This window comes from Sceloporus occidentalis, unplaced genomic scaffold (assembly GCF_023333645.1).
Source record: "Sceloporus occidentalis isolate IW3139 unplaced genomic scaffold, rSceOcc1.0.p SCAF_310, whole genome shotgun sequence".
Lineage (NCBI taxonomy): Eukaryota > Metazoa > Chordata > Lepidosauria > Squamata > Phrynosomatidae > Sceloporus > Sceloporus occidentalis.
The window spans coordinates 191,119-262,213 of NW_028317290.1; the positions used below are offsets into that span (position 1 = coordinate 191,119).

At 44.3% G+C, this 71,095-nt stretch overlaps 1 protein-coding gene across 1 annotated transcript; it reads right to left on the bottom strand.

The window, feature by feature from the left end:
• Positions 1 to 7,663: 7,663 nt before the first annotated feature.
• LOC149274924 (prostaglandin reductase 1-like) lies at positions 7,664 to 22,157 on the bottom strand. Its single transcript, XM_089505096.1, has 6 exons — positions 22,147 to 22,157; positions 20,537 to 20,596; positions 19,582 to 19,749; positions 18,684 to 18,801; positions 9,465 to 9,620; positions 7,664 to 7,732 (listed from the first exon to the last, which is right to left on the bottom strand). The coding sequence occupies exons 1-6, from the start codon at positions 22,155 to 22,157 to the stop codon at positions 7,664 to 7,666; spliced, it is 582 nt and encodes a 193-aa protein (XP_089361222.1).
• Positions 22,158 to 71,095: the final 48,938 nt, after the last annotated feature.

The following is a 71,095-nucleotide window of genomic DNA, read 5'->3' on the forward strand; positions in this document are numbered from 1 at the left end:
ATGATATGTCCATGTTTAATGTTATCTCTATGTCTAATAATATGTCTATGTTTAATGCTATATTTATGTTTAATGCTATGTCTATGTTTAATGTTATCTCTATGTGTAATGCTATATCCGTGTTTAATGCTATGTCCCTGTTTAATGTTATCTCTATGTCTAATGATATGTCCATGTTTAATGCTATATCTATGTTTAATGTTATCTCTATGTTTAATGCTATGTCCATGTTTAATGCTATAGCCAGGTTTAATGCTATAGCCAGGTTTAATGCTATCTCTATGTTTAATGCTATGTCCGTGTTTAATGTTATATCTATGTTTAATGCTATATCTATGTTTAATGCTATGCTCATGTTTAATGTTATCTCTATGTGTAATGATATGTCCATGTTTAATGCTATATCCATGTGTAAGGCTGTATGTATGTTTAATGTTTAATGCTATGTCTATGTTCACTGTTATCTCTATGTATAATGATATGTTCATGTTTAATTCTATATCCATGTTTAATGCTATGCCCAGGTTTAATGTTATATCTATGTTTAATGCTATATCCATGTTTAATGCTGTGCCCATATTTAATGTTATCTCTATGTGTAATGCTATATCCACGTTTAATGCTATATCCGTGTTTAATGCTATGTACCTGTTTAATGTTATCTCTATGTCTAATGATATGTCTATGTTTAATGCTATATTTATGTTTAATGTTATCTCTATGTTGAATGCTATGTCCATGTTTAATGCTATAGCCATGTTTAATGTTATGCCCATGTTTAATGCTATATCCATGTGTAGTGCTATGTCCATGTTTAATGCTATGTCCATGTTTAATGTTATCTCTATGTTTAATGCTATGTCCTTGTTTAAAGCTATATCCATGTTTAATCTTATCTATATATGTAATGCTATTTCCATGTTTAATATTATCTCTATGTTTAATGCTATATCCATGTGGATGCTATGTCATGTTTAATGCTATGTCCATATTTATTGCTATGTCCATGTTTAATGCTATCTCCATGTGTAATGCTATATCCATATTTATTGCTATGTCCATGTTTATTGCTATGTTCATGTTTAATGCTATGTCCATGTGGAAGGCTGTGTCAATGTTTAATGCTATGTCCTTTTTTAATATTATCCCTATGTGTAATGCTATATCTGTGTTTAATGCTATGTCCCTGTTTAATGTTATCTCTATGTCTAATGATATGTCTATGTTTAATGCTATATCTAAGTTTAATGTTATCTCTATGTTTAATGCTATGTCCATGTTTAATGCTATAGCCAGGTTTAATGCTATTCCCATGTTTAATGTTATCTCTATGTCTAATGATATATCCGTGTTTAATGCTATATCTAAATTTAATGTTATCTCTATGTTTAATGCTATGTCCATGTTTAATGCTATAGTCAGGTTTAATGCTATTCCCATGTTTAATGTTATCTCTATGTTTAATGCTATGTCTGTGTTTAGTGTTATATCTATCTTTAATGCTATATCCATGTTTAATGTTATCTCTATGTGTAATGCTATGTCCATGTTCAATGTTATCTGTATGTTAAATGCTATGTCCATGTTCAGTGTTATCTCTGTGTTTAATGCTATGTCCATGTTTAATTCTATATCCATGTTTGATGCTATGCCCATGTTTAATGTTATCTCTATGTGTAATGATGTGTCCATGTTTAATGCTATATCCATGTGTAGTGCTATATACATGTTTCTTGTTATCTGCATGTTTAATGGTATCTCTATGTTTAATGCTATGTCCATGTTTAATGCTATATCCATGTTTAATGTTATCTATATATGTAATGCTATGTCCATGTTTAATGCTATCTCCATGTTTAATGTTATCTCCATGTTTAATGTTAAGTCCATGTTTAATGTTATCTCTATGTTTAATGATATATCCATGTTTAATGTTATCTCTATGTGTAATGATATGTCCAGGTTTAATGCTATGTCCATGTTTAATGCAATCTCCATGGTTAATGCTATCTACCTATGTAATGCTATGTCATGTTTAATGCTATGTTCATGTTCAATGCTATATCCATATGTAATGCTATGACCTTGTTTAATGCTATCTAAATGTGTAATGATATATACATGTTTAATGCTATATCCATGAGTAATGCTATGAAAATGTTAAATGCCATGTCCTTGTTTAATGCCATGTCCAAGCTATGTTCTTGTTTAATGCTATGTCCATGTGTAATGCCATCTCCATGTTTAATGCTATGTCCATTCATATTGAACTGATGATGTTAAGCCTATTCAAGGGAATGAGCTTGCGATGGAGGTATAATCATCCACAGAAGCTTTGTGCTCCCGTGTTGTCAATTATGTTTTGCCTTTTCTTCTCTACAGGTATAAATACACAGTTAACCTCTTAGTGTCCAGAGGGAAGGACAACCTTTCAAGCCATGGTTCCCCAGAGGTTTCCCCCCCTTAGGGTGGTTTTTCCTCTCCTGTGTGCTGAAAGGTGACTCTTCGTGAGTCTCGAGGTAGCTGTCACCATGATCAGCTCTTTCAGGCCTAATTAATTGGACTATTAATTAATTAATGTTGTAATTAATAATAAATAAATTAAATGACCATTAGTTTCTGTTGTGGTTTTTTTTTATACTATTGACTAATAGTAGCTGTAACCATATGTAATAACAAAAATGAATGGAGTTTATCCAGACCAATGGATCGGGCCCAACCAGTGTGTACACTCAAGAGCTGCATGGCTGGCTTCCTCAGGGCCCTTTGCCAATGCACAGGTGTACAAAAAAAAAGACAATGTATGAATTTAAAAGGTTACAAAGTTGCATCAGTGCGTCTTTTTTCATATGTATAGACGTCACTTACATCTTCACACACATCATAGTTAAACATTTAGCGTGAGTAATGTTATAAAAAATACTAAAACCCCATATTTTTCAGATATATTTAATCCCTCATTAAATCAGTTAAATTGACAGAACATACCCCCAACAACAATTCAGGTGTCCAGATTGTATATGCATTTTGAGCATTTTAATTGGGCTTATAAGGTGTATATTGCTATTTTGGAACAGTTTTTTTACATTTAGTATGTTGAGTTTGTAACTGGAAATTTTAAACAAAGAAGCCGTAATCACCACCCAATCTAGGATATGTCACTAATGGCTTCAGGATACATTCCAGGACTTTCCTGAACCTTTCACCAATGCTTCTGTGTCGTTTAGAATTTTTTGGCACAGGTTATGTGTTATGGCAGAGAAATCGAGTATATGTTTTTTTTAGATTATGGAAATACCCTACATGCATAGGTTTCTTTACATTTTGTTTTGGAATTTGCCTGGAACGCTGCTTAGAGTTTTTATGTAGGTTATGTGCCATCAAAATACCCCACATTTTCATCTTGTTTTAATAAGTTGCAGCAATCCTACTGTTTTTTGTTATCTCAATTTAAATCTCCGTTTATTCAATGTATGCGTAAAGACAAGTTACAGTGTGTACATTAGAGGAATGGGAGACACCCCCCGCGTTTGCACAGTAAAACAACGGTCCGCTAAAATAAAATGATATTGGTAAGAATACCAGGGTCCGAAAGACTCTAGAATGAACAGTGGACAGTGAATAACACCAGATACGGAGAGGAGATCAACATAGTGTGATCGTGTCAGAAAATACAGTATTACAAAAATACAGCAGTATTAATAAAAAATAAACATAACTAAAACAGAATCCAAACACACCAGGATGTCATTGCTATCCTACTGTTAAAGCAAAAGCAGAACAATATATATTATTGAAAACATTTCCAATTCCCTAGTTTTGTATGATACAGAGTCCTATTAGAGAGGGGCAGGAAGGGCAGTGGTACCTAAGGAGTCTGTCCTAATACCTTTTTTATAGCAGACTTTTTGTGCGTTTGGTGGGGGGATCGTACAAGGAAAATGCCATTTTTGTCTTTGGATTAGGATGTTTCTCAAAATCTTAAAATGGAACTGTAGAAAAGTGTAGCTTTTTCCGGTTCCAAAATTATCTTAAAGCCCCTATGTATTAAACACGGCAACTTGGGTCAGGTTGATCACAACTTTTGTATACCATGTTGTGGTCTTGCGTAACACTAGGTAAGGCTGTTTGACTTTGATTGGAAAGGTATACCCCACCATGTTTTATTGTTATTGATAATGCAATTTGGTTTTGGGAACTGTGCATCACCCTTACCTCTGACATGTACCAGCACCAAAGTTTCACTGTGTATGGAGGAAAGAGCATACTCTACATGTCTGGCTGGGTACCTAACAGCCAGAATGTCTTCACAAAGCACTTTGGTTTGGGTACACCAATTGGTGGATGGAAGCTTTTTAGGCTGGGGTGTCATATATATATAAAAAAGTTAAACAACTCCAGGCTGGTATCAGAATTATCTACCTGGATACTAACGGTACGTACATTTCTAGTTTCCTATTTTTCCTTCTTGCTACATAACCCTGCACCCACTGATACTTTTTTAACCTGTTCCATGCCATAAGCACATAAGCTTTCTGGACCTCAGAGGTCTTTTCGTCAACATTTCTTCTGTAGGAGAGACCTCTAATGTCCAAACATACACCTATCAATATAAATCATACAACTTATGCAGTTAAGTGTCCATTTTGCTTGTGGAGCTCTGTAAGAACAATACCAAGACTTTGCTACACCTTTAATTTTATTTCAAATATTTTAAATACACAATAGATACTTAACATAGACACAACTGTACCATGGAACTGACAAAATGTTGATATTGTTATAAAGATACAACGCCTGGCTTCTTCAAAATATACATAAATAAAAATCAATTAATTCAATCTGAATCCCATTATGAGAAATGTATTCTTTGTTTTCATCACATTGGTTACAGATACAAAGGCCTGACAAATGGAGATATTATTTTATTGTGGGGCCTTGAACGGGTTTTCAGGTCTCCCAGGAACAATATGGGAGATAAAGGGATTAGCCTCAAACAGACCCCCACCTCTGATATTTTCCACCGACAGTCAGGCTGGAGCCCTGGCTGGACACCCTGTGGAGATAATCCTGTCTGGTATACATTGTGGGGCAGGAGGCTATTCTAGCCGCCCAGCAGCTCCAAAAGTAAAACCTGTATGTCCTGGTACTGGGCCTGGCGGTGTGGGTGGCAGAGGGCAGCTTCTGGGTCGGGGCACCAGGAAAAAGGGGTATAAAATAGAAACTGGGTTCCAGGGGAATATAAATATCCACAGCGGTGTGACTGAAGGGACGAGTCCGTCACACAGGTTATCAGAGAAATATAGAAAAGAGCATCTCTAGATAGCTTCACCCCACTGATGGGACTCTCCGGGCGTGGTTTATCCTTCTCTGTAACAAATATGTAACGGGCCTTTGAAGTCAGTTGTGGAGATGTTGTCATGTGTGTTCCGATTCACGTTGACACTTGAGACTCCTGTTTCTTCTGCGTACTGTTTGTAAGAGGAGTCACAGCCACCCCAACGCCTGTGCGAAGGACAAAGAACCACTTAAACAAGTGATATTCACAGAAAATATTCCATCTGAAGAAGAGACCCATGACTTTCTGAAAACCTTTGTAACTTTACATTGTTTTGTATGTTGGCCCAATAAAGTATCAACTTTGACATAATACCCTACTATCACCCTTTCAACTGCTGGGCTGTGTTAAAACACATTAAGAACAATCTCAATGCTCGCTTGACAGCCTTATCACACTAACATCAGCACTCACTAAATAAGACTGCAAAGTAAAATCTAGATCTAGGCTTTCCTGTGTGTTGGACATCACAGCAGGCACAGACCTCCCTAATACCCCTTTGGCCAACCTGTGTGACCTCTGGAGGTGTTATTATGTGAAGTCATGTCCTGGTACTCCAAGATTACACTCAGTACAAGGATGAGGAGGTAGGTTATGTGTCCCTCCCAAATATGTATAAGATCAGGGCAAAACTAAAGACATAGCTACATTTAAGTACAAATACCCCTTGAGGGCATACATATAATTACAAGTGAAAAAAAACAGAAGGTGCCAGTGCCTGACCTCATATCATGAGAAATAAGAGAATTATGGGGATCAGCTGGTCCCCCATCCTTAAAATCACCCTTATCTGTCTGGGTCTTCTGCAGAATCTTTATCAATGCCACATGACATACCTTTTTTATGATTGCCAGCAATAAGATAACAACAGATACCAGCATAATACTTCCTGCAATAGACACCATGATGATCTCATAGGTCCTGTTTGTATAATCTGCTATAACAAGGGCATAAAAAAGTAGTCATTTTCCTCTTCCCGTACTGCCACTCAAGAGTAATACGCAAACATGACCTTTTACAAAGAAAGAGAATATCGAAGTCCCTGCATGCCTGAGTTAAAAATCACACAGCAAGCCAAGCATAGTCAGAAAGACAATTATTTTACACTTTTATAGAAAGTGTTATTGTATGTGAATTAGCACTCCTTTTAACTTTTCTCAGAACAGCTGAGCTCACGAACATTAATGAAACATACCCCTGCTTGAGTATGGGTGACTTAATTCAGAAGTGTTGTATTTGAGTGCCAAGCTAGTTCCCAAGTGTATGTATAACTTAATATTAAAATTAATCAATCCTTGGTTAAGCCTCAACTACTTCATCTGGAAGGCTGTGCCATGCATCAACCACCCTCTCGGTAAAACTTTTGTTGTGTCATGTTTTGTAACAGCTTTCTAGAATGTTACCTAAATTGTGGTTCTCTCTCTCTCTCTCGCATTTAATATTTCAGCCCACAAAGAAAAAAACTCCTTTTTCGGAGTTTGTGTCTGCAACCATTTCGCTTCCAGAGTTTTCCAGAGCCATTCTGTAAAACAGCAACCAAAACATAATATAAAACATAGTAGAAAACACACATATATATATATATATATATATATATATATATATATATCCTATAGTACATTACTGTGGAATATGATGGTGCCACATAAGATAATTATAATAATAAATATTATTAAAAATGAAATTCAATAATTGTGTATTATCAATATATTGTTAAGATATTTATAAGACAAAATATTGCGCTATAATAGCATCAAAAAGCGTAGTGTAAGGATAGTTTAGTCACCTTAACACTTTATTTAGCAATACTTTAGCCTTCATATACTAAAGATTGTGTTAAGTATTTTTTCCACCCTTGTGTTTTACACTATTTTTTTGCCGTAACCAAACAAAATTATATTTAATTAAAATATATAAAAAATAGCATTGAGCGTTCTAGAATATCAACCTCAAAGCAAAACTCATACCATGGGAATGGGTGGTGGATAAGAGAACATCCTAAAATAAACACGTTAGTCTAATAAGAAAGCTATGACCCCTATACAATTTTTTTTCCATTTATATGACTAACATGGCTGGTCCTGAACAACATACGTGATCAGTAAATCTTGTATGTAATGAACGTAAATTACAGAGTGTATTTACCTGAAAAAGAGATGCTTCTGCCTCTATAGCCCACGGGACTCTCTGGCTCTCCTCTTTGATCTTGGGTGGTTTATGATATATTTTATGGCATAAGGTTAGCACCTTGAATCATTCCTTTACGCTCCTCCCCCCCCCTTACATTTTTTTCCAGTATAAATTCCATTGTAAAAATGCCAGCGGCTAATTATCAGAGATTAGATCTCCACCTAGAGGGGACTGAAGCTGGATTGGAGTCAACGTTCTGCTACCCTGGACCAGAAGGTTTATGTTGGCAGAGAGCTAAGAAAACAATATACCGTATATTATATATATATATATATATATATATATATATATATATATATATATATATATATATATATTGTGACAAACCCTGTTGCATGATGGCCATACATGTCACATTTAGGGGTCCTAAGCACAGTCCTCTAGGACAATCAGAGTCGGGAACACCAGCTTTGAACAAAACAGCACTTTATTTTAATCACTTAAACCCCCAAAAACCAAATCATAAAAAGAAAACCTCCCAATTGGAGCCCTCTCTAACTGAACTATGCTGGTCCAGACTGCCCAGCCTAATCACCCACTACCTCAACCTTCCAGCCGGACCCAGCTACGCCAGGCTCTGGAAAACCTCCCCCAGACAACACACAAAATGTCTAGGCAGGTATTGCCTCACTTGGCTCAGGGATGGTCTTCTTGTTCAAGGCCTCTCCTTGCCCTGGGAGCGCAGGGAACTTCCTCTTCCCCCAACAGTCTCTCTGATTATCAGGCTCCAGGGGTTTTTAATGTCCAGCACCTGTGCCTGATGCCGGCTCCATAGGAATCCCGGACCGGATCCTGCAGACTTCTAACCTCCTGGAAAAGCCGGCATGGATTTTCCACAGAATGGGGACGGAGCATTGGCCCACCCTGCTCTCCAATTGCTCCACCCCAGGGACCCATATTTATGATCTGGATAGCACCTGTACCGAAATGCCACACTAAGCATCTCCCTGGAATTTACACTGTCACAATATATATATATATATATATATATATATATATATATATATATATATATATATATATATATATATATATATATATATATATATACACACAGTATATATACTATACTGTTCAAAAGTTTGGGGTTGCTTAGAAATGTTCTTGTTTTTGAAAGAAAAGTATATATATATCTATATATATATATATATATATATATATTAAATGGATCAGAAATCCAGTGCAGAAGGGGTTAATGTTGTAAATAACGATTAACTGGAAACGATGTAACTGGAAACGGCTGATTTTCTAATGGAACAAAGAAAACACATAATTTGGGGGCACAAATACAAGATCCATTCTATTTAGAAGCTCAAAGTTTTGTAGTATTTAAACAGAACTCATTCAACCGTAGTGTTAACCCATCACAGATAAGTGATGGCAATGCTTTTGTCAATTCACCTTAACACTTTTACAATAGTTCATATAAAAATGAAGGACATATGAATGTGTATGAATGTTAATGCATATGAATAAAGGATATATTGAAAATAAAGTTTTCTAAAACCAAATATTTTTGTATAGAAATGTCAATTGGCAGTAATTACACAAAAGCATATGAAGTGCAGTATCTCTACTGACATGCCCCATGTTCTTTAAAAAGGGATTTTATGTTAAACCTCCTTTTATATTAAGAATATTTTTGAATGGTCATTACGACATAATAGTAGAAGCTAGGACATCCCCAATAAGGATGGTGCAGGAAAATGTCCCGCAGGAGTCAATGGGAGCCCACACAGTGCGAATGCATTCACCCAGTGCGTGTAAACTTATTACATGGTAGCATTTGTAACTGTACCAGTCCCTTCCAGAGGCCTCCAGTACTTTTCCCAATAACAGGGTTTTTTTGTCACTGACCCCTGCCCTTCCTGATTTGCAAACCTATAATGTTGGAGATTAAGGCACTGTTTAAAATGTTTCAAAAATATAAACTTACATTCTCAAAATAACAATCAAATCCCTCTGGAGATGCTTGTTTCAGAGCTTCCTCCAAAGAGCTCACTGTCTTGTAGTTAAAGGCTTCATCAAAACCAATTTCCTTTAGATAGGCAATTTTGTCATCTGAGCCAGCAGATCCAACTGCCTTACAGCCCTGAGCAGGAATACAAGTAGTTCAAATTAGCACAAGCAAAAATGGCTTTATTCAACATTGGAAATTTAATTTAAAGGTTGTTCACCGCAACATAGTTTTAAGACTTCATGTAATACTTTTCTACCTAATAAAAGTTAGTTGTCCTGGTTATCAAACCACAAATCACAGGGCACGATTGCAGCTGACTCAATGCTATCAGAGGTATGCGAGTTCTCTTATCAACAATACGTTCTTGACCATTATGATTTACTTTGCCGTTTTGTGCATCAGCCAGAAAATCATGTAAGATTGGGATGATTATTGTCATATTAACAACAAAACCAACAAAGTGTTCATTGTATATAACACATTGGATTACAATCAAGCATTTGCTAAGCAAAGTTAACAAAAATGTGGAATTCCATAGAAAATGTCCGCTATAAAAATATTTTATAATAACATGCTATTACCAAATTATATGATAGATATGAGTTTATATTCCCTTAGTGAAGCATAGTGCCCACAGACAAAAAGAGAGTGAATTCACTAAGGACTTGGTCATCTCACAGTAGTGATGTATCCTGGCTTAGGGCGACTAGGTCTAGGGCAGCAAGTTCAGGGAGACAACAGTACCTCTGGTACAAAACTAGGGAGCAGACCATCCTCTCAGATGATCTAGCTCCTCAGTGAAAGTAGATCTTGCTAACCAACATTATGGATGTTGTGTCAGCTCAGCCCAGCCCCCATAGACTTCATTAAAAGACGATGCTCGCCTTTACGATGTGGTGCACAGCGTTATGACATCATATGCCTACGCACAGGCCCTTTTATTGTATTTGGGATGCCTTCTGCAGGGGTAGAGATTGAAGAAGTGGCCCTAGGCCAACTCCAAAGGAAAACACATCTCATAGTATTTACTAGACTTGCGCATTCGTCTTCGGGCGAACATGAAAACGAGCACGAAGAGGCCGTTTTTTTTTTCGTTCCGAAGACACGCCGAAGAGAATACAGTGCCGGCAAAACGTAGGAGTAGACGAAGACTCACAACCACGAAGAATCGAAGATTCTTCGTGATCGTCTTCGTTTTTGCCGCGCAGCCGCCAAAATTTCAAACAGGAGTGAGCTGATCTCGTCTGTCCAATCAGCTCACTCTTGTGACGTCACGCTAAGGGTCTCGTCCAATGCCTGTGCTGCTGTTTTTTGAATTCTGAAGGCGCCTTTATAAGACCAGAGCTTGCCTGAGAGATCCATTCATTTTTCGCTGTGACTGCTTTGGCAACACTGCTGTGCTGCATCCGAGCGTTACAGAGAGATTGTTCTGTTCTGTGTGAGACTGGTAAGCCTTAACCTGCCATTTCTCACAGTGTACTTCATCCTCACTTCAGTGCTACTTAATATAATTAATAATAATTTGATTAATTTAATTTTTTTTTATTTAATTTGTCATCAACTGTAGTGTAAGTGCTGTTGAGTTGACAGTGCACCCAGTGTCTCAGTGGCACTGGGGTGCCCTTGCCCTGGGCTGGCACTAGTGCCTACTGCCTGTCCTGCTTAAATAAATTAAATAGAATTTATAAATAATAATTTAATAGAGTCTATAATTTAATAGTTCATTATAATATTATATATATATTTGTCAGTCATATATATATATACTATAGTATACTAGTGTAGAGTGTACTGTAGACATTCATCTACTAGTGTCTAATTTAAAATCAGTAATATTAATTAATATAATTAATAATTGAATTCATTATAAAATTATATATATATTTGTCAGTTATAGTTAGTAATAGTATACTAGTGTAGAGTGTACTGTAGACATTCAAGACATCTACTAGTGTCTAATCTAAAATCAGTAATATCAATAATTCTATAATTCTTTCTTATCTTAATAGTTAATTAAATTAGCTATAAATAAAAGTAATAATATTAATTAATTACTACTAGCGTATAGTTCAGCTAATCTTATTAGTACTGGTGCTGCAGCTCTATACTTTGTGCTTTGTTTTAGCAACAGCAAGAGACCAAGTCAATTTTTCTTAATTAATAATCTTTCATTTTATTTCATTTGTTTTGCTCACCTCAGTCCATCAGTGAAGTGAACTTGTTGGGCTAGTGAGTGCAGCCGCATAAGTGCTGTGTGTTTTTGTTCAGCAAGCAGTGAAGCTAACTGTTTTGCTGTGACATTTTATTTTATTTCTAATTCTTCTCAAGAAAAATTGACTGTGACGAGCTGTACTAAGCAAAGCTTCAAGCTACTAGCTGTAGTACTAAAATAATTCTAATCTTCTTTAATCTTAATCTATAATATATTATAAATAATATATAACAATATAAATTCTAATTCATAATCTATAATATAAGTAATTCTAATTTCTAATTCATAATCTATATTCTTCTATCTATAATACATAATATATAAGTAAATTATTTCTAATCTATTAATATTATATAACTTAATATTAATTAATAAATCATACTGAATCTGATTTAACCTCACTTTAGCTTAGTGGGTTTGAGAGCGTCTGCCTAGAGGTAGACTTATAGTAAGGAAATATAGCTTTAGGCTAGCATAGTAGTAGGCTAAGCTCTTAGGCCTGTGTAAATTCAAATTAAAAATAAAATACTGCTAGTTATTAAATAGTTAATAATTTAAATAACTTTAGCACTTTGCCAGATTGCACACAACAGCACAGTGCAGTAGTGCATAGTTTTACTTTTTAAGCAGTAGCACTGAAGAGAACTTCCTCTAATTTTTTTGTCTTTAATTCATTTTTCCTTTCTTTTATTTCTTTTTTTTTTATTTTTTTATAGTTTTTTAAACACTACACTACACTACACACACAACACAAAATTTGAAATGGATCCTCCTTTTGGGACTAAGGAGGGACAAGCTCCATCTACCACCACCACCACCACCACCACCACCAGTTCTAAGATGCAGTCTTTGCGTCAGTCTAGTCGGCCAAGTAGGCCAAGCTCTCGCTTATCATTTGGGGAAGCATTGCTTGAAGGATCATCAAGTAAAGGAAAGGCACCAAAAGCAGGCAGTAGTAGTGCGGCTAGGCCCACAAGCTCTATGGTTTTTTACGGAAAGCCTAAAGCACCAGAAGCACGTTCAAAGTTAAAGGGTAGCACAAGTAGTACCAGCCCAGTGACTAAAAATAAGTGCCTTTTGCCCCAAGCAGCATCTTCCCCATCCACAAGCAGCATGCAAGGTACCAAGCAGAGCCAAATTAGCAGCAAGACTCAGAGGGGTCCCAAACAAAAGCGATCTCATTCCTTTGTAGGGAAAACCACCCCCACCGCCTCTACCACCACTAGTGCTGCGCCTACTGTTCCCACTGGTACCGCCACGCCATGTCCTCCTAGTACCTCTAGCAAGCCACCAAGTCCTTACAAAATTTTTGTAAAGACAGTTAGAGAGAGGGCTACACATAGTGGGACTTCACCTAGCGAGGTAGCAGAGGAGCCTGAGACTGAGAGGCCAAGTGCAGAGTCTATTCTTCCTGCTCGCACTACTACTAGTCACGAGTCTCACGACGATATCAGTCTTAGCTCCAGCCTAGCAGGAATTCCATTTGATCTGGCTAATGAAGAGCTAGACTATGAGCCAGAGGAAGTAGAGGAGATGAGTGGTCAGGAATCAGATTCCTCAGGGAGCAGTGTCCAAATGACTAGTGCACAATTTTCCCCTGAGCCTCCACCTTCTCTGCTACGATCATCACCATCACCACCACCACCACCAGCAGCAGCAGCAGCAGCAAAACCTAGCAAAACCTAGCATTTAGCAGTCCCACTATGGCCAGTACTGTTACCACCAGTCCCACCACCACTAGTTCTGCCTCTGTTCATCCACCCCGAGCAGTAGGAGCAGCACCCAAGGTACACTCCAAGGCTATGCGCGCCCCAATTTGGGAGCACTTTGAAAATGTTGAAGAAGGGCGCTATGGAAAGTGCAAACATTGTGGGAAGCTAATAAGCAAAGGGAAAGTGTCTGGCCATTTAACCAGTGCTAGCATGAAGCATCACCTCAGCACTCAACACAACGCTGTGCTATTGGGGAAAGATGCAGAAGTAAAACTTAGTGCAGGCAGCATAGCTGGTGGCCGTGGAAAAACCCCAACAGCTTCTTCTTCTGAGCCAATAGCAGCAGCAGCAACAGCAGCAGCAGCTAGTGCTGGCAGCCAGAGACCAAGGCAGGTTGGAGCACTGCATGTCCAGCCCACCCTGGAACAATTTGTGGCATTCCAATCCAAAAGGTCAATGCCCAAACAGCAGGCCAATAAAGTAACACGACTGATTGGTCAGTTCATTGCTGTTGGAGGGGCATCCTTCTCTATGATCGAAGGGGAGCCTTTCAAACAATTGATGGCGGCTGTGGCTCCACAATATACAGTTCCGTCACGTTCCACTTTCAGCAGGAACATTGTCCCCTCATTGTATCGGTCCTGTGTTGCAGCAGTGAAAGAGGAGCTTTCCAAGGCTGCTGGTCAGTGTGCTCATTTCACTACAGATTTGTGGAGTGCACCTAGCGGCCAGCATGCCTTTCTTTCTTTGACAGCACACTGGTGGCAGCCCGGTGTGTCTAAGGAAGCTGCTGCAGCAGGCTACCGATCTTTCCTTCTCCATGCAGAAGTGATGGATGAAAAGCACACTTCCCAAAATATTCTGCATGCAATGAGGAAAATGTTTAGCCTTTGGGTGGGAGCAGAGGCGGGCACCAATGTTGAAGTTGGTTTTGTGGTAACTGACGGAGGTGCCAATATGGTGAAAGCGCTGCGAGATGGTCATATTGTTGGTGTGCGCTGTGCAGCCCACATCATCCATCTTGTAGTGAAGGCAGCAATGTCAGAAGGAACTAATGTGGCAGCAGTAGTTCTGTCCCGCTGCAGAAAGATCGCTGGGCACTTTCACCATAGTGTTAAGGCTAGCCAACTTTTGAGGGAAGAGCAAGAGAGGTCAGGTCTTCCCGTACACTGCCTATGCCAGGATGTCAGTACACGGTGGAACTCCACGTTAGACATGCTGGAGAGGATTTTGGAGCAGCAGAGGGCAATCCATAATCTTGCCTCAGAGCACAATATTGGGATTACCTCTCCATTGAATAGGGAGGATTCGACAGTGATCGCCCAGCTAGTGGCAGTCCTTAAACCATTCAGGGATGCCACAGAAAATTTAAGATCAAACACTGCCAGTCTGGCCCAGGTAATCCCAGTGTTCTCCCATCTAGGCAGCAAGATGGATGTGTTCCTTGGAAACCGTGAGGCTGTTCAAGGTGGCACTCTACATCCTGACGTAGCAGCCATAGCCAGGAAGCTGAAGGATCTGCTAAAAGTACACCTTCGCAAACGAATGGAAGAGAGTCCCGAAATAATGCTAGCGTGCCTTTGCGATCCAAGAATTAAGGGAAAGCTAGCTTTGAAATTTAATGTTCTCAGTAGCTACCGGGAGCAATTGGTCAACAAGGTGCGTGACTGGCAGCGTAAAATGGGAATGCTGTCCGAGGAGGGAGAGGTGCAGGAGGAGGAAGAGATGATGTGGTCTGCTACTCCTAGCAGCAGCATCAGCAGCAGTGCCACAAGCAGCACAACACAGCTGAGTGGAGCAGCTGCGTTTTGGGAAGAGGCACTTGGGAGTATAGTTGGACCATCTGACAGAGCTAGCAGCAGAAAGGAGAGTAGTGCTGCTGAAATGGTCAAACTTTACCTCTGTGAAGTTCCTTCTGCGCCTAATGTTGATCCTCTTAGCTACTGGGATGAAAAGAAGAGTGTGTGGCCTGCACTCTCATGGGTTGCGCAGCAGCTACTATCATGTCCGCCAACCACTGTTCAAAGTGAGCGCGTGTTTTCTATGACTGGAAACATACTGAGTCCACAGCGCTCACGCATGGCACCTCATCTGATGGAGCAGATTGCCTTTCTTAAATTCAATCTGCCCAAGTTGGGTTACCCAGCTCTTAGCTTGGAAAGTTAATTTTTTTTCTCTGTAATGTTTAAGGTAGTTTCTCCCCCTGGTTGCACGTGTTTGTGGTGTGGCAACGTCTGCTACCTCCGCCGGTGTAGCCAATTTACGCTAGGGCCTAGTGTCTGAGTTCTGGAAGTCCGCTCCCAAACGCCATGGACTGACAGACTTTCATGCTTTGCCCTGGGGTGAAACAGGTGAGCGGGTCGTCAATTGCCCACTCATTCACCTTTTTCCGTTTCCAACGCTGCTGCTGGTGGTGGTGCCACTATCTTTTGCCAGTTCGCTTCCTGGCTGAAATCATGCCTCAAATGTCCCTAATGGAGAGGGTAGTTTCCCCCCCTGGTTGCACTTGCTGCGGTGTGGCAATGCCTGCTACCTCCGCCGGTGTAGCCAATTTACGCTAGGGCCTAGTGTCTGAGTTCTGGAAGTCCGCTCCCAAACGTCAAGGACTGACAGTCTTCGGATGCTTTGCCCTGGGGTGAAACAGGTGAGCGGGTCGTCAATTGCCCACTCATTCGCCTTTTCCAATGCTGCTGCTGGTGGTGGTGGTGGTGCCAGCGTCTCTTCTCTGCCAGTTCGCTTCCTGGCTAGTGTCATGCCTTAAATGTCCCTAATGGAGAGGGTAGTTTCTCCCCCCTGGCTGCGTCTGTTTGCGGTGTGGCAACGCCTGCTACCTCTGCCGGTGTAGCCAGCTTACGCTAGGGCCTTGTGTCTGAGTTCTGGAAGTCCGCTCCCAAACGCCAAGGACTGACAGTGTTTGGATGCTTTGCCCTGGGGTGAAACAGGTGAGTGGGTCGCCAATTGCCCACTCATTCGCCTTTCCCAATTCTGCTGCTGCTGCTGGTGGTGCCAGCGTCTCTTCAATGCCAGTTCGCTTCCTGGCTAGTGTCATGCCTCAAATGTCCCTAATGGTAAGGGCAGTTTCTCCCCCCTGGTTGCACTTGCTGCGGAGTGGCAACGCCTGCTACCTCCGCCAGTGTAGCCAGCTTACGCTAGGGCCTTGTGTCTGAGTTCTGGAAGTCCGCTCCCAAACGCCAAGGACTGACAGTGTTTGGATGCTTTGCCCTGGGGTGAAACAGGTGAGTGGGTTGCCAATTGCCCACTCATTCGCCTTTCCCAATTCTGCTGCTGCTGCTGGTGGTGCCAGCATCTCTTCAATGCCAGTTCGCTTCCTGGCTAGAGTCATGCCCAAAATGTCCCTAATGGTGAGGGCAGTTTCTCCCCCCTGGCTGCATCTGTTTGCGGTGTGGCAACGCCTGCTACCTCCGCCGGAGTGGCCAGCTTACGCTAGGGCCTAGTGTCTGAGCTCTGGAAGTCTGCTGCCAAACGTCTAAGACTAACAGTGTTTGGGTGCTTTGCCCTGGGGTGAAACAGGTGAGTGGGTCGCCAATTGCCCACTCATTCGCCTTTCCCATTTTTCACTGCTGCTGCTGGTGGTGGTGGTGCCAGCATCTCTTCCGTGCCAGTTTGCTTCCTGGCTAGAGTCATGCCCAAAATGTCCCTAATGGTAAGGGCAGTTTCTCCCCCCTGGCTGCGTCTGTTTGCGGTGTGGCAACGCCTGCTACCTCCGCCGGAGTGGCCAGCTTACGCTAGGGCCTAGTGTCTGAGCTCTGGAGGTCTGCTGCCAAACGTCTAAGACTGACAGTGTTTGGGTGCTTTGCCCTGGGGTGAAACAGGTGAGTGGGTCGCCAATTGCCCACTCATTCGCCTTTTCCATTTCCATTTCATTATTTTCCTTCTGATACACAACCAACCAACCAAACATAACACACACAATAACACAAATAACACAGTGACATAATACATAACACATATAACACACAGTGACAACACACATAACACACATAACACATACACGTACAATGCACAAATCACAAGGACCTTTCCTCTTGTTATTTGTCCTGGCCTTCACTTCTACACTCACTAGCATTAACGCTATAACTCACACTTCATACTATAACATTTTTCCATCCACATACCTGCCAACAGACCCAACTTTTTCAGGGACAGTCCTGCTTTTTTCCAGTCCTGTCCCATCTAATTTAGCTATCTAGGTATGCAAAATACACGTTGGTAGTTATAGCTCGGTAGGTAGCACTAGTATAAACATTAAATAAATATAATAAAGTACTAAATAATAAATCTAACTTTAAAATACATTTAAATAAACCCCTTAATTTTTTAAAACCCCTTAAAATTAAAATTAAATTATTATTTAGACATAATACATCTTTAACCAAACCAGTGCACTGCTACTAATCTTAAACATAACCGTACATTAACCCTAAGCTATTTTTTAGTTCTTGTCCAACATTTTTCCATCCGCATACCTGCCAACACACCTAAGATTTTGGTGGACAGTCCTGCTTTTTTCCAGTCCTGTCCAGTAAAAGTTGGGTTGTTGCAAAGTATGCCATTGTGAATAGGTAGCAAATGTTAGGCATGTATTACAAGTGGTCCAAAATCAATTTAAAAATTTAAAATAATCCCTATTCTTTTATTAAACATCTATGGATGTGTGACTGTGTATGATAAACGGAGGCCAAGTTCCTTGGAGCATTTGTCTCTAGGTCATTTTGTGTACAGTACACCTCAGTACGTGTGTGCAACTCTATTGGTCGTTTCGGCAGGGGGCTGGCCTGCCATCAACGAATGAAGTGCGTTCTGCAATTCACTTGTTGATGCCAGACCAGCCCCCTGCCGAAACGACCAATAGAGTTGCACACACGTTCCTTCACGGCAGCTGCTGCTGCTCCGATGTGTTGTTAACCCCGTATTAACCCCTGCTAGGCAACCGGGAAGGAAACGAAGATTAAACGAGCACGAAGAATGTCCGCGAATATACGCCCGAAGAGAAGACAGGAACGGGCGAATATTCGCGGAATACGAAGGTTTTTTTCCCCCCGAAGACGAGCACGAAGACGAACACGAAGAGCCCCCTGGTGCCCAAGTCTAGTATTTACTATTGAGTGTTAGGCGTTATCTCAGAGAAACTTGTCAGGTCTCTGTGCACCCCCACTTTTCCATCCACTGCTCATGATCATGGATATCTAATGGCAAATGCATAGAAATCATAGTGGTCACAACCTAGTCAGTTGCTCTTAGTTTACGTACCTTGATTTTGTCAATCTGTCCAACTACAGAGCCAACAGCTCCAGCTGCACAGTTGACAAGGACAACTTCCCCGTGTTTTGGCTTGCATATTTCTAACAGGCCAATATAAGCTGTCATTCTATGGAGAATATAAGAAAACATAAAAAATGGTAGATTCCTCCATATTGTTATGTGAAAATTATTTAATATATTAGATGGTCTGGATTTAATATTTTAAATTATTTTTAGCCTTTTCCCTGTTTGGGTAACCTAAGCAGATAGACTGCACGCACAGCCCATGCAGGTGATAATGCACATTGTGGCATATCCAAAGTCAGGTATATAGTAAGAAAATACACATTCACACAAATATGCCATTGATTTCCACCCCTAGCCCACACAAAAGTGTTGAGGGTTATAACTCATCATTATAACTCAAGCTGAGGGCCCTGTGCCAATGACTTGTGACTGTTGTCCATAAAAGCATATAAGGTAATTTTTATTTAAACAATATTACTTATATAAATGTAAGTGCCAGAATGTGTTTTTTTATTCATTTATTTTGGGAAGGAAGGAAGTTTTGACATTGGGAATTGGGGCACTGCTGACATCACATTGATAGATGCATGCAGAGATCAGACTTTTCTAATCTTTAATTTACATATAGAGAAGCTGTCAGTCAGCCACTGACATCACAGTATTCTCCCAAACTAAGCCTCATATATAAGTCTAAAAGCCTCACTTAAAAACACAAGCCTTCTGTGTATAGGCAATAGAATGCTGCAGGCCCATTTTTCTGTTATCGCTTTTAGCAGATATGTGGTTGGCACTTTGACCTTGCAGTCAACAGGTTATGATTAATTTATGATTGTAATTTATGCTGGACTATGGACTAATGAGAGTTGCTATTGGAATTTACCCAGGCATGCCTAGTACTCCCAGCGCCAATGACTTGGGAAGATTCTCTGGCCAGTTAGAAGGCAGTGCACGAAGCCCTTTACCATCTGATATGAAACGAGTTGTCCACCCAGCATATGCAACAAAATAGCCACCTACAGGGAAGTCAGGATTTTTACTTTCAATAACCCTGAAAACAAGGAGAAAACATGGTCAGCAAAATCAATTAATGCAGCGAAAGCAATAAAATTCATATGGCCATATTTATAGAAGATCAAGAAACTGGGTAATAGGGACTATCACAGCTTGGCATCAGTGATGTTCCACCTCTACATAGGGATTCTCCATAGCAGAGCCTGGATTATTTTAACATTAACGAATTATACAGTTATTAACAGTTATGTGGATATTAAATACAAACAGCCTTTTGCACCACCCTTTAAGATGGATTTTCAATAATCTATTAATTGCCATAAGATTTGTTTTTAAATGCACCACAAGAGGTTTAATGTTTATAATAACATTGACAATTTTCTGGTAGAACAAAATATACGTGACAGCGTTCTAATCTAATGCAATATTATGACAAGCTATAATGATGTTTGGAGAGTGGGAGAGTCTGGTTATATGCAGTATTTGGTGTGTTGGTGTATAGTGTTAGTAACTGGTCCGAGTAAATGTATGTGTGTTAGAATGTCAGGGATAAGCCTCGACTTATTGGTTCGAGGAAGAGGATGTAGACTTGTGCACGTACTGTGTGCGGAAACGTTAGGGTGAGTGGGTGTTAGAGCAGGTTTGTCCGTTAGTATTAGTGTGTGTTTACGTTACGGGGGATCCAAACAAATGCAGCACCAAGATGTCACTACCCCTAGGCTCGCCTCTGACCTTAGCTATATTACAAATAAGGAATGTACAATTAAGTGAAAGAAATATAATGCAGTTGTTTTATTAAAGACACTAATTCGCTTGAAATTTACCTGGCAACTTGTGATCCCATCATAACATCACCATCCTTCAACTTTAGTTTGCTGTATGGCCTGGTAGAAAAGAAAACTCAGAAAAGTTAAACACACATATTAAAAACAGTATAAATATTAGACTTGGGCACCAGGGGGCTCTTCGTGTTCGTCTTCGGGGAAAAAAAAAATCTTCGTATTCCGCGAATATTCGCCTGTTCCCGTCTTCTCTTCGGGCGAATATTCGTGGACATTCTTCGTGTTCGGTTTTTCTTCGTTTTTTTCGGTTAAGGGGTTAATACGGGGTTAACGCGTACCGCAGCAGCTCTGGCGCCAGGAGTTTAAATGTCCGTATGATCAACTCTATTGGTCGTCAGCAGGGGGCTCGTCTGCAAATGGTTGATGGTAGACAAGCCCCCTCCTGGCGACCAATAGGGTCGCTCGTACAGACTGTTAAACTCCTGTGCCAGAGCTGCTGCGGTACGCGTTAACCCCGTGGTGCCGTAACTTGTCCGGCAGATACCATTGGTCTCCCTGTTCTATCATTTATTAACTGATAGAACAGGGAGACCAGTGGGATCTGCCGGACAAGTTGCTTCATTAACTTTTTAAAGTCTGTACGAGCGACTCTGTTGGTCGCTCGTACAGACTTTTAGGCTCCTGGTGCTGCAACTTACCCGGCAGATCCCACTGGTCTCCCTGTTCTATCAGTTAATAAATGATAGAACAGGGAGACCAGTGGGATCTGCCGGACAAGTTGCTTCATTAGGGGTTAACTTTTTAAAGTCTGTACGAGCGACTCTGTTGGTCTTCGTCTGTTGTGTCTTCGCCTACGTTTTACCGCCGCTGTCTTCTCTTCGGCGTGTCTTCGGAACGAACACGAAAACGCACTCTTTGTGTGCGTTTTCATGTTTGCCCGAAGACGAATGCACAAGTCTAATAAATATATTAAAATGGAAAGTAAGACAAAATGGCAAAGAGGTCTATTCACTAAAAAGCTGAGTGGCCAAATGAGTTATGTATTTACTTGACCGACCAGACCCATCTGAGGTGCGAATGCCCTCATATGCTAACACTAAGAAAGTCCCCATGTAGAATACTTGGAAAAGAAATGTAATGAATTAGTAACTAACAACCAGTTAACCAAAAGGATTGTGTAAACATTCACCATCCCATGTGAAGTGTAGTAAAGAGTAACCAGTGGGGGTTAACAGCCCACCAAGTTCTGCCACCATAGGCCTTGGCTCACTAGAACATGCTACTGCTCACTGAGTGCTCTACCATGCATTCTTCTTTAGTTAGAGGTGTCAGGGAACATGTACTGTCCCTTTAAGAAAAAGCTTGTTGCAAGGTATGAGGAAGATTTTGTGACTCCTAACTTGACAGAACGAGAAACAGCTGGAATGTAAACAGCCTGTTTTTAATGCCTTGATACATTATACGGATTCATGGTCAAAACATGTAGATGACTATGAAGATTTTGCTTTCTTACTTTATGTCAAACTTGTCTGAACGGTCAGAAATTGATAAGTCCGTTGAACTTCTGAAATACCCAAACGCAAGGTGCTTCTTCAAAGGATTAAAAGAGGTTCAGAATGGAATGCGTCACTAGTTGCCATGTCTGTCCCTACATGGAATCCATGTTTCGCACACAAAGAAAACATGGAAAAGCCTAATATTAAACTTCAAAAACCTGCAGAAGTACTACAATGCTTGCCTTTAGAAAAAATCTTTTTTTTGAAAACAATTTATGGACTTCTGAGAAATAAATTATGATTTTCAGCGCAAACATTAAATGGTTGAGTTTAGACTTTTTGAAAAAGTTCTCGAAGCATAAAACTATTTCCCGCGTAGATTAATTCCTCTAACAAATACAATAGTTAATACCTGATCACAGATACATGTACCAATGTGGATGCATAAATAATCAGGACCATTACTAATGATAATGGCAGCCTGGGAACCAGGGGCGTAACACTCATGGTCACAAGGGTAGCAACTTGGACAATTGATGGGAGATTATGCAATCTAGACAGTAGAGAAAAGTCATTTTCTTAATTGGACTATATATAAGGACTGTTGAAGGGGCAGGGTTTAAGCACCTGAGGAAGCCCATTGGGCGAAATGTGTAGTGCACCAGGAAGTAAACATTAACCAGAAGTCTTGTGGGACACTGTACCACACGGCTGGAGGCTGGAAGTACACGGTGCTATCGGCAGCGTAAGGCCAGGTTCTTCCCTCTGGAGCATGTCTTCATTTGTTGTAAATGTAAGATGTGGATTGTTGTTTTGGGAATAAAACTTGTTATACCTTTTTAACCCAGCCACTTTGGTCTGGTTGTCATTTTGAGCCATTGATTTGGCTGATACTGTGCCTGTGGTGATCCTGGTCTCTTGTGGGGTTTCCCTATGGCCAGAAGCTATTTATATGGTCACCTATAAATCCATACTTAAACATTGTTGCACTATATGTATATGGGTTTATATATGTGGGTTTATATATATTAAGACAAACCCTGTAGCAGGAGGGCCATACATGTCACTTTTAGGGGTCCTAAGCACAGTACTCTAGGGCAATCAGTCTCGGGAACACCGGCTTGTAACAAAACAGATTTTTATTTTTAATCGCTGAAACCACAAAAACCAAATCCTAAAAAGAAAACCTAGCTCCCATTTGGAGCCCTCTCTAACTGAACTATGCTGGTCCAGACTGACCAGCCTAATCACCCCCTATCTAAACCTCCCAGCCAGACCCAGCTACGCCAGGCTCTGCAAAACCTCCCACAGACAGCACACAAATGTCCAGGCAGGTATTGCCTCACTTGGCTCAGGGATTGTCTTCTTCAGGGCCTCTCCTTGCCCTGGGAGCACAGGGAACTTCCGCTTCCCCCAACAGTCTCTCTGAGTATCAAGCTCCAGGGGTTTTTAATGTCCAGCACCTGTGCCTGATGCCGGCCCCATAGGAATCCCGGACCGGATCCTGCAGATTTCTTGCCTCCTGGAAAACCCGGCATGGAATTTCCACAGCATGGGGAAACGGAGCATTGGCCCACCCTGCTCTCCAATTGCTCCACCCCAGGGACCCATATTGACGATCTGGATAGCACCTGTACCCAAATGCCACACTAAGCATCTCCCTGGGGTTTACACTGTCACAATATACACACACTACTGGAATCAAGCTGCATATAGAATTTTTTTTTATATAACTTCACCCTTGGTAGACACTAAAATGTACATTTTGTCACATTTGTAATGTCTCTCTAAGGGGCCCGGGTGACCACCCCTTTAAAAGCCGCTAGCTGTAACCGCAATTTGTTTTTACACTGGGGCCCTAGTGTTTCTAGTTACAACCCAGCTGGGAACCCTCCTGTCATGGGTTACACAGCCCAGTTAGTCTGGCATACGGTATTCTTTAACAATCACAGGTAAGCTGTAAAAAAGAAAAAAAAAAGCTGCAGTGCCCATACCCCCCAACCCCCCCCCCCCCTGTAAGTTGACCTTTTTGCCCCTACTTAACCCTATAAAAAAAGTGATGGAACCCTTCTGTCATTTGTGTTTAAAAAATCTAGAGGAAAATCTTAGGCATATGAAGTGTTTCTAAACTCAAGACAATATATATATTCCGTACTTTGAATGAGCTGTGTACAGTTTTTAATGGATAAAACTGTGGAAAATGTCTAATTTTCCCCATTCTCTCTTTTAAAAATCTTAAATACAGTGTGTTGTACAGTATATATAAATATGATTTCAAATGAATGATTCACTTTTCCTGAAAACTATATACGGTAATTTGCGTGGGTAACCTAAATGTGAGAGTAAATTTCTGGTTGAATAAAAAGACAAAGTTAAAATGCTGAAAATGTTTCCAACTTTATGAGTAAAAAGATATGTCTGTTTAGTTACTAATCCAAATAGCGAGTATTTGCAGCTTCATTCCATTCACGTCGCCCCTGTAATATTTGATTAGTAAACATGCCAGCACTTAAAGTAACAGAAACACATGGTGTGGGCCAGACTCGGCTGTGTGTGTGCTGTGTCATGCTGACTCTGTAATGACTCCTCATGCAACCAAACACAGGCGGCATAACTTCCATGAAAGGAGTGTATTGTGAAAATACGTTGCTGACTGTAACAAGCAGACATTGAGATTTATAAGCATTGCACATAGGGTTTTTTGTTTGTTTGTTTTTTTACTTTTTGAACTGTAAGCTACCCTAACAAGTGACGGAAAAGGGACCACACTTGTCTCTCCAGACCCTCCTGAGAACTCTGGCTCCCCGTGCAGGTTGAATAGGTTGCCCAGCTTACCGGTGCTTCTGACTTCCCTGTCATGTAGCCGGGGCAGCGTGTAGGTGCGGCACCGGCACCGGTACGGGGAACTCTGATCTCTGACAGCCGGGGAAGGTCTGTGCAATGGACGCAGACAACCCCTGCTGCTAGCCACACCTCCTTCCTGCTGCAGCGGAAGTTGTCTACGCGAATCGCGTAGACATCTACACGCTGCCCCAACTACACACTCAGAAGTACCGGTAAGTGGGGCGGGGGAGACAGGAGGATCCAGGTCCCCTGCAGCTGGGGGGATCTGGATCTTAGTCGTCTCATAGTCAGACCTATTTGAGGTCTGATTATAAGACGACCCCGATTATAAGACGAGGGGTATTTTTCAGAGCATTTGCTCTGAAAAAAACCTCGTCTTATAATCGAGCAAATACGGGCTTCCTGCTGATTCACCAGATATAGCAGAAATGTAAATAAGCCTGTTGTCTTTGAGATACACTATATGGACAAAAGTATTGGGACCATTACACTAATAGGGACGTTTATAATATTGCATTTTGATGTTGGATGAGAAGGCCCGGCTTGCAATCTCTGTTCCAGTTCATCCCAAAGGTGCTCAATGGGGTTGAAGTCAGCTGCTTTGTGTAGCCAGTCAAGTTCTTCCACACTAAACCCATCCAACCATGTCTATGGACCTGTGAGTTGGGATATATGTATAAGTGTTTGTGTGTGTGTATATATTTATATATATATATGCATGAATGTGTATTTGTGTGCGTGTGAGCATGGATGTGTACGTGCGTGTGTGTGTGTGTGTGAGCTTGGATGTGTACGTGTGTGTGAAAGCATGGATGTGTATGTGTGTGTGAGCATGGATGTGTATGTGGGTGTGAAAGCATGGATGTGTACGTGTGTGTGAAAGCATGGATGTGTACGTGTGTGTGAAAGCATGGATGTGTGTGTGTGAGAGCACGGATGTGTACGTGTGTGTGAGAGCACAGATGTGTACGTGTGTGTGAGAGCACAGATGTGTACGTGTGTGTGAGAGCACAGATGTGTACGTGTGTGTGAGAGCACAGATGTGTACGTGTGTGTGAGAGCACAGATGTGTACGTGTGTGTGAGAGCACAGATGTGTACGTGTGTGTGAGAGCACAGATGTGTACGTGTGTGTGTGAGAACACGCATGTGTATGTGTGTAAGAGCACAGATGTGTACGTGTTTGTGTGTGTGTGTGTGTGTGAGAGCACGGACGTGTACGTGTGTGTGTGAGAGCAAGCATGTGTAAGTGTGAGAGCACGCATGTGTACGTGTGTGAGAGCACACATGTGTGTGTATGTGTGTGTGTGTGAACATCGATGTGTGTGTGAGCATAGATGTGTACGTGTCTGAGCATTAATGTTACATAGTTGCATAGTTCATAAGGTTAAAAAAAGACCGAAGTACATCAAGTTCAACCCTTCTACCTAACCTTCCTATTCTTGATCCAAAAGAAGGCCAAAAAACCCTAATTAAGCTGCTAAGAATTCTGCCATCTGTGGAAAAAAATTCCTTCTTGACTCCAAGAGGCAATCGGATTTCTCCTTGGATCAAGAAGCTCTAAAAATAACACCACCTCCCTTGGCAGTGAATTCCATACCTTTATTGTCTTTACTGTAAAGAATCCCTTCCTTTGTCGTCTATGAAACCTCCGCTCTTCCAGTCTCAGAGGGTGACCTCTTGTTCTTTGTATATTTCTGTTAATGAACAGGTCACTGAAGAGCTCTTTATATTAGCCCTGCATATATTTATATAATGTTATCATATCCCCTTTTCTAGCGTATATCATTTTAACTTTTTTAGCCTGTCTTCATAACTAGTATCTCCCAATCCCCTTATTAATTTTGTAGCCTTCCTTTGCCCTTTTTCTAGTTCCATAATGCCCAGAATTGTACCGCTTATTCAAAATGAGGTCTTACCATTGACCTGTAAAGAGGCAAGATAATATCCTGCTCCCGTGAATCAATAGCTCTTTTTATGCATGCCAAAACCTAACTGGCCCTTGCAGCTGCTTGCTGGCATTGTGCACGGCTATCAAGTCTGTTATCTACCATTATTCCTAAATCCTTCTCATTTGTAGTTTTCCCCATGGATATATTTAAAGAATAGGTTGCATTTTTATTATTTCTACCATAATGCATAACTTTGTTTCTCTATATTGAACTTCATCTGCCACTTGCACGCCCAGTCCCCAACTCTAAATCTTCCTGCAAAGAAGAAACATCCAGATTAGTCTGAATTACCCGGCCTAATTTTGTGTCATCAGCAAAAACTGTGACATGGCTCTCAATGCATCTTGGGAGATCATTTATAAATGAAAAGGGGACAGACCCCTGAGGCACTCCACTTAATACCTGCGTACAGGCTGAGAAACATCCATTCACAACAACTCTCTGCATTCTATCTTTTAGCCAATTTCTGATCCACATACAGACATTTGCCCCTAAGCCTATTTCTGTTAATTTGTAGATCAGCCTTTTATGTGGAACTGTATCAAATGCCTTAGCAAAGTCCAGATAAATCACATCTACAGCCACACCCAGGTCTATATTTTTACTAACTTCTTCATAGAATGCTAATAGGTTGGTTTGACAAGACAGGTATTTCACAAATCCATGTTGACTTCTACTAATTGGATTATGGATTAATATGTGATCTTGAATGTATACCTTTAGCAACCCTTGAAGTAATTTTCCCACTACCGATGTTAAGGTTACTGGCCTGTAAATGCCCGGTTCAGATTTTGATCCCTTTTGAAATATGGGCACAACATCTGCTTTGCGCCAATCTAATGGAACTATGCCTGAGCTGAAATCCCTAAAGATTAGTAATAATGGTTGGGCCAGAATTAGGCTTAACTCCTTCAGTACCCTTGGTTGTATACCATCCGGTCCAGGGGCCTTGTCTACCTTAACGGTATTTAATTACTTGAGCACTTTTTCTTGTGTCAGCCAATCCCATGTTTGATGCAACGGTTCCTTAAGATTAGCCAGCAGGGGCTCCGTTATTGGCCCTTCGTTGGTATAAACAGAAGAAAAAAGTATTTAACCCCTTGATGACAATTGCCGGTCCGGGCACGTCACGGAAAAACATGTCGTTAACGACAAATGACGTGCTAGGACCGTCATTTGTTAAAACGGGTAAAAAACAAACAAACAAAAAAAAAAAATCGATCCGTGATCGATTTTTTTACCCAAACGGAGTTGCTGTAATGCCTCGACCTCGAGGCATTCAGCAACGCCATGATCGGAATCAGGGGCCATGTCTGGCCCCTCCCCGGGGCGTCAACATCCACCATACAATGTATGGCGACGGACCTCCTAAACTTAAATGGTGTCGCTGGAATGCCTCGATCAGGAGGCATCCAGCGACACCAAACACTTACCTCTTGATGGACTGTGACCGCTCCGGAGAGCGGTCACAGCCGCAGCTGCCGGTGATCTTCGCCATCAGCAAGATGGCGGCGGCCCGGGAAAAAAAATAATAAAGATGAAAACGTTCGCTAGACGGTCTCCAGACCCTCTAGAGAACTCCACTTGCAGGTTGAATACAGGTACTGCATTCAACCATGCAAGTCAATGGAGCCCAGCTTTCTAATCACAGTGTGATTAGAAAAAATAAATTAAAAATAAAATAAAATTAATAATAATTAGAAAAAAAAATAGTAAAAAACCAGTAAAATGTAAAAATAATTTCCCTCTGATGTCACTATCAGGGGAACCTTCAAGTTGAAAAAAAATGTTAAAAATGTTTTAAAAAAAGGCAAAAAAAATTAAAATATATATATAAAAAATATATTTTTGTGAGCAAGTCCTAAAATTAGCACATTAGCTTAAAACAATTCTCGCATGGAAAGAGTTAAAATACTGGCATATTAAATGCCCATGGGGTGTCTACTTTAAAAAAATGTATGATTTGATGGGGTAAATTGAATTGGCCGGATTCAACAATGTCCTAATTAACACGGGGGGGGGGAAGGATGGCCACACATCTAATTTCCAATTAGAAAAATGCACACGTACCAAATGTGGCCTTTTAGTTCCCCCCAAAAATGACAAACCCATGCATGTGGGATATCACTGTACTCAGGAGATGTTGCTGAACACATATTGGGGTGTCGTGTGACAGCGGCATATACCAGGAGCTGTAAATTCATACATAAAGTAGGTGTGTGTGGGAAAAATACACACACAAAAATACTACTGCAAACTTTGAAAAAATGCTGGTGGTAAAATGTGTGCATGCAAAGAGTTAAAATACCAGCATTTAAAATACCCTATGGTATCTAGTTTTCAAAAATATATGGTTTTGTTGGGCACACTGAAATGGCCCGGCTCAAGATGTACCAAATAGGGCATGGGCAGTGGATCCCCAAATGCCAAAGTTCAACATTGAAAAATGTGCATGCCCCAAATGTGGCCCTTTTGCCCCCAAACAGCCAGGCAAAATCATTCATGTGGGGTATCACTGCGCTCATGAGATGTTGCTGAACACATATTGGGGTGTTTTGTGATAGTGACATATACGAGAACTTTTTAATTCATACCTGAAGTAAAATGTGTGTGAAAAAACAAATGCAAAAAAATGACTACCACAAAGTTTGACAAAGACTTGTGGTAGATATGGTGCATGGAAAGAGTTAAAATACTAGCATTTGAAATACCCTGGGGTGTCTAGTTTTCAAAAATATATGGCTTTATTGGGCATACTGAAATGGCCCGGCTCAAAGATGTACCAAATAGGGCATGGGCAGTGGATCCCCAAATGCCAAAGTTCAACATTGAAAATGCGCATGCCCCAAATGTGGCCCTTTTGCCCCCAAACAGCCAGGCAATATCATTCATGTGGGGTATCACCGCGCTCAGGAGATGTTGCTGAACACATATTGGGGTGTTTTGTGATAGTGACATATACGAGAACTTTTTAATTCATACCTGAAGTAAAATGTGTATGACAAAACAAATGCAAAAAAATGACTACCACAAAGTTTGACAAAGACTGGTGGTAGATATGGTGCATGGAAAGAGTTAAAATACTAGCATTTGAAATACCCTGGGGTGTCTGGTTTTCAAAAATATATGACTTGATGGGGTAAATTGCATTGGCCGGCTTCAAAGATACCCGAAACGGCACATGGGGGAAGAATTACCAGATTTGGAAAAAATGGCTTTGAAATAGCAAAACGCTACCTGTACTTTTTGCCCCATAATGTGTAGAAAAAAGCAAAAAAACATTGGGTATTTCTAAACTCAGGACAAATAGTAGAATCTATTTAGCAGGTTTTTTCATTACCTTTTATAGATGAGTAAAAGATTTTTCAACAAAAAGTTAGAAACAGTCATTTTTTTCTAAATTTTTCACCATATTTTATACTTTTTTTAATAGTAAATAATATGTAAATAATATATGTGGGTACAGTAAACGGGAAAGAAGAAAATTACAACTAAACACGAGCAGCGCAGAAATGTTAAAACGGCCATTGTCACGAAGGGTACAAAAAGTAAAATCAGCCTTTGTCACGAAGGGGTTAAGATGTCGGCTTTCTCTCTGTCCTCACTAACTAAATTTCCAGTTTCAGATAATAAAGGACCAACATTCTCTACCTTTAACTTTTTTCCATTTACATACTTAATTTTTTTTCCAGTTTAGCCATTTTAATCGCCTTTTTGCAGGCTATGTTGGCATCTTTCTATGCCATAAATGATACTACCGTCCCTTCGCTTTTATAATGCTTAAATGCCATTTGTGTATTCCTTATTTCCTGTTTTACTTTCCAGGTAAGCAACATTGGTTTTGATTTGCTTCTTTTGTATTTGTTTCCCATAGGTATATATTGGGATGTGCAATTTTGCAATGTATGCTTAAAGGTATTCCATTTGTCCTCTGTGTTTAGCCCAGAGAACAATCCATCCCAGTCTATACATTCCAAAGTTTGCCCTTCTGAAATTAAGTGTTTTGGTAGAGTAGTTACCCATTTGCTTTTTGGAATTTATCTCAAATGAAACCATGTTATGGTCACTATTCCCTAAGTATTCTATTACTTTAATGTTTGAGATAAGTTCTTCATTGTCAGTTATTACCAGATCCAGACAGGCATCCATTCTGGTTGGGGTCTCTACTAATTGCGACATAAAATGGTCATTAAGCAGGTTCAGAAACGTGCTGTCCTTAGTTCCAGTATTCCAGTCTATATCTGGGTAATTAAAATCTGCCATGATTAAAACCTCATTCCTATTTGCAGCCAGTGGCGGAACTACCGGGGTCGCAGGGGTCGCGACTGCGGGGCCCAAGCCAAGGGGCCGCCCGAAATCAGGCAGGGGCGTCCAACATGCGGCCCGCGGGCCAAATGTGGCCCGCGAGACCTCGAGGTGCGGCCCGCGTAAGATCGGCAGCCAGGGCAACCGATCTTACGCGAGCCGCACCTCAAGCCCTGCTACTTACTTGTGGGAGGGTCTTCTGGACTGCACAGAGGAAGCGGAGTTCACGTGACATCCTACTTCCTCTGTGCTTTAGCAGAGAAGGCAGAGGGAGGCCGCGCCCCCTGCTGAAGTCTGTGAGCGGCATCGAGGAGCTGCAGTGCAGGTAAGGGGGTGGGGAGGGTGTTTGAATGAGTGTGTGTGATTGAGGGAATGAATCTGTGAATGAATGATTATATGAATAAATGAGTGTGTGTGTGTGTGTGATAGTATGGATGTGTAAGTGCTGGAACCTAGGCATGATGGGACTGTGATTGCTGTTAGCAATCACACTCCTATCATGCCAAGTCAGCCAGTACATGCTGAAACCTGGCCAGCTGCCCCCCTTGTGTAGTGATGCTGCCAGCAGTATGGGGTCTGCACTTACAGCCACCCTGTACCAGCATGTACTGGCTGACTTGGCATGATAGGAGTGTGATTGCTAACAGCAATCACAGTCCCATAATGCCTAGGTTCCAGCATTTACTGGATGGATGTGTAAGTGCTGGAACCTAGGCATGATGGGACTGTGATTGCTGTTAGCAATCACACTCCTATCATGCCAAGTCAGCCAGTACATGCTGAAACCTGGCTAGCTGCCCCCCTTGTGTATTGAAGCTGCCAGCAGTATGGGGTCTGCACATCACTTACAGCCACCCTGTACCAGCGTGTATTGGCTGACTTGGCATGATAGGAGTGTGATTGCTAACAGCAATCACAGTCCCATCATGCCTAGGTTCCAGCATTTACTGGATGGATGTGTAAGTGCTGGAACCTAGGCATGATGGGACTGTGACTACTGTTAGCAATCACACTCCTATCATGCCAAGTCAGCCAGTATATGCTGAAACCTAGCTAGCTGCCCCCCTTGTGTAGTGATGCTGCCAGCAGTATGGGGTCTGCACATCACTTACAGCCACCCTGTACCAGCATGTACTGGCTGACTTGGCATGATAGGAGTGTGATTGCTAACGGCAATCACAGCGAGCACAGTCCCATCATGCCTAGGTACCAGCATTTACTGGTTGCCTGGGTATGATAGGAGTGTGATTGCTGTTAGCAATCACACTCCTATCATGCCAAGTCATATTGCTAATTTTGTCCAATTGTGTGTTACCTACTTTTATTAAAAATGTGAGTTTTTATTATTATTTTTAAAGGTGGGGGTCATTTTCGGTTTTGGCTAAGTGAACCCTGAATGTTTTGGTCCAGAATTTTCATTTTAGTTCATCCCTAGAATAAATCTAGGGAATCCTGAATTTGTAGTCGCAAAACTTTCTAGGCCCAGAAATTAGTAAGAGGAAGAGTAAAGGTTTTGTGTCATTTTACTTTATTTTAATCTGCATATTTTATTAAAGGCCATATTTTTTGTCACAGTGAAAAATGAGTGCGGCCCGCGCACGTATACAATTCTGATGAAGTGACCCACTGCAGAAAAAACTTGGACACCCCTGGATTATGCCCTTTGTACATGCGCCCCTTTTTCTTTGATTTTTTTACAGATATGATTCAATATGTAAATTGAATTTGTTGAATTTGTTGAAAAAAAATTGTTGGGTAAAAATCATGTTGTTTTTTTGGGGGGGGGTGAGGGGGTGGGGGGGCCCTTAACAGATTCTCGCACCCGGGCCCTGAGGCGTCTAGTTACGCCCCTGTTTGCAGCCTTTTCAATTTGAAATAGCAGCTGATCTCCCCCGTCATTACTTATGTTGGGTGGCTTGTAGCATACACCCACAAGTAATGTGTGACTCTTTCTACTATCTAGGTTAATCTCCACCCACAGTGTCTCCACATTACCACTGTCATCATGCACAGCTTCCTTAACACTGGGCTTTAGTTTAGGAAACTTTAGGGTTTGCAAATAAACAAATCCCTTCCTCTTTTCTATTCTGCGTGTGTTAGCATGGATGTGTACATGTGTGTGTGAATATGGATGTGTAAGTGGGGTGAGATGGAGTGTGTGTTAGTGAGTAGGAGTAAGTGTATGTAATTTGTGTAAGTGTGCTTTGATATGTTGTATGTTGGACGGGGGCAAGGGGAAAAGAAGGCACAGACCAGTTATGTGGGGGCAATGATGGCACAGAAATTGCTGCTGAAATTGGGGGACCTGGGACAATTATCGCACCAGGATCCCGTGGTTTCTTGTTACGCCCCAGGCAGTATTGATTAGTTTGAAGCAATGTTGTTCAAGTATGCATTCGTGAGTTTGATATTTCTCTTTGGCTAAAGCTGATCTGAGTGATGGGAGTGCTTCAGCATGGCTTATTATTACAGTAGGTTTAAATACCCCCTCACACTGTCTGCCAAGCCCCAACCTCCTCACAGGGACTACTAAATCTCCAATAGTGGTCACAATCTACCCTAGTGGGCCCAATCTGCACCTGCATGCCCCCAGGGGCATGATCTGCAAGCCAGCCCCCAGGGGCCTAATCCTCACCAGCAGGCAGAGAAAGTCCATTTTAAGCTACTTTACAGGTCCAAATAGAAGGCCTTTAGGGTTCTTTCACCCCCATACTGGGCTCCATGGGTTTTTCTTATTCCTAAACTGGAATATTTGTTATTTGTTAATCCTAAACAGGGTGGAATGGGTCCTGTACCCTCCTCACAATTGGGCTACATGGACCCTGTACCCAAAAAGGAGGAGACTGACAGGCCCAGTACACCAGTACTGGTTATACCCCCCTGCTGACCAATCAGCATTTACAAGGGTAAGGGACCAGCACAGACATACAAGTCTGGTCAGTAGTAGCCATAGACTCAGGGCCGGATTAACGTAGGGGCTGATGGAGCTGCAGCTCCAGGACCCTACCTTAAAACAGGTCCAGTCAGAACCGGAGAGACTGGGCTTATGCACCTGCCCCTTAAACCTGCAGCAACTCTGGTCGCTGCCACTGCGACCGGGCCCGCCCCTCTAGGGGACCCGGGAAACTCTCACGATCAATTCCACAGGGGCCTGTCCTGGTGTGTGTCGGTGTGGCAGAGCCTGTCCTGTGTGTGTGTGTGTGTGTGTGTGTGTGTGTGTTCGGGTGTCGGTGTGGCAGGGCCTGTCCTGGTGTGTGTGTTTGGGTGTCGGTGTGGCTAATTCCCTGCACCTCTCCGACAGTCGGGGAAGGTCTGCGCGATGGACGCAGACAACCCCCGCTGCTAACCGCACCTCCTTCCGGCTGCAGCGGAAGTTGCCTACGCGAATCGCGTAGACGTCAACCCGCTGCCCTGGCTACACAGCAGGGAGTCGGAAGCACCAGTAAGTGTGTATGTGTGTGGGGTGTTAAATGGGGGCATAAGGCATTTCTGTAGGCAGAGTGCTCTATGAAATGCCTTATGTATTAAATACATATAAAAAAATATATATAATAAAAAAGCATCTCGGCACCAAGACACATATAGGAAGGTACATATGAACAAGGGCACAGGACTACAGGAACTAGGATGGAAATACGTATGTATATGAAGGCACAAATGAGAAACACAAGGATGACCACAGCGATAAAGTGAAAAGGAACAAATGAAATGACATACAGCAATGGTACATCAGTGCTCAAAAGTAACTAAGCAAAAAGCCTGGGGTTGGTAAGTTTGGACTTGGCACCATTCATTCATCTGGTCAGGCTTTTTGCTGTTTTCAGCCTTGTTTCTGGGTTTGGTTAGTTACTTTTGAGCACTGATGTACCATTGCTGTATGTTATTTCATTTGTTCCTTTTCACTTTATCGCTGTGGTCATCCTTGTGTTTCTATACCTTTTTTCCTTACGTGCTCTCCTTGCATTAGGTTTTGGTGTTTATATATGCTGCCAGCAAATGTGACGGAGACCCGTACTGGTACTGAGTAGCTCCGCCGTAGAGATTTTCCTTGGCGCGGAAAACTTAATTGCTAATGGGATTAAACCTTCATATTCCCCCAAGCACTCTCTTTATTGAGGACTGCACACATATATATACAGCAAACATGATAGGATTAAAGGTATAATCCCATCAACTACCAGACAGCCCAGCGCCACCATACAGTTCTATGGCCAGCAAGGCCCACCCGACAAAGAGTCACTATTTCAGGGTGATCCCGAGAGAGCGGCGTCAATCCCGGGGTACCAATGGAGAGTTTAGGGTAAGCTAAGATTTTATAATCAAAGAAGCGACGTGATCCGACGTTGGGGCCCTGAGTGACAGCGTTTGAAATATCCCTGGGAAAATTCAGTGAAATAGCCATATTTTCATAGCCACGGCTGGGTAAACCCTGGTCCTAGAGATAATTAAACCACGGTTCCCGAAGGAGCTCCCTCACTGTAACCACCGCCGAGTGTTGCCCACCACAAGCTTAATGTACCCTCAAAAGAGCAACTTGGTGGGGCAAAGGGCGTCCTTAGTGACGCTGTTCCAATTGTCGGCAGGCATCGTCGTGGTTCCTAGCCGCTGCAGAGTTCCATGAATTTGCTGCTAGGTCCCGGTCAGGCGCATCGAGTGTTTCCTGGCTTGTAGAGCCCCCATAGCCGGCAAGTCCATGGGAGTCTGGTTCCGGCAGACCAGACGGGGTTTTCCAGTCACCCTGTGCCCCCCAAAGAAGGGGTTGGGAAAGCAGGTAAGGAGTCTCCCCAGAAATCCAACAATACCCTCCTCCCACACCCATTCTCCTCAGCCTTAAAGGGTTAACTTGACACTTACATTGCCCCTAAGCCTCTGACCCTCTAGGTTTAGACTATGACCTGTTGTTCTAACATTGTTCTTCCTTTTAAATAAGCTTGCCTCTTCTACTTTGTTAATTCGCTTTTAAGTATTTAAATGCTTCTATTGCATCTTAGATCCTCTTCTTTACTCCAAGCTAAATATATATTAAGATACTTTAGTCTTTCCTGATAATTTCTATCTTGTAAACGATTTAATCTGCAACACAAGAGGGATCCTATGCACCAAGCAGGACCCCACCGTGGCCACCACCTCACCCATTCATCCAATATTTAAAATGATTAAAAAAAAGCTTTGACTATTCTCATAATCATTGTTAATATTTCTTTCTAAATTATAAAAAAAAGTTGCTCTACCTTGTCCGCTGACCCCTTACGCATCTTCTTTCAGGCAGCTCCACTTCTTATATTTCTTCTTATATTTCTTCTTGGACCATTGACCAGGACTCCTGGATTACTTCTGCAAAAGCTAAGGAAACCGTCTTTGTCGGCCACTTTCTGTGTGCTAACCATCCAAATAGGTATATACACTGCCAGTGCCTGCACTGTTGGTGACCAGTATGACCAACCACAAGAGAGACAAGGCACATTACAAAAGTGGACAGCAGATGTAAGCTAAAAATTGGAAGCTTTTAGCTAATTACTAAAAACCATATATTTTAATGTAAGTAACAGTTCGCGAAGATTTAAAAAAAAAAAAAAAGATTGTCTTTAAAGACCAAACCTTTGCTTGAGATGGATGGTTAAGAGGTGTAGTTATGACAAAGGGCATAGGCAGCAGCATATTTACCCCAGCAGCCGTCTTACCCACCCTCGTTGAGGAGCGCAAAAAAAAGCTGTCATATCCAGGAGCTCTGCAATGAAAATGAGGAGGCAGTAGCTTGGTGCTGCTCTGGAAGAGACCAAGGGTAGTCTCCCACCAGCCACCTTCCCCGTCCTCACTTCAGAGGGCAGTCTAAAAACTGCCACCAGAACTCAGAGTTGCATGATCGCACATGTCTATGTAAGTGCCCCTTATAAGAAACATTTGTAAACAATACAGTGTTCGCCCTTGCTGCACCACCCATAGGTATGCTCTGTCTCTCCCCCAAGCCCCACCATAACATAAACCAATGGTGTACTTTTTTTACAGCATGTACTTTTAAAAAAATATATTTTTTAGCAAAAAAAACCACAATGTCCAAAAAAATTATAATAATATTTCGATGCCATTTCATCTGTAGAAATGTATACATTTGGAAAGACACATCAAAAACCAAGCATACCTGTTTAGGAATTCTCCCTTCCCACATTTCACTTGCTCTTCTCTCATATCTGAAATGAAAAGGAAACAAAGTAAGTCTTAATAGCTTCAATTATCACATTAAAATAAGACTTTTACATTTAAAAAATCCAGGGAAATAAATGCCCCTGATAAGCCTTATACCTTATATTTGAATTGCCCCACAGAAATGCCTTATACCCCCCCTATATGCCACTCTGCCCATGGCTGACCCAAGGCATTATGCCGCCTGGCGCAAAGATTAAAATGCCGCCCTCCCCCATTATCTACCCTTCCTCTCCCTCCCTCTTATCTACCCTATTCCCCCCCTTTGTACTTACCTTTTAGCAGTCCTGCGGCGAGTCTCCCTGGTCGGTGTCGGCTTGTAATGCCGAGCGCCGGAAATGACGTCATCTTCCAGCGCTCAGCATTACAAGCCGGCACTGAGACTGAGCTAGAGGGCTCGCAGAGGAGAGAGAGAGAGGGCGCCGAGCAGGTACTGACAACTTGGTAAGCGAAAACCACTCGGCGCCCCTCTCTCTCTTCCTCTTTTAAAAAAAAAAAAAAAAAAAGGGCTTGGGGCGGCAAAGTGCCGCTCCTTCAAAAGTGCCGCCTGGAGCAATTGCCCCACTCTGCTCCATTGTAGGGCCGGCCCTGACTCCCCCCACAGATATGCCTTACACCCCCTATATGCCACTCTGCCCCTGGATATGCTTATACCCTATATTTGCCACTCTGCCCCCCAGATTTGCATTTTACCCCTATATGCCACTCTGCCCCACAGATATGCCTTATACCCCCTATATGCCACTCTGCCCCTGGATATACTTATACCCTATATTTGCCACTCTGCCCCCAGATTTGCATTTTACCCCTATATGCCACTCTGCCTCCCTGATATGCCATATACGCCCTATATATGCTGTGTCCATGTATCATGCTATGTCCATGTGTGTAATGCTATGTCCATGTGTGTAGTGCTATGTCCACGTGTGTAGTGCTATGTCCACGTGTGTAGTGCTATGTCCACGTGTAATGTTATCTCCTTGCCCAATGCTATGTCCATGTTCAATGCTATCTACTATACACAAAACATAGCAAAAATTCAGTGCATACCCAGTAAATATCATTCAAAAAAACCTAAAGTATATACATTGGGGATTTCTTTATACTATATGGCTATATCTAAGGCTGGTTAGACAGCACTCGTCCAACTCGGGGTATTTTGATGTAGTGGCAACTGAGCGTTATATAGCCATATAGTGTGATGGAATCCCCAATACTTACTCCTCAGATCAGTGAATGATATTCGCTGAGTATGCGCGGAATTCTTCTATTGTTTTATGTTAGTGTGTGTGCGGGCATGTTATTACTGTGTGTCTCTCTGGGTATGTTTTTAGTGTGTGTGTCAGGGTATGATATTGTCTATGTGTGTCTCTCTGGGTATAATAGCATGCATTTGTGTTGGTGTGAGTGTCTGTGCATGTGTGTTAATGTATGGGCCTTGTTGTGTTAGTGTCTGTGTGTGTATTAGTCCTGGTTGTCTGGTTGTGTTAGTGTCTGGCTGTGTGTTAATGTATGGGTCTGGTTGTGTTAGTGTGAGTGCCTGGGTGTGTGTGCTTTAGTAAAAATATTGTGAGGAGAACTGGTGTGCCCCAAAAATAGTGTGTGTCAGGACCCGGGCGAGCAGGTCGGGTAGGATACGGGGGACTCTGTCTGTACCCCTTTATGCATAGTGACAGAGAGATAGGTACAGACAGAGTAGCAGAACTGGGATGGCAGAGACACGGGAGCGGACGGCAGAGACACGGGAGCGGACGGCAGAGACACGGGAGCGGACGGCAGAGACACGGGAGCGGACGGCAGAGACACGGGAGCGGACGGCAGAGACACGGGAGCGGACGGCAGAGACACGGGAGCGGACGGCAGAGACACGGGAGCGGACGGCAGAGACACGGGAGCGGACGGCAGAGACACGGGAGCGGACGGCAGAGACACGGGAGCGGACGGCAGAGACACGGGAGCGGACGGCAGGCACAGGCTCGGGTGCGGACGGCAGGCACAGGCTCGGGTGCAGGCACAGGCTCGGGTGCAGGCACAGGCTCGGGTGCAGGCACAGGCTCGGGTAAGCCCACTGGCAGGGCGGATGGCAGGTTCCGGTTCAGGTACAGGTTCAGGTAAGCCCACTGGCAGGGCGGATGGCAGGTTCCGGTTTAGGTACAGGTTCAGGTAAGCCCACTGGCAGGGTCGGAAGGCAGGTTCAGGAAAGCCCACTGGCAGGGCGGATGGCAGGTCCAGGCTCAGGTACAGGTAAGCCCACTGGCAGGGCGGACAGGAACGGAGGCCCACTGGCAGGGCGGACGGGAACGCAGGCCCACTGGCAGGGCGGACGGGAACGCAGGCCCACTGGCAGGGCGGACGGGAACTGAGTAATACAGGCACAGGCACAGGCACAGGCACAGGCACAGGCACAGGCACAGGCACAGGCACAGGCACAGGCACAGGCACAGGCACAGGCACAGGCACAGGCACAGGGCAAAGCAGTCCTTCAACTTCAATGCCAAGGCCATGGCTGAAGGGCAGGTCTTATAAAGGCAGAGCTTCACTCAGGCAATAAGGCGCAGCTGTACCTGATAATGAGCTTCAGAGCACTCCAGTGGGAGGAGGGTGGCCACTAGAGGTAGCAGATAGAACTACCACATGTATGATTAAGCCATGGTTCAGGCAGCAAAGAGTGGACCCTGACAGTGTGCTAAATAAGTAAATCTCTTAAAAATACTTCCCTTTTGTTTTCTCACAGCTGCCGCCTTAAAAACACCTCTCTCCAGGTGTTGTTAAGTATAGGTTCAATTTCAATAGGGGGCATCATGTAAGAAAAACAAACAAAACAACAACAATAGTGTAGACTGTTCAGACGATACGGTTTTAATTATATTGTGTTAGTTTTACTCACAATAGTGCTGAAGATTTGTGTCTGTTTCTCATTCCCCTCTCATAGCAGTTTGTGAATAAGGTAGTAAATGGTTGCACTCACGGGATCCAATGCACATAAAAGTATGTGCAAGGTGCGCTCAGGGAGCCCACGGTGTCCAGGATCTCTTCTCCAAATTTCATGGAATTTCAGGTCCGATCCCCCGAACGCTGTGATACAGTGCGGCAACTTCTTCCAGCCAGGGAGCGGGAAAACCACCCCCAGAGAATAAACAACTGCTGCTTATATTTAAATATATAGATTTATTATGGGAATATCCCTTTAAAATAATTTGATATACATTTTAAAAAAGTACTTTAAGATATAAAATATAAATCTGTAAAAGTCAAACGATTAAGTGAAATAAAAAGTCTTTCCTCAATGCGTTTCGCCTTTAATTGCTTCCTCAGGAGGTAAAAAGTATTTAATCGCTTCTTCCACTCTTTTTATATGTATGTTAATTCGTTGTATTTTCTTCCAAGTTACGCTAGATGGCGGTGTAACGTTGTTTCCCAGAACATGAGGACGTGTTGTACGCACATGTACACTAGGTGGCGCTGTTACGTCATTCCACAATACGTGAGGACGTATTGGAAGCTGGATGTGTGCTCTATACTGGCGTCATTCTGTTTATACGCGTCTCCATAGAAACGCCACATTCTTTGGCAGAGATACCGGCTTCTCCTTCTCCGTAGCGCTGTCTCTTTTCTTAGTGTTGCATCGGGTCCTGTTGTCCTGCTGTGCTGTGAAGTGCAGATGCTAAGCAATGACCTTTGAAGACGGATTAACATGAAGGTGGTGTAAACGCTATAGGATGTAAACGTTTAAGGATGTGATTGCATGAATGAGAAAATATTAAACGTATGAACTATAACTAAAGATTGTGCAGAAACATACTATGGGTTTTGTTTATACATAAATGTCTATATGAATCCACGGAAAAGGGAGCAATAAGGGTGGAAAAGTGCCAAACAATAATACAAAATACGAAATATTGGAATTATGCATAGTAAAAAGTAATATTGAAGAACCCATGAATGAATAAGTAGTCTGTGTCTATTTATTTCAAGGGGTTACAAAAAACAAAACAAAAAAAACAACCTTTTGCATTGCCCCGCATATCCTAGACCCCTATTTGGGATCCCTTAGGTGAAAGCTTGAATATCCAAGTTTATGTTCAAGCCTCCTTTTTTATATGTTCCTAATTCCTCTCCAATTTGGGGGTACAATGTCTATTCCCATGATTCAGAATTGATTAATTGAGAAAACAGGACATGAATTACAGTATCGCGGGACACCATGTTTAATGCTTGAATTCATAATGTTCCCAAGATTTTCCAAAATTCTTCCTTTAAGTGGTCTGATTGTTCTTCCCCCATACTGTGCACCACATGGACATTGTAATAAATAAATTACAGATTTGGTGGTGCAAGTGATGACTTTCTTAATTTCGTATGTAGTCCCTGTCCTATTACTGATAAAACGGTTTGTGCACCTACCGCATGGGAAAAAAACAATGGGTTTCTTACCCAGAAAGGTATTAGAATTATTCTCTGTTTTCTTTGTTGGGAGGAAAATGTTTTTCAAATTATTTGTTTTTTTTTTATATTTATGATTTTAGGTTTTTCCGGTAAGAGGGGACCTAAAATGTCATCGCTCTTCAGGACATGCCAGTGTTTCCGCAATATCTTTTTAATGTGGTGAGCCTTAGTATTATATTCCATCATGAATAAAAAACTGAAATCATTTTTGTTCATATTATGTTTGGGCTTTCCTTTTAGTAGATGAGATCTGTCCATTTGTTCCACTTTCTGTTGACTTCTCGCTAATAACTCTATTGGATAGTGTTTCTCCCTAAATTTACTTTTAATATCTGTGGTGTGTTTAATAAAGTCCTGGTCCCGTGTACAGTTCCTCCTTATTCTCATCATCTGTCCCGTGGGGATGTTATCTAACCATGCTGGGTGATGACAGCTTGTGTAATCAATGAAACCATTGGCATCGGTAGCATTTTTATAATTTCTGGAGCATTGCCTTCTGTGAATAGTTCCACATCCAAGAATTCAACACTTTTAGTATGTTGAAAGTAAATTTTAGGTTGTATTGGCTCTGGTTGATGTATTCTATAAATTGATGTAATTTATCCAGTGTTCCCCTCCATAAAATTAACACATCATCGATATATCTCTTTCACAGCACCAGGTCCGCTTCGGATGGATTGTTGTGCCATATCTGTTCTGCTTCCCATTCGGCTACGAAAAGGTTGGCGTAACTCGGCGTGAACCTGGCACCCATGGCTGTCCCACATAGATGACGGTAAAACTGGTGTTCAAACCAGATATAGTTATATTTCAGAATGAAATCGATATATTCCAAAATGAAATCCTTCTGTATTGTGTTAATTTCTAAGTCCCCTGGTTAGTGTTTTATTAATTGCTTCAATTCCCTGTTCATGCTTTATTACCGTGTATAAAGAAGATACATCCATTGCGGCCCATAGCCAACCTTCTGACCACACTATCGAATCTATTAAATTGAGTAGGTGTGTAGTATCTTTAATATATGCGGGGGGTGCTGGGTACGTATTTTTGTAGGAAGTGGTCCACATATTCCGATGTGTTGCATGCTATCTCCGTGTTTAATGCTATCTCAATGAGTAGTGTTATGTCCATGTTTATCGCTATCTCCATGTGTAATGCTATGTCCATGATTAATGCTATGTCCATGTTTAATGTTATTTGTATGTTTAATGCTATATCCATGTTTAATGTTATCTCTATGTGTAATGCTATGTCCATGGTTAATGTTATCTGTATGTTTAATGCTATGTCCATGTTTAATGTTATCACTATGTGTTATGTTGTGTCAATGTGTAATGCTATGTCCATGTTTAATGCTATGTCCATGTTTAATGTTATCTCTATGTGTAATGCTATCTCCATTAGGGCTGCAACTAACGATTACTTTCATAATCGATTAGTTGGCCGATTATTATTTCGATTAATTGATTAATCAGATAAAAAAAACAATATGCAAATGTTTTTTTATTTAAAATAAAAACGTATAATTTACATTAAGATGTGTCATTAACACTTTTTTTCTCTTTATCACAATGGCATTTCTCTATTTGCCTTCTTATTTTACTGACATAATAATGAAAGGTACAAGAACCCAAAACACATTATTTCTCAAACTAAGTTTTACCAAAATACCAAAAAAAGTTTTACTAGTAAATATTCATTCATGTAAACTATTTTTTTCATATTTAATCCAAACTATGATTGAGAAAAATGCTTCTTGTTTATATTTTCTTTTATTTGCCAACCTGCCCCCAGTTATGTACCTCTCATTTCCAGTTTGCCTCTCTGCCCCAGAATTGCCTTATACCTCCTAAATGCCAGAGATTCCACTGTGCCCCCTGATATCCCTTATACCTCCTATATGCTACTCTGTCCCCTGATATGCCTTTTACCCCTGATATGCCTTATGCCCCCTATATGCCACTATGCCCCCGATATGCCTTATAGCCCCCTATATGCCACTGTGCCCCTCTGATATGCCTTATAGCCCCCTATATGCCACTGATATGCCACTCTGTCTCCTGATATGCCTTAAACCCCCGTGATATAAGAAAAACTGACAGTGCTAAAATGGGTATTAACATATGCTGTAATAAATATAGACAAAAAGGAATACACAATACAATATAAATATATATAAATATATGGACAATCAAAAAACAATAAATCAAATATTACAGCAATCAAAAAATAAAAAACACATATTAAAGAATGCACATAATTAATAGATCCCGGAAAAATTCTACCTGCCCCACCAGAAACACGGGGCAAATACGCATAAAAATAATACTCCAGGCTTAGCTTACCCATTGGTCCTTATTTGTCCCGTTTTTCTTCTGTTGATATATTAACCCCTGGTGGGGCAGGTAGAAGTGGAAGTGAAGGGAAGTAGCGGAGGTTGCGCACATCGCACTAAAATCCAAATCCACTGCAGCGCTGCAGGGGACCTGGATCCTCTCCGGAAGCCGGTGGGGGTCTGTGCGATGCGGGCAGACAGCCGCTTCTCCCCTCCACTTCTGTTGGGGTTTCCATGATGGTGCGCCAGTCCGGAAAGTCACGTGACGCAGGCGGAAGTGGAGGGGAGAAGCGTAGGATCTCTGCACGTTTTGCACAGACCCCCACCGGCTGACAGAGGAGAATCCAGGTCTCCTGCACCTCTGCGGGGGATCTGGATTCTAGTGTTATAATCTGATCTCTCTTTCATGTCGGATTAGAGAAGGAGGGGAGTTTTTCAGAGCATTTGCTCTGAAAAAACTCATTTTTTAAATCGATAAAAATCGATTCAACTAACCGATAATGAAAATCGCTGACAATTTTCATAATCGATTATTATCGATTTTATTGATTCGTTGTTGCAGCCCTAATCTCCATGTGTAATGTTATGTCCATGTTTAATGCTATGTCCATGTTTAATGTTGTGTCCATGTTTAATGTTTAATGCTATGTCCATGTGTAATGCTATCTCCATGTGTAATGCAATATGAAGGCGTAATGCTATATCCATGTTTAGTGCTGTGTCCATGTGTAGTGCTATGTCCATGTTTAATGCTATGTCAATGTTTAATGTTATCTCCATGTGCAATGCTATGCCCATGTTTAATGCTATATCCATGTTTAGTCCTGTGTCCATGTGTAATGCTATCTCCATGTTTAATGCTATATTCATGTGTAATGCTATATCCATGTGTAATGCTATGCCCATGTTTAATGCTGTGTCCATGTTTAATGCTATATCCATGTGTAATGATATGTTCATGTTTAATGTTATTATAATAAATAAATTAAAATAAATAAAAACGTATAATTTACATTAAGATGTGTCATTAACACTGACATAATAATTAAAGCTATATTTTAAAGGAACCCAAACACACTATTTCTCAAACTAAGTTTTAAACCAAAAAAAACTTTTACTAGTAAATATTAATTCATGAAAACTATTTTTTCATATTTATTAAAAACTATGAGAAAAATGCCTCTTGTTTATATTTTCTTTTATTTGCCAACCTGCCCCCCAGTTATGGACATCTCACTCCCAACTTGCAACTCTGCCCCATATATGCCTTATACCTCCTATATACCAGAGATGACACTGTGCCCCCCCAATATGCCTTATACCTCCTATATGCCACTGTGCCCCCCCCTGATATGCCATATAGCCCCCTAAATGCCACTGACATGCCACTCTGCCCCAAAATATGCCTTATACCCCCTATATGCTACTGTGCCCCAATATGCCTTATAGCCCCCTATATGCCACTCTGTCCCCTGATATGTCTTATAGCCCCCTATATGCCACTATGCCCCGCTGATATGCCTTATACCCGATATGTCAGTGATATGCCTTTTACAATTGATATGCCACTGTGCCCCGATATGCCACTGTGCCCCGATATGCCTTATACCCCCGATATACCACTGTGCCCCGATATGCCTTTTCCCCCTATATGCCACCATGCCCCCTGATATGCCTTACACCCCCTTAATGCCACTGTGCCCCCTGATATGCCTTATAGCCCCTTAATGCCACTGTGCCCCCCTGATATAAGAAAAACTGACAGCGCTAAAATAGGTATAAAAATATATGCTTTAATAAATATAGACAAAAAAGAATAGATAATACACAATACAATATAAATATATATTAATATATGGACAATACAAACAATAAATCAAATATTACAGCAATCAAAAAAGAAAAAACACAAATTAAGGAATGCACATAATTAATAGATCCTGAAAAAATTGTACCTGCCCCACCAGGAGTTAATATATCAACAAAAGAAACACAGGGCAAATAAGCATAAAATAAAGATAATACTCCAGGGAGGGCGGGCAAAAATTCAGTTGTTGTGGGGAAGATGGAGGAGTGTATTGCAGGCTTTGAGGGCTTTCAGCAAAGTATGGAGGTTTGCTTAGGCTTCGGTTGTTGTGGGGAAGACGGAGGAGTGTGTTGCAGGCTTTGAGGGCATTCAGCAAAGTATGGAGGTTTGCTTAGGCTTCGGTGGTTGTGGGGAAGATGGAGGAGTGTATTGCAATCTTTTGAGGGCTTTCAGCAAAGTATGGAGGTTTGCTTAGGCTTCGGTGGTTGTGGGAGTGTATTGCAGGCTTTTGAGGGCTTTCAGCAAAGTATGGAGGTTTGCTTAGGCTTCGGTGGTTGTGGGAGTGTATTGTAGGCTTTTGAGGGCTTTCAGCAAAGTATGGAGGTTTGCTTAGGCTTCGGTGGTTGTGGGGAAGATGGAGGAGTGTATTGCAGGCTTTTGAGGGCTTTCAGCAAAGTTTGGAGGTTTGCTTAGGCTTCGGTGGTTGTGGGGAAGATGGAGGAGTGTATTGCAGGCTTTTGAGGGCTTTCAGCAAAGTATGGAGTTTTGCTTAGGCTTCGGTGGTTGTGGGGAAGATGGAGGAGTGTATTGCAGGCTTTTGAGGGCTTTCAGCAAAGTATGGAGGTTTGCTGAGGCTTCGGTGGTTGTGGGGAAGGTGGATTAGTGTATTGCAGGCTTTTGAGGGCTTTCAGCAAAGTATGAAGGTTTGCTTAGGCTTCGGTGGTTGTGGGGAAGATGGAGGAGTGTATTGCAGGCTTTTGAGGGCTTTCAGCAAAGTATGGAGGTTTGCTTAGGCTTCGGTGGTTGTGGGGAAGATGGAGGAGTGTATTGCAGGCATTTGAGGGTTTTCAGCAAAGTATGGAGGTTTGCTTAGGCTTCGGTGGTTGTGGGGAAGATGGAGGAGTGTATTGCAGGCTTTTGAGGGCTTTCAGCAAAGTATGGAGGTTTGCTTAGGCTTCGGTGGTTGTAGGGAAGATGGAGGAGTGTATTGCAGGCTTTTGAGGGCTTTCAGCAAAGTATGGAGGTTTGCTTAGGCTTCGGTGGTTGTGGCGAAGATGGAGGAGTGTATTGCAGGCTTTTGAGGGCTTTCAGCAAAGCATGGGGGTTTGCTTAGGCTTCGGTGGTTGTGGGGAAGATGGAGGAGTGTATTGCAGTCTTTTGAGGGCTTTCAGCAAAGCATGGGGGTTTGCTTAGGCTTCGGTGGTTCTGGGGAAGATGGAGGAGTGTATTGCAGGCATTTGAGGGCTTTCAGCAAAGTATGGAGGTTTGCTTAGGCTTCGGTGGTTGTGGGGAAGATGGAGGAGTGTATTGCAGGCTTTTGAGGGCTTTCAGCAAAGTATGGAGGTTTGCTTAGGCTTCGGTGGTTGTGGGGAAGATGGAGGAGTGTATTGCAGGCTTTTGAGGGCTTTCAGCAAAGTATGGAGGTTTGCTTAGGCTTCGGTGGTTGTGGGGAAGATGGAGGAGTGTATTGCAGGCTTTTGAGGGCTTTCAGCAAAGTATGGAGGTTTGCTTAGGCTTCGGTGGTTGTGGGAGTGTATTGCAGGCTTTTGAGGGCTTTCAGCAAAGTATGGAGGTTTGCTTAGGCTTCGGTGGTTGTGGGGAAGATGGAGGAGTGTATTGCAGGCTTTTGAGGGCTTTCAGCAAAGTATGGAGATTTGCTTACGCTTCGGTGGTTGTGGGGAAGATGCAGGAGTGTATTGCAGGCTTTTGAGGGCTTTCAGCAAAGTATGGAGGTTTGCTTAGGCTTCGGTGGTTTTGGGGAAGATGGAGGAGTGTATTGCAGGCTTTTGAGGGCTTTCAGCAAAGTATGGAGGTTTGCTTAGGCTTCGGTGGTTGTGGGGAAGATGGAGGAGTGTATTGCAGACTTTTGAGGGCTTTCAGCAAAGTATGTAGGTTTGCTTAGGCTTCGGTGGTTGTGGGAGTGTATTGCAGCCTTTTGAGGGCTTTCAGCAAAGTATGGAGGTTTGCTTAGGCTTCAGTGGTTGTGGGAGTGTATTGCAGGCTTTTGAGGGCTTTCAGCAAAGTATGGAGGTTTGCTTAGGCTTCGGTGGTTGTGGGGAAGATGGAGGAGTGTATTGCAGGCTTTTGAGTGCTTTCAGCAAAGTATGGAGGTTTGCTTAGGCTTCGGTGGTTGTGGGAGTGTATTGCAGGCTTTTGAGGGCTTTCAGCAAAGTATGGAGGTTTGCTTAGGCTTCTGTGGTTGTGGGGAAGATGGAGGAGTGTATTGCAGGCTTTTGAGGGCTTTCAGCAAAGTATGGAAGTTTGCTTAGGCTTCGGTGGTTGTGGGGAAGATGGAGGAGTGTATTGCAGGCTTTTGAGGGCTTTCAGCAAAGTTTTGAGGTTTGCTTCGGTGGTTGCGGGGAAGATGGAGGAGTGTATTTCAGGCTTTTGAGGGCTTTCAGCAAAGTATGGAGGTTTGCTTAGGCTTCGGTGGTTGTGGGGAAGATGGAGGAGTGTATTGCAGGCTTTTGAGGGCTTTCAGCAAAGTATGGGGGTTTGCTTAGGCTTCGGTGGTTGTGGGGAAGATGGAGCAGTGTATTGCAGGCTTTTGAGGGCTTTCAGCAAAGTATGGAGGTTTGCTTAGGCTTCGGTGGTTGTGGGGAAGATGGAGGAGTGTATTGCAGGCTCTTGAGGGCTTTCACCAAAGTATGGAGGTTTGCTTAGGCTTCGGTGGTTGTGGGGAAGACGGAGGAGTGTATTACAGGCTTTTGAGGGCTTTCAGCAAAGTATGGAGGTTTGCTTAGGCTTCGGTGGTTGTGGGGAAGACGGAGGAGTGTATTGCAGGCATTTGAGGGCTTTCAGCAAAGTATGGAGGTGTGCTTAGGCTTCAGTGGTTGTGGGGAAGATGGAGGAGTGTATTGCAGGCTTTTGACGTTTTTCAGCAAACTATGGAGGTTTGCTTAGGCTTTGGTGGTTGTAGGAGTGTATTGCAGGCTTTTGAGGGCTTTCAGCAAAGTATGGAGGCTTGCTTAGGCTTCGGTGGTTGTGGGAGTGTATTGCAGGCTTTTGAGGGCTTTCAGCAAAGTATAGAGGTTTGCTTAGGCTTCGGTGGTTGTGGGGAAGATGGATTAGTGTATTGCAGGGTTTTGAGGGCTTTCAGCAAAGTATGGAGGTTTGCTTAGGCTTCGGTGGTTGTGGGAGTGTATTGCAGGCTTTTGAGGGCTTTCAGCAAAGTATGGAGGTTTGCTTAGGCTTCGGTGGTTGTGGGGAAGATGGAGGAGTGTATTACAGGCTTTTGAGGGCTTTCAGCAAAGTATGGAGGTTTGCTTAGGCTTCGGTGGATGTGGGGAAGATGGAGGAGTGTATTGCAGGCTTTTGAGGGCTTTCAGCAAAGTATGGAGGTTTGCTTACGCTTCGGTGGTTGTGGGAGTGTATTTCAGGGTTTTGAGGGCTTTCAGCAAAGTATGGAGGTTTGCTTAGGCTTCGGTGGTTGTGGGAGTGTATTGCAGGCTTTTGAGGGCTTTCAGCAAAGTATGGAGGTTTGCTTAGGCTTCGGTGGTTGTGGGGAAGATGGAGGATTGTATTGCAGACTTTTGAGGGCTTTCAGCAAAGTATGGAGGTTTGCTTAGGCTTCAGTGGTTGTGGGAGTGTATTGCAGGCTTTTGAGGGCTTTCAGCAAAGTATGGAGGTTTGCTTAGGCTTCGGTGGTTGTGGGGAAGATGGAGGAGTGTATTGCAGGCTGTTGAGTGCTTTCAGCAAAGTATGGAGGTTTGCTTAGGCTTCGGTGGTTGTGGGAGTGTATTGCAGGCTTTTGAGGGCTTTCAGCAAAGTATGGAGTTTTGCTTAGGCTTCGGTGGTTGTGGGAGTGTATTGCAGGCTTTTGAGGGCTTTCAGCAAAGTATGGAGGTTTGCTTAGGCTTCGGTGGTTGTGGGGAAGATGGAGGAGTGTATTGCAGGCTTTTGAGGGCTTTCAGCAAAGTATGGAGGTTTGCTTAGGCTTCGGTGATTGTGGGGAAGATGGAGGAGTGTATTGCAGGCTTTTGAGGGCTTTCAGCAAAGTATGGAGGTTTTCTTAGGCTTCGGTGGTTGTGGGAAAGATGGAGGAGTATATTGCAGGCTTTTGAGGGCTTTCAGCAAAGTATGGAGCTTTGCTTAGGCTTCGGTGGTTGTGGGGAAGATGGAGGAGTGTATTGCAGGCTTTTGAGGGCTTTCAGCAAAGTATGGAAGTTTGCTTAGGCTTCGGTGGTTGTGGGGAAGATGGAGGAGTGTATTGCAGGCTTTTGAGGGCTTTCAGCAAAGTTTTGAGGTTTGCTTAGGCTTCGGTGGTTGCGGGGAAGATGGAGGAGTGTATTTCAGGCTTTTGAGGGCTTTCAGCAAAGTATGGAGGTTTGCTTAGGCTTCGGTGGTTGTGGGGAAGATGGAGGAGTGTATTGCAGGCTTTTGAGGGCTTTCAGGAAAGTATGGAGGTTTGCTTAGGCTTCGGTGGTTGTGGGGAAGATGGAGGAGTGTATTGCAGGCTTTTGAGGGCTTTCAGCAAAGTATGGAGGTTTGCTTAGGCTTCGGTGGTTGTGGGGAAGATGGAGGAGTGTATTGCAGGCTCTTGAGGGCTTTCACCAAAGTATGGAGGTTTGCTTAGGCTTCGGTGGTTGTGGGGAAGACGGAGGAGTGTATTGCAGGCTTTTGAGGGCTTTCAGCAAAGTATGGAGGTTTGCTTAGGCTTCGGTGGTTGTGGGGAAGATGGAGGAGTGTATTGCAGGCTTTTGAGGGCTTTCAGCAAAGTATGGAGATTTGCTTAGGCTTCGGTGGTTGTGGGGAAGATGGAGGAGTGTATTGCAGGCTTTTGAGGGCTTTCAGCAAAGTATGGAGGTTTGCTTAGGCTTCGGTGGTTTTGGGGAAGATGGAGGAGTGTATTGCAGGCTTTTGAGGGCTTTCAGCAAAGTATGGAGGTTTGCTTAGGCTTCGGTGGTTGTGGGGAAGATGGAGGAGTGTATTGCAGGTATTTGAGGGCTTTCAGCAAAGTATGGAGGTTTTCTTAGGCTTCGGTGGTTGTGGGGAAGATGGAGGAGTGTATTGCCGGCTTTTGAGGGCTTTCAGCAAAGTATGGAGGTCTGCTTAAGCTTCGGTGGTTGTGGGAGTGTATTGCAGGCTTTTGATGGCTTTCAGCAAAGTATGGAGGTTTGCTTAGGCTTCGGTGGTTGTGGGAGTGTATTGCAGGCTTTTGAGGGCTTTCAGCAAAGTATGGAGGTTTGCTTAGGCTTCGGTGGTTGTGGGAGTGTATTGCAGGCTTTTGAGGGCTTTCAGCAAAGTATGGAGGTTTGCTTAGGCTTCGGTGGTTGTGGGGAAGATGGAGGAGTGTATTGCAGGCTTTTGAGGGCTTTCAGCAAAGTATGGAGGTTTGCTTAGGCTTCGGTGGATGTGGGGAAGATGGAGGAGTGTATTGCAGGCTTTTGAGGGCTTTCAGCAAAGTATGGAGGTTTGCTTACGCTTCGGTGGTTGTGGGAGTGTATTGCAGGCTTTTGAGGGCTTTCAGCAAAGTATGGAGGTTTGCTTAGGCTTCGGTGGTTGTGGGAGTGTATTGCAGGCTTTTGAGGGCTTTCAGCAAAGTATGGAGGTTTGCTTAGGCTTCGGTGGTTGTGGGAGTGTATTGCAGGCTTTTGAGGGCTTTCAGCAAAGTATGGAGGTTTGCTTAGGCTTCGGTGGTTGTGGGGAAGATGGAGGAGTGTATTGCAGGCTTTTGAGGGCTTTCAGCAAAGTATGGAGGTTTGCTTAGGCTTCGGTGGTTGTGGGGAAGATGGAGGAGTGTATTGCAGGCTTTTGAGGGCTTTCAGCAAAGTATGGAGGTTTGCTTCGGTGGTTGTGGGAGTGTATTGCAGGCTTTTGAGGGCTTTCAGCAAAGTATGAAGGTTTGCTTAGGCTTCGGTGGTTGTTCGAGTGTATTGCAGGCTTTTGAGGGCTTTCAGCAAAGTATGGAGGTTTGCTTAGGCTTCGGTAGTTGTGGGGAAGATGGAGGAGTGTATTGCAGGCTTTTGAGGGCTTTCAGCAAAGTATGGAGGTTTGCTTAGGCTTCAGTGGTTGTGGGGAAGATGGAGGAGTGTATTGCAGGCTTTTGAGGGCTTTCAGCAAAGTATGGAGGTTTGCTTAGGCTTCGGTGGTTGTGGGGAAGATGGAGGAGTGTATTGCAGGCTTTTGAGGGCTTTCAGCAAAGTATAGAGGTTTGCTAAGGCTTCGGTGGTTGTGGGGAAGATGAAGAAGTGTATTGCAGGCTTTTCAGGGCTTTCAGCAAAGTATGGAGGTTTGCTTAGGCTTCGGTGGTTGTGGGGAAGATGGAGGAGTGTATTGCAGGCTTTTGAGGGCTTTCAGCAAGGTATGGAGGTTTGCTTAGGCTTCGGTGATTGTGGGGAAGATGGAGGAGTGTATTGCAGGCTTTTGAGGGCTTTCAGCAAAGTAAGGAGGTTTGCTTAGGCTTCGGTGGTTGTGGGGAAGATGGAGGAGTGTATTGCAGGCTTTTGAGGGCTTTCAGCAAAGTATGGAGGTTTGCTTAGGCTTCGGTGGTTGTGGGGAAGATGGAGGAGTGTATTGCAGGCTTTTGAGGGCTTTCAGCAAAGTATGGAGGTTTGCTTAGGCTTCGTGGTTGTGGGGAAGATGGAGGAGTGTACTGCAGGCTTTTGAGGGCTTTCAGCAAAGTATGGAGGTTTGCTTAGGCTTCGGTGGTTGTGGGGAAGATGGAGGAGTGTATTGCAGGCTTTTGAGGGCTTTCAGCAAAGTATGGAGGTTTGCTTAGGCTTCGGTGGTTGTGGGGAAGATGGAGGAGTGTATTGCAGGCTTTTGAGGGCTTTCAGCAAAGTATGGAGGTTTGCTTAGGCTTCGGTGGTTGTGGGAGTGTATTGCAGGCTTTTGAGGGCTTTCAGCAAAGTATGGAGGTTTGCTTAGGCTTCGGTGGTTGTGGGGAAGATGGAGGAGTGTATTGCAGGCTTTTGAGGGCTTTCAGCAAAGTATGGAGATTTGCTTAGGCTTCGGTGGTTGTGGGGAAGATGCAGGAGTGTATTGCAGGCTTTTGAGGGCTTTCAGCAAAGTATGGAGGTTTGCTTAGGCTTCGGTGGTTTTGGGGAAGATGGAGGAGTGTATTGCAGGCTTTTGAGGGCTTTCAGCAAAGTATGGAGGTTTGCTTAGGCTTCGGTGGTTGTGGGGAAGATGGAGGAGTGTATTGCAGACTTTTGAGGGCTTTCAGCAAAGTATGTAGGTTTGCTTAGGCTTCGGTGGTTGTGGGGGTGTATTGCAGCCTTTTGAGGGCTTTCAGCAAAGTATGGAGGTTTGCTTAGGCTTCAGTGGTTGTGGGAGTGTATTGCAGGCTTTTGAGGGCTTTCAGCAAAGTATGGAGGTTTGCTTAGGCTTCGGTGGTTGTGGGGAAGATGGAGGAGTGTTTTGCAGGCTTTTGAGTGCTTTCAGCAAAGTATGGAGGTTTGCTTAGGCTTCGGTGGTTGTGGGAGTGTATTGCAGGCTTTTGAGGGCTTTCAGCAAAGTATGGAGGTTTGCTTAGGCTTCTGTGGTTGTGGGGAAGATGGAGGAGTGTATTGCAGGCTTTTGAGGGCTTTCAGCAAAGTATGGAAGTTTGCTTAGGCTTCGGTGGTTGTGGGGAAGATGGAGGAGTGTATTGCAGGCTTTTGAGGGCTTTCAGCAAAGTTTTGAGGTTTGCTTCGGTGGTTGCGGGGAAGATGGAGGAGTGTATTTCAGGCTTTTGAGGGCTTTCAGCAAAGTATGGAGGTTTGCTTAGGCTTCGGTGGTTGTGGGGAAGATGGAGGAGTGTATTGCAGGCTTTTGAGGGCTTTCAGCAAAGTATGGGGGTTTGCTTAGGCTTCGGTGGTTGTGGGGAAGATGGAGCAGTGTATTGCAGGCTTTTGAGGGCTTTCAGCAAAGTATGGAGGTTTGCTTAGGCTTCGGTGGTTGTGGGGAAGATGGAGGAGTGTATTGCAGGCTCTTGAGGGCTTTCACCAAAGTATGGAGGTTTGCTTAGGCTTCGGTGGTTGTGGGGAAGACGGAGGAGTGTATTACAGGCTTTTGAGGGCTTTCAGCAAAGTATGGAGGTTTGCTTAGGCTTCGGTGGTTGTGGGGAAGACGGAGGAGTGTATTGCAGGCATTTGAGGGCTTTCAGCAAAGTATGGAGGTTTGCTTAGGCTTCAGTGGTTGTGGGGAAGATGGAGGAGTGTATTGCAGGCTTTTGACGTTTTTCAGCAAACTATGGAGGTTTGCTTAGGCTTTGGTGGTTGTAGGAGTGTATTGCAGGCTTTTGAGGGCTTTCAGCAAAGTATGGAGGCTTGCTTAGGCTTCGGTGGTTGTGGGAGTGTATTGCAGGCTTTTGAGGGCTTTCAGCAAAGTATAGAGGTTTGCTTAGGCTTCGGTGGTTGTGGGGAAGATGGATTAGTGTATTGCAGGGTTTTGAGGGCTTTCAGCAAAGTATGGAGGTTTGCTTAGGCTTCGGTGGTTGTGGGAGTGTATTGCAGGCTTTTGAGGGCTTTCAGCAAAGTATGGAGGTTTGCTTAGGCTTCGGTGGTTGTGGGGAAGATGGAGGAGTGTATTGCAGGCTTTTGAGGGCTTTCAGCAAAGTATGGAGGTTTGCTTAGGCTTCGGTGGTTGTGGGGAAGATGGAGGAGTGTATTGCAGGCTTTTGAGGGCTTTCAGCAAAGTATGGAGGTTTGCTTAGGCTTCGGTGGATGTGGGGAAGATGGAGGAGTGTATTGCAGGCTTTTGAGGGCTTTCAGCAAAGTATGGAGGTTTGCTTACGCTTCGGTGGTTGTGGGAGTGTATTGCAGGCTTTTGAGGGCTTTCAGCAAAGTATGGAGGTTTGCTTAGGCTTCGGTGGTTGTGGGAGTGTATTGCAGGCTTTTGAGGGCTTTCAGCAAAGTATGGAGGTTTGCTTAGGCTTCGGTGGTTGTGGGGAAGATGGAGGAGTGTATTGCAGGCTGTTGAGTGCTTTCAGCAAAGTATGGAGGTTTGCTTAGGCTTCGGTGGTTGTGGGAGTGTATTGCAGGCTTTTGAGGGCTTTCAGCAAAGTATGGAGTTTTGCTTAGGCTTCGGTGGTTGTGGGAGTGTATTGCAGGCTTTTGAGGGCTTTCAGCAAAGTATGGAGGTTTGCTTAGGCTTCGGTGGTTGTGGGGAAGATGGAGGAGTGTATTGCAGGCTTTTGAGGGCTTTCAGCAAAGTATGGAGGTTTGCTTAGGCTTCGGTGATTGTGGGGAAGATGGAGGAGTGTATTGCAGGCTTTTGAGGGCTTTCAGCAAAGTATGGAGGTTTTCTTAGGCTTCGGTGGTTGTGGGAAAGATGGAGGAGTATATTGCAGGCTTTTGAGGGCTTTCAGCAAAGTATGGAGCTTTGCTTAGGCTTCGGTGGTTGTGGGGAAGATGGAGGAGTGTATTGCAGGCTTTTGAGGGCTTTCAGCAAAGTATGGAAGTTTGCTTAGGCTTCGGTGGTTGTGGGGAAGATGGAGGAGTGTATTGCAGGCTTTTGAGGGCTTTCAGCAAAGTTTTGAGGTTTGCTTAGGCTTCGGTGGTTGCGGGGAAGATGGAGGAGTGTATTTCAGGCTTTTGAGGGCTTTCAGCAAAGTATGGAGGTTTGCTTAGGCTTCGGTGGTTGTGGGGAAGATGGAGGAGTGTATTGCAGGCTTTTGAGGGCTTTCAGGAAAGTATGGAGGTTTGCTTAGGCTTCGGTGGTTGTGGGGAAGATGGAGGAGTGTATTGCAGGCTTTTGAGGGCTTTCAGCAAAGTATGGAGGTTTGCTTAGGCTTCGGTGGTTGTGGGGAAGATGGAGGAGTGTATTGCAGGCTCTTGAGGGCTTTCACCAAAGTATGGAGGTTTGCTTAGGCTTCGGTGGTTGTGGGGAAGACGGAGGAGTGTATTGCAGGCTTTTGAGGGCTTTCAGCAAAGTATGGAGGTTTGCTTAGGCTTCGGTGGTTGTGGGGAAGACGGAGGAGTGTATTGCAGGCATTTGAGGGCTTTCAGCAAAGTATGGAGGTTTGCTTAGGCTTCAGTGGTTGTGGGGAAGATGGAGGAGTGTATTGCAGGCTTTTGACGGCTTTCAGCAAACTATGGAGGTTTGCTTAGGCTTTGGTGGTTGTAGGAGTGTATTGCAGGCTTTTGAGGGCTTTCAGCAAAGTATGGAGGTTTGCTTTGGCTTCGGTGGTTGTGGGAGTGTATTGCAGGCTTTTGAGGGCTTTCAGCAAAGTATAGAGGTTTGCTTAGGCTTCGGTGGTTGTGGGGAAGATGGATTAGTGTATTGCAGGGTTTTGAGGGCTTTCAGCAAAGTATGGAGGTTTGCTTAGGCTTCGGTGGTTGTGGGAGTGTATTGCAGGCTTTTGAGGGCTTTCAGCAAAGTATGGAGGTTTGCTTAGGCTTCGGTGGTTGTGGGGAAGATGGAGGAGTGTATTGCAGGCTTTTGAGGGCTTTCAGCAAAGTATGGAGGTTTGCTTAGGCTTCGTGGTTGTGGGGAAGATGGAGGAGTGTACTGCAGGCTTTTGAGGGCTTTCAGCAAAGTATGGAGGTTTGCTTAGGCTTCGGTGGTTGTGGGGAAGATGGAGGAGTGTATTGCAGGCTTTTGAGGGCTTTCAGCAAAGTATGCAGGTTTGCTTAGGCTTCGGTGGTTGTGGGGAAGATGGAGGAGTGTATTGCAGGCTTTTGAGGGCTTTCAGCAAAGTATGGAGGTTTGCTTAGGCTTCGGTGGTTGTGGGAGTGTATTGCAGGCTTTTGAGGGCTTTCAGCAAAGTATGGAGGTTTGCTTAGGCTTCGGTGGTTGTGGGGAAGATGGAGGAGTGTATTGCAGGCTTTTGAGGGCTTTCAGCAAAGTATGGAGATTTGCTTAGGCTTCGGTGGTTGTGGGGAAGATGGAGGAGTGTATTGCAGGCTTTTGAGGGCTTTCAGCAAAGTATGGAGGTTTGCTTAGGCTTCGGTGGTTTTGGGGAAGATGGAGGAGTGTATTGCAGGCTTTTGAGGGCTTTCAGCAAAGTATGGAGGTTTGCTTAGGCTTCGGTGGTTGTGGGGAAGATGGAGGAGTGTATTGCAGACTTTTGAGGGCTTTCAGCAAAGTATGTAGGTTTGCTTAGGCTTCGGTGGTTGTGGGAGTGTATTGCAGCCTTTTGAGGGCTTTCAGCAAAGTATGGAGGTTTGCTTAGGCTTCAGTGGTTGTGGGAGTGTATTGCAGGCTTTTGAGGGCTTTCAGCAAAGTATGGAGTTTTGCTTAGGCTTCGGTGGTTGTGGGAGTGTATTGCAGGCTTTTGAGGGCTTTCAGCAAAGTATGGAGGTTTGCTTAGGCTTCTGTGGTTGTGGGGAAGATGGAGGAGTGTATTGCAGGCTTTTGAGGGCTTTCAGCAAAGTATGGAAGTTTGCTTAGGCTTCGGTGGTTGTGGGGAAGATGGAGGAGTGTAGTGCAGGCTTTTGAGGGCTTTCAGCAAAGTTTTGAGGTTTGCTTCGGTGGTTGCGGGGAAGATGGAGGAGTGTATTTCAGGCTTTTGAGGGCTTTCAGCAAAGTATGGAGGTTTGCTTAGGCTTCGGTGGTTGTGGGGAAGATGGAGGAGTGTATTGCAGGCTTTTGAGGGCTTTCAGCAAAGTATGGAGGTTTGCTTAGGCTTCGGTGGTTGTGGGGAAGATGGAGCAGTGTATTGCAGGCTTTTGAGGGCTTTCAGCAAAGTATGGAGGTTTGCTTAGGCTTCGGTGGTTGTGGGGAAGATGGAGGAGTGTATTGCAGGCTCTTGAGGGCTTTCACCAAAGTATGGAGGTTTGCTTAGGCTTCGGTGGTTGTGGGGAAGACGGAGGAGTGTATTACAGGCTTTTGAGGGCTTTCAGCAAAGTATGGAGGTTTGCTTAGGCTTCGGTGGTTGTGGGGAAGACGGAGGAGTGTATTGCAGGCATTTGAGGGCTTTCAGCAAAGTATGGAGGTTTGCTTAGGCTTCAGTGGTTGTGGGGAAGATGGAGGAGTGTATTGCAGGCTTTTGACGTTTTACAGCAAACTATGGAGGTTTGCTTAGGCTTTGGTGGTTGTAGGAGTGTATTGCAGGCTTTTAAGGGCTTTCAGCAAAGTATGGAGGTTTGCTTAGGCTTCGGTGGTTGTGGGAGTGTATTGCAGGCTTTTGAGGGCTTTCAGCAAAGTATGGAGGTTTGCTTAGGCTTCGGTGGTTGTGGGGAAGATGGAGGAGTGTATTGCAGGCATTTGAGGGCTTTCAGCAAAGTATGTAGGTTTGCTTAGGCTTCGGTGGTTGTGGGGAAGATGGAGGAGTGTATTGCAGGCTTTTGAGGGCTTTCAGCAAAGTATGTAGGTTTGCTTAGGCTTCGGTGGTTGTGGGGAAGATGGAGGAGTGTATTGCAGGCTTTTGAGGGCTTTCAGCAAAGTATGGAGGTTTGCTTAGGCTTCGGTGGTTGTGGGGAAGATGGAGGAGTGTATTGCAGACTTTTGAGGGCTTTCAGCAAAGTATGGAGGTTTGCTTAGGCTTCGGTGGTTGTGGGAGTGTATTGCAGGCTTTTGAGGGCTTTCAGCAAAGTATGGAGGTTTGCTTAGGCTTCGGTGGTTGTGGGGAAGATGGAGGAGTGTATTGTAGGCATTTGAGGGCTTTCAGCAAAGTATGGAGGTTTGCTTAGGCTTCGGTGGTTGTGGGGAAGATGGAGGAGTGTATTGCAGGCTTTTGAGTGCTTTCAGCAAAGTATGTAGGTTTGCTTAGGCTTCGGTGGTTGTGGGGAAGATGGAGGAGTGTATTGCAGACTTTTGAGGGCTTTTAGCAAAGTATGGAGGTTTGCTTAGGCTTCGGTGGTTGTGGGAGTGTATTGCAGGCTTTTGAGGGCTTTCAGCAAAGTATGGAGGTTTGCTTAGGCTTCGGTGGTTGTGGGGAAGATGGAGGAGTGTATTGCAGGCTTTTGAGGGCTTTCAGCAAAGTATGGAGGTTTGCTTAGGCTTCGTGGTTGTGGGGAAGATGGAGGAGTGTATTGCAGGCTTTTGAGGGCTTTCAGCAAAGTATGGAGGTTTGCTTAGGCTTCGGTGGTTGTGGGGAAGATGGAGGAGTGTATTGCAGGCTTTTGAGGGCTTTCAGCAAAGTATGGAGGTTTGCTTAGGCTTCGGTGGTTGTGAGGAAGATGGAGGAGTGTATTGCAGGCTTTTGAGGGCTTTCAGCAAAGTATGGAGGTTTGCTTAGGCTTCGGTGGTTGTGGGGAAGATGGAGGAGTGTATTGCAGGCTTTTGAGGGCTTTCAGCAAAGTATGGAGGTTTGCTTAGGCTTCGGTGGTTGTGGGGAAGATGGAGGAGTGTATTGCAGGCATTTGAGGGCTTTCAGCAAAGTATGTAGGTTTGCTTAGGCTTCGGTGGTTGTGGGGAAGATGGAGGAGTGTATTGCAGGCTTTTGAGGGCTTTCAGCAAAGTATGTAGGTTTGCTTAGGCTTCGGTGGTTGTGGGGAAGATGGAGGAGTGTATTGCAGGCTTTTGAGGGCTTTCAGCAAAGTATGGAGGTTTGCTTAGGCTTCGGTGGTTGTGGGGAAGATGGAGGAGTGTATTGCAGGCTTTTGAGGGCTTTCAGCAAAGTATGGAGGTTTGCTTAGGCTTCGGTGGTTGTGGGGAAGATGGAGGATTGTATTGCAGGCATTTGAGGGCTTTCAGCAAAGTATGGAGGTTTGCTTAGGCTTCGGTGGTTGTGGGGAAGATGGAGGATTGTATTGCAGGCTTTTGAGGGCTTTCAGCAAAGTATGGAGGTTTGCTTAGGCTTCGGTGGTTGTGGGGAAGATGGAGGAGTGTATTGCAGGCTTTTGAGGGCTTTCAGCAAAGTATGGAGGTTTGCTTAGGCTTCGGTGGTTGTGGGGAAGAGGGAGGTGTGTATTGCAGGCTTTTGAGGGCTTTCAGTAAAGTATGGAGGTTTGCTTAGGCTTCGGTGGTTGTGGGAGTGTATTGCAGGCTTTTGAGGGCTTTCAGCAAAGTATGGAGGTTTGCTTAGGCTTCGGTGGTTGTGGGAGTGTATTGCAGGCTTTTGAGGGCTTTCAGCAAAGTATGGAGTTTTGCTTAGGCTTTGGTGGTTGTGGGAGTGTATTGCAGGCTTTTGAGGGCTTTCAGCAAAGTATGGAGGTTTGCTTAGGCTTCGGTGATTGTGGGGAAGATGGAGGAGTGTATTGCAGGCTTTTGAGGGCTTTCAGCAAAGTATGGAGGTTTTCTTAGGCTTCGGTGGTTGTTGGAAACATGGAGGAGTATATTGCAGGCTTTTGAGGGCTTTCAGCAAAGTATGGAGCTTTGCTTAGGCTTCAGTGGTTGTGGGGAAGATGGAGGAGTGTATTGCAGGCTTTTGAGGGCTTTCAGCAAAGTATGGAAGTTTGCTTAGGCTTCGGTGATTGTGGGGAAGATGGAGGAGTGTATTGCAGGCTTTTGAGGGCCTTCAGCAAAGTTTTGAGGTTTACTTAGGCTTCGGTGGTTGCGGGGAAGATGGAGGAGTGTATTTCAGGCTTTTGAGGGCTTTCAGCAAAGTATGGAGGTTTGCTTAGGCTTCGGTGGTTGTGGGGAAGATGGAGGAGTGTATTGCAGGCTTTTGAGGGCCTTCAGCAAAGTATGGAGGTTTGCTTAGGCTTCGGTGGTTGTGGGGAAGATGGAGGAGTGTATTGCAGGCTTTTGAGGGCTTTCACCAAAGTATGGAGGTTTGCTTAGGCTTCGGTGGTTGTGGGGAAGACGGAGGAGTGTATTGCAGGCTTTTGACGGCTTTCAGCAAACTATGGAGGTTTGCTTAGGCTTTGGTGGTTGTAGGAGTGTATTGCAGGCTTTGAGGGCTTTCAGCAAAGTATGGAGGTTTGCTTAGGCTTCGGTGGTTGTGGGAGTGTATTGCAGGCTTTTGAGGGCTTTCAGCAAAGTATGGAGGTTTGCTTAGGCTTCGGTGGTTGTGGGGAAGATGGAGGAGTGTATTGCAGGCTTTTTGAGGGCTTTCAGCAAAGTATGGAGGTTTGCTTAGGCTTCGGTGGTTGTGGGGAAGATGGAGGAGTGTATTGCAGACTTTTGAGGGCTTTCAGCAAAGTATGGAGGTTTGCTTAGGCTTCAGTGGTTGTGGGAGTGTATTGCAGGCTTTTGAGGGCTTTCAGCAAAGTATGGAGGTTTGCTTAGGCTTCGGTGGTTGTGGGGAAGATGGAGGAGTGTATTGCAGGCTGTTGAGTGCTTTCAGCAAAGTATGGAGGTTTGCTTAGGCTTCGGTGGTTGTGGGAGTGTATTGCAGGCTTTTGAGGGCTTTCAGCAAAGTATGGAGTTTTGCTTAGGCTTCGGTGGTTGTGGGAGTGTATTGCAGGCTTTTGAGGGCTTTCAGCAAAGTATGGAGGTTTGCTTAGGCTTCGGTGGTTGTGGGGAAGATGGAGGAGTGTATTACAGGCTTTTGAGGGCTTTCAGCAAAGTATGGAGGTTTGCTTAGGCTTCGGTGGTTGTGGGGAAGATGGAGGAGTGTATTGCAGACTTTTGAGGGCTTTCAGCAAAGTATGGAGGTTTGCTTAGGCTTCAGTGGTTGTGGGAGTGTATTGCAGGCTTTTGAAGGCTTTCAGCAAAATATGGAGGTTTGCTTAGGCTTCGGTGGTTGTGGGGAAGATGGAGGAGTGTATTGCAGGCTTTTGAGGGCTTTCAGCAAAGTATGGAGGTTTGCTTAGGCTTCGGTGGTTGTGGGGAAGATGGAGGAGTGTATTGCAGGCTTTTGAGGGCTTTCAGCAAAGTATGGAGGTTTGCTTAGGCTTTGGTGGTTGTGGGGAAGATGGAGGAGTGTATTGCAGGGTTTTGAGGGCTTTCAGCAAAGTATGGAGGTTTGCTTAGGCTTCGGTGATTGTGGGGAAGATGGAGGAGTGTATTGCAGGCTTTTGAGGGCTTTCAGCAAAGTATGGAGGTTTTCTTAGGCTTCGGTGGTTGTGGGAAAGATGGAGGAGTATATTGCAGGCTTTTGAGGGCTTTCAGCAAAGTATGGAGCTTTGCTTAGGCTTCGGTGGTTGTGGGGAAGATGGAGGAGTGTATTGCAGGCTTTTGAGGGCTTTCAGGAAAGTATGGAGGTTTGCTTAGGCTTCGGTGGTTGTGGGGAAGATGGAGGAGTGTATTGCAGGCTTTTGAGGGCTTTCAGCAAAGTATGGAGGTTTGCTTAGGCTTCGGTGGTTGTGGGGAAGATGGAGGAGTGTATTGCAGGCTCTTGAGGGCTTTCACCAAAGTATGGAGGTTTGCTTAGGCTTCGGTGGTTGTGGGGAAGACGGAGGAGTGTATTGCAGGCTTTTGAGGGCTTTCAGCAAAGTATGGAGGTTTGCTTAGGCTTCGGTGGTTGTGGGGAAGATGGAGGAGTGTATTGCAGGCTTTTGAGGGCTTTCAGCAAAGTTTTGAGGTTTGCTTCGGTGGTTGCGGGGAAGATGGAGGAGTGTATTTCAGGCTTTTGAGGGCTTTCAGCAAAGTATGGAGGTTTGCTTAGGCTTCGGTGGTTGTGGGGAAGATGGAGGAGTGTATTGCAGGCTTTTGAGGGCTTTCAGCAAAGTATGGGGGTTTGCTTAGGCTTCGGTGGTTGTGGGGAAGATGGAGCAGTGTATTGCAGGCTTTTGAGGGCTTTCAGCAAAGTATGGAGGTTTGCTTAGGCTTCGGTGGTTGTGGGGAAGATGGAGGAGTGTATTGCAGGCTCTTGAGGGCTTTCACCAAAGTATGGAGGTTTGCTTAGGCTTCGGTGGTTGTGGGGAAGACGGAGGAGTGTATTACAGGCTTTTGAGGGCTTTCAGCAAAGTATGGAGGTTTGCTTAGGCTTCGGTGGTTGTGGGGAAGACGGAGGAGTGTATTGCAGGCATTTGAGGGCTTTCAGCAAAGTATGGAGGTTTGCTTAGGCTTCAGTGGTTGTGGGGAAGATGGAGGAGTGTATTGCAGGCTTTTGACGTTTTTCAGCAAACTATGGAGGTTATCTTAGGCTTTGGTGGTTGTAGGAGTGTATTGCAGGCTTTTGAGGGCTTTCAGCAAAGTATGGAGGTTTGCTTAGGCTTCGGTGGTTGTGGGAGTGTATTGCAGGCTTTTGAGGGCTTTCAGCAAAGTATAGAGGTTTGCTTAGGCTTCGGTGGTTGTGGGGAAGATGGATTAGTGTATTGCAGGGTTTAGAGGGCTTTCAGCAAAGTATGGAGGTTTGCTTAGGCTTCGGTGGTTGTGGGAGTGTATTGCAGGCTTTTGAGGGCTTTCAGCAAAGTATGGAGGTTTGCTTAGGCTTCGGTGGTTGTGGGGAAGATGGAGGAGTGTATTGCAGGCTTTTGAGGGCTTTCAACAAAGTATGGAGGTTTGCTTAGGCTTCGGTGGTTGTGGGGAAGATGGAGGAGTGTATTGCAGGCTTTTGAGGGCTTTCAGCAAAGTATGGAGGTTTGCTTAGGCTTCGGTGGATGTGGGGAAGATGGAGGAGTGTATTGCAGGCTTTTGAGGGCTTTCAGCAAAGTATGCAGGTTTGCTTAGGCTTTGGTGGTTGTGGGGAAGATGGAGGAGTGTATTGCAGGCTTTTGAGGGCTTTCAGCAAAGTATGGAGGTTTGCTTAGGCTTCGGTGGTTGTGGGAGTGTATTGCAGGCTTTTGAGGGCTTTCAGCAAAGTATGGAGGTTTGCTTAGGCTTCGGTGGTTGTGGGGAAGATGGAGGAGTGTATTGCAGGCTTTTGAGGGCTTTCAGCAAAGTATGGAGATTTGCTTAGGCTTCGGTGGTTGTGGGGAAGATGGAGGAGTGTATTGCAGGCTTTTGAGGGCTTTCAGCAAAGTATGGAGGTTTGCTTAGGCTTCGGTGGTTTTGGGGAAGATGGAGGAGTGTATTGCAGGCTTTTGAGGGCTTTCAGCAAAGTATGGAGGTTTGCTTAGGCTTCGGTGGTTGTGGGGAAGATGGAGGAGTGTATTGCAGGTATTTGAGGGCTTTCAGCAAAGTATGGAGGTTTTCCTTAGGCTTCGGTGGTTGTGGGGAAGATGGAGGAGTGTATTGCCGGCTTTTGAGGGCTTTCAGCAAAGTATGGAGGTCTGCTTAAGCTTCGGTGGTTGTGGGAGTGTATTGCAGGCTTTTGATGGCTTTCAGCAAAGTATGGAGGTTTGCTTAGGCTTCGGTGGTTGTGGGAGTGTATTGCAGGCTTTTGAGGGCTTTCAGCAAAGTATGGAGGTTTGCTTAGGCTTCGGTGGTTGTGGGAGTGTATTGCAGGCTTTTGAGGGCTTTCAGCAAAGTATGGAGGTTTGCTTAGGCTTCGGTGGTTGTGGGGAAGATGGAGGAGTGTATTGCAGGCTTTTGAGGGCTTTCAGCAAAGTATGGAGGTTTGCTTAGGCTTCGGTGGTTGTGGGGAAGATGGAGGAGTGTATTGCAGGCTTTTGAGGGCTTTCAGCAAAGTATAGAGGTTTGCTAAGGCTTCGGTGGTTGTGGGGAAGATGAAGAAGTGTATTGCAGGCTTTTCAGGGCTTTCAGCAAAGTATGGAGGTTTGCTTAGGCTTCGGTGGTTGTAGGGAAGATGGAGGAGTGTATTGCAGGCTTTTGAGGGCTTTCAGCAAGGTATGGAGGTTTGCTTAGGCTTCGGTGGTTGTGGGGAAGATGGAGGAGTGTATTGCAGGCTTTTGAGGGCTTTCAGCAAAGTAAGGAGGTTTGCTTAGGCTTTGGTGGTTGTGGGGAAGATGGAGGAGTGTATTGCAGGCTTTTGAGGGCTTTCAGCAAAGTATGGAGGTTTGCTTAGGCTTCGGTGGTTGTGGGGAAGATGGAGGAGTGTATTGCAGGCTTTTGAGGGCTTTCAGCAAAGTATGGAGGTTTGCTTAGGCTTCGGTGGTTGTGGGAGTGTATTGCAGGCTTTTGAGGGCTTTCAGCAAAGTATGGAGGTTTGCTTAGGCTTCGGTGGTTGTGGGGAAGATGGAGGAGTGTATTGCAGGCTTTTGAGGGCTTTCAGCAAAGTATGGAGATTTGCTTAGGCTTCGGTGGTTGTGGGGAAGATGGATTAGTGTATTGCAGGGTTTTTAGGGCTTTCAGCAAAGTATGGAGGTTTGCTTAGGCTTCGGTGGTTGTGGGAGTGTATTGCAGGCTTTTGAGGGCTTTCAGCAAAGTATGGAGGTTTGCTTAGGCTTCGGTGGTTGTGGGAGTGTATTGCAGGCTTTTGAGGGCTTTCAGCAAAGTATGGAGGTTTGCTTAGGCTTCGGTGGTTGTGGGGAAGATGGAGGAGTGTATTGCAGGCTTTTGAGGGCTTTCAGCAAAGTATGGAGGTTTGCTTAGGCTTCGTGGTTGTGGGGAAGATTGAGGAGTGTATTGCAGGCTTTTGAGGGCTTTCAGCAAAGTATGGAGGTTTGCTTAGGCTTCGGTGGTTGTGGGGAAGATGGAGGAGTGTATTGCAGGCTTTTGAGGGCTTTCAGCAAAGTATGGAGGTTTGCTTAGGCTTCGGTGGTTGTGGGGAAGATGGAGGAGTGTATTGTAGGCTTTTGAGGGCTTTCAGCAAAGTATGGAGGTTTGCTTAGGCTTCGGTGGTTGTGGGGAAGATGGAGGAGTGTATTGCAGGCTTTTGAGGGCTTTCAGCAAAGTATGGAGGTTTGCTTAGGCTTCGGTGGTTGTGGGGAAGATGGAGGAGTGTATTGCAGGCATTTGAGGGCTTTCAGCAAAGTATGTAGGTTTGCTTAGGCTTCGGTGGTTGTGGTGAAGATGGAGGAGTGTATTGCAGGCTTTTGAGGGCTTTCAGCAAAGTATGTAGGTTTGCTTAGGCTTCGGTGGTTGTGGGGAAGATGGAGGAGTGTATTGCAGGCTTTTGAGGGCTTTCAGCAAAGTATGGAGGTTTGCTTAGGCTTCGGTGGTTGTGGGGAAGATGGAGGAGTGTATTGCAGGCATTTGAGGGCTTTCAGCAAAGTATGTAGGTTTGCTTAGGCTTCGGTGGTTGTGGTGAAGATGGAGGAGTGTATTGCAGGCTTTTGAGGGCTTTCAGCAAAGTATGTAGGTTTGCTTAGGCTTCGGTGGTTGTGGGGAAGATGGAGGAGTGTATTGCAGGCTTTTGAGGGCTTTCAGCAAAGTATGGAGGTTTGCTTAGGCTTCGGTGGTTGTGGGGAAGATGGAGGAGTGTATTGCAGGCTTTTGAGGGCTTTCAGCAAAGTATGGAGGTTTGCTTAGGCTTCGGTGGTTGTGGGGAAGATGGAGGATTGTATTGCAGGCATTTGAGGGCTTTCAGCAAAGTATGGAGGTTTGCTTAGGCTTCGGTGGTTGTGGGGAAGATGGAGGATTGTATTGCAGGCTTTTGAGGGCTTTCAGCAAAGTATGGAGGTTTGCTTAGGCTTCGGTGGTTGTGGGGAAGATGGAGGAGTGTATTGCAGGCTTTTGAGGGCTTTCAGCAAAGTATGGAGGTTTGCTTAGGCTTCGGTGGTTGTGGGGAAGATGGAGGTGTGTATTGCAGGCTTTTGAGGGCTTTCAGTAAAGTATGGAGGTTTGCTTAGGCTTCGGTGGTTGTGGGAGTGTATTGCAGGCTTTTGAGGGCTTTCAGCAAAGTATGGAGGTTTGCTTAGGCTTCGGTGGTTGTGGGAGTGTATTGCAGGCTTTTGAGGGCTTTCAGCAAAGTATGGAGTTTTGCTTAGGCTTTGGTGGTTGTGGGAGTGTATTGCAGGCTTTTGAGGGCTTTCAGCAAAGTATGGAGGTTTGCTTAGGCTTCGGTGATTGTGGGGAAGATGGAGGAGTGTATTGCAGGCTTTTGAGGGCTTTCAGCAAAGTATGGAGGTTTTCTTAGGCTTCGGTGGTTGTTGGAAACATGGAGGAGTATATTGCAGGCTTTTGAGGGCTTTCAGCAAAGTATGGAGCTTTGCTTAGGCTTCAGTGGTTGTGGGGAAGATGGAGGAGTGTATTGCAGGCTTTTGAGGGCTTTCAGCAAAGTATGGAAGTTTGCTTAGGCTTCGGTGATTGTGGGGAGATGGAGGAGTGTATTGCAGGCTTTTGAGGGCCTTCAGCAAAGTTTTGAGGTTTGCTTAGGCTTCGGTGGTTGCGGGGAAGATGGAGGAGTGTATTTCAGGCTTTTGAGGGCTTTCAGCAAAGTATGGAGGTTTGCTTAGGCTTCGGTGGTTGTGGGGAAGATGGAGGAGTGTATTGCAGGCTTTTGAGGGCCTTCAGCAAAGTATGGAGGTTTGCTTAGGCTTCGGTGGTTGTGGGGAAGATGGAGGAGTGTATTGCAGGCTTTTGAGGGCTTTCACCAAAGTATGGAGGTTTGCTTAGGCTTCGGTGGTTGTGGGGAAGACGGAGGAGTGTATTGCAGGCTTTTGACGGCTTTCAGCAAACTATGGAGGTTTGCTTAGGCTTTGGTGGTTGTAGGAGTGTATTGCAGGCTTTTGAGGGCTTTCAGCAAAGTATGGAGGTTTGCTTAGGCTTCGGTGGTTGTGGGAGTGTATTGCAGGCTTTTGAGGGCTTTCAGCAAAGTATGGAGGTTTGCTTAGGCTTCGGTGGTTGTGGGGAAGATGGAGGAGTGTATTGCAGGCTTTTGAGGGCTTTCAGCAAAGTATGGAGGTTTGCTTAGGCTTCGGTGGTTGTGGGGAAGATGGAGGAGTGTATTGCAGACTTTTGAGGGCTTTCAGCAAAGTATGGAGGTTTGCTTAGGCTTCAGTGGTTGTGGGAGTGTATTGCAGGCTTTTGAGGGCTTTCAGCAAAGTATGGAGGTTTGCTTAGGCTTCGGTGGTTGTGGGGAAGATGGAGGAGTGTATTGCAGGCTGTTGAGTGCTTTCAGCAATGTATGGAGGTTTGCTTAGGCTTCGGTGGTTGTGGGAGTGTATTGCAGGCTTTTGAGGGCTTTCAGCAAAGTATGGAGTTTTGCTTAGGCTTCGATGGTTGTGGGAGTGTATTGCAGGCTTTTGAGGGCTTTCAGCAAAGTATGGAGGTTTGCTTAGGCTTCGGTGGTTGTGGGGAAGATGGAGGAGTGTATTACAGGCTTTTGAGGGCTTTCAGCAAAGTATGGAGGTTTGCTTAGGCTTCGGTGGTTGTGGGGAAGATGGAGGAGTGTATTGCAGACTTTTGAGGGCTTTCAGCAAAGTATGGAGGTTTGCTTAGGCTTCAGTGGTTGTGGGAGTGTATTGCAGGCTTTTGAAGGCTTTCAGCAAAATATGGAGGTTTGCTTAGGCTTCGGTGGTTGTGGGGAAGATGGAGGAGTGTATTGCAGGCTGTTGAGTGCTTTCAGCAAAGTATGGATGTTTGCTTAGGCTTCGGTGGTTGTGGGAGTGTATTGCAGGCTTTTGAGGGCTTTCAGCAAAGTATGGAGTTTTGCTTAGGCTTCGGTGGTTGTGGGAGTGTATTGCAGGCTTTTGAGGGCTTTCAGCAAAGTATGGAGGTTTGCTTAGGCTTCGGTGGTTGTGGGGAAGATGGAGGAGTGTATTGCAGACTTTTGAGGGCTTTTAGCAAAGTATGGAGGTTTGCTTAGGCTTCGGTGGTTGTGGGAGTGTATTGCAGGCTTTTGAGGGCTTTCAGCAAAGTATGGAGGTTTGCTTAGGCTTCGGTGGTTGTGGGGAAGATGGAGGAGTGTATTGCAGGCTTTTGAGGGCTTTCAGCAAAGTATGGAGGTTTGCTTAGGCTTCGTGGTTGTGGGGAAGATGGAGGAGTGTATTGCAGGCTTTTGAGGGCTTTCAGCAAAGTATGGAGGTTTGCTTAGGCTTCGGTGGTTGTGGGGAAGATGGAGGAGTGTATTGCAGGCTTTTGAGGGCTTTCAGCAAAGTATGGAGGTTTGCTTAGGCTTCGGTGGTTGTGAGGAAGATGGAGGAGTGTATTGCAGGCTTTTGAGGGCTTTCAGCAAAGTATGGAGGTTTGCTTAGGCGTCGGTGGTTGTGGGGAAGATGGAGGAGTGTATTGCAGGCTTTTGAGGGCTTTCAGCAAAGTATGGAGGTTTGCTTAGGCTTCGGTGGTTGTGGGGAAGATGGAGGAGTGTATTGCAGGCATTTGAGGGCTTTCAGCAAAGTATGTAGGTTTGCTTAGGCTTCGGTGGTTGTGGGGAAGATGGAGGAGTGTATTGCAGGCTTTTGAGGGCTTTCAGCAAAGTATGTAGGTTTGCTTAGGCTTCGGTGGTTGTGGGGAAGATGGAGGAGTGTATTGCAGGCTTTTGAGGGCTTTCAGCAAAGTATGTAGGTTTGCTTAGGCTTCGGTGGTTGTGGGGAAGATGGAGGAGTGTATTGCAGGCTTTTGAGGGCTTTCAGCAAAGTATGGAGGTTTGCTTAGGCTTCGGTGGTTGTGGGGAAGATGGAGGATTGTATTGCAGGCATTTGAGGGCTTTCAGCAAAGTATGGAGGTTTGCTTAGGCTTCGGTGGTTGTGGGGAAGATGGAGGAGTGTATTGCAGGCTTTTGAGGGCTTTCAGCAAAGTATGGAGGTTTGCTTAGGCTTCGGTGGTTGTGGGGAAGATGGAGGAGTGTATTGCAGGCTTTTGAGGGCTTTCAGCAAAGTATGGAGGTTTGCTTAGGCTTCGGTGGTTGTGGGGAAGATGGAGGTGTGTATTGCAGGCTTTTGAGGGCTTTCAGCAAAGTATGGAGGTTTGCTTAGGCTTCGGTGGTTGTGGGAGTGTATTGCAGGCTTTTGAGGGCTTTCAGCAAAGTATGGAGTTTTGCTTAGGCGTCGGTGGTTGTGGGAGTGTATTGCAGGCTTTTGAGGGCTTTCAGCAAAGTATGGAGGTTTGCTTAGGCTTCGGTGGTTGTGGGGAAGATGGAGGAGTGTATTGCAGGCTTTTGAGGGCTTTCAGCAAAGTATGGAGGTTTGCTTAGGCTTCGGTGGTTGTGGGGAAGATGGAGGAGTGTATTGCAGGCTTTTGAGGGCTTTCAGCAAAGTATGGAGGTTTGCTTAGGCTTCGGTGATTGTGGGGAAGATGGAGGAGTGTATTGCAGGCTTTTGAGGGCTTTCAGCAAAGTATGGAGGTTTTCTTAGGCTTCCGTGGTTGTGGGGAAGATGGAGGAGTATATTGCAGGCGTTTGAGGGCTTTCAGCAAAGTATGGAGCTTTGCTTAGGCTTCGGTGGTTGTGGGGAAGATGGAGGAGTGTATTGCAGGCTTTTGAGGGCTTTCAGCAAAGTATGGAGCTTTGCTTAGGCTTCGGTGGTTGTGGGGAAGATGGAGGAGTGTATTGCAGGCTTTTGAGGGCTTTCAGCAAAGTATGGAAGTTTGCTTAGGCTTCGGTGGTTGTGGGGAAGATGGAGGAGTGTATTGCAGGCTTTTGAGGGCTTTCAGCAAAGTTTTGAGGTTTGCTTAGGCTTCGGTGGTTGTGGGGAAGATGGAGGAGTGTATTTCAGGCTTTTGAGGGCTTTCAGCAAAGTATGGAGGTTTGCTTAGGCTTCGGTGGTTGTGGGGAAGATGGAGGAGTGTATTGCAGGCTTTTGAGGGCTTTCAGGAAAGTATGGAGGTTTGCTTAGGCTTCGGTGGTTGTGGGGAAGATGGAGGAGTGTATTGCAGGCTTTTGAGGGCTTTCAGCAAAGTATGGAGGTTTGCTTAGGCTTCGGTGGTTGTGGGGAAGATGGAGGAGTGTATTGCAGGCTCTTGAGGGCTTTCACCAAAGTATGGAGGTTTGCTTAGGCTTCGGTGGTTGTGAGGAAGACGGAGGAGTGTATTGCAGGCTTTTGAGGGCTTTCAGCAAAGTATGGAGGTTTGCTTAGGCTTCGGTGGTTCTGGGGAAGACGGAGGAGTGTATTGCAGGCATTTGAGGGCTTTCAGCAAAGTATGGAGGTTTGCTTAGGCTTCAGTGGTTGTGGGGAAGATGGAGGAGTGTATTGCAGGCTTTTGAGGGCTTTCAGCAAACTATGGAGGTTTGCTTAGGCTTTGGTGGTTGTAGGAGTGTATTGCAGGCTTTTGAGGGCTTTCAGCAAAGTATGGAGGTTTGCTTTGGCTTCGGTGGTTGTGGGAGTGTATTGCAGGCTTTTGAGGGCTTTCAGCAAAGTATAGAGGTTTGCTTAGGCTTCGGTGGTTGTGGGGAAGATGGATTAGTGTATTGCAGGGTTTTGAGGGCTTTCAGCAAAGTATGGAGGTTTGCTTAGGCTTCGGTGGTTGTGGGAGTGTATTGCAGGCTTGTGAGGGCTTTCAGCAAAGTATGGAGGTTTGCTTAGGCTTCGGTGGTTGTGGGGAAGATGGAGGAGTGTATTGCAGGCTTTTGAGGGCTTTC

What these genes read in the sequence shown, in the direction of transcription:
- LOC149274924 (XM_089505096.1), bottom strand. An exon ending in GGAGTACTAGGCATGCCTGG is followed by an intron (nt 18,802 to 19,581) that starts GTAAATTCCAAT and finishes TATTCTCCATAG; the next exon opens with AATGACAGCTTATATTGGCC. An exon ending in GACAGATTGACAAAATCAAG is followed by an intron (nt 9,621 to 18,683) that starts GTACGTAAACTA and finishes ATTCCTGCTCAG; the next exon opens with GGCTGTAAGGCAGTTGGATC.